The sequence below is a fragment of the Opisthocomus hoazin genome, chromosome 25, assembly GCF_030867145.1.
Source record: "Opisthocomus hoazin isolate bOpiHoa1 chromosome 25, bOpiHoa1.hap1, whole genome shotgun sequence".
Lineage (NCBI taxonomy): Eukaryota > Metazoa > Chordata > Aves > Opisthocomiformes > Opisthocomidae > Opisthocomus > Opisthocomus hoazin.
This window is the reverse complement of record NC_134438.1, coordinates 10,683,300-10,735,609: the sequence shown is the minus strand read 5'-3', so window position 1 is coordinate 10,735,609 and position 52,310 is coordinate 10,683,300. Positions and strand designations below refer to the sequence as shown.

The 52,310-nt window shown below is 58.8% G+C and overlaps 2 protein-coding genes across 3 annotated transcripts; one reads left to right on the top strand and one right to left on the bottom strand.

Annotated features, from left to right (window-relative positions):
* The first annotated feature begins 6,293 nt into the window (after positions 1 to 6,293).
* Positions 6,294 to 19,763, top strand: LOC142364157 (uncharacterized). Its single transcript, XM_075443116.1, has 2 exons — positions 6,294 to 6,808; positions 19,492 to 19,763. The coding sequence occupies exons 1-2, from the start codon at positions 6,324 to 6,326 to the stop codon at positions 19,607 to 19,609; spliced, it is 603 nt and encodes a 200-aa protein (XP_075299231.1). The 5' UTR covers positions 6,294 to 6,323; the 3' UTR covers positions 19,610 to 19,763.
* Positions 19,764 to 28,641: 8,878 nt separating this feature from the next.
* CTTNBP2NL (CTTNBP2 N-terminal like) lies at positions 28,642 to 51,580 on the bottom strand. 2 transcript variants are annotated; one of them, XM_075443130.1, is made up of 5 exons: positions 51,522 to 51,580; positions 46,488 to 46,595; positions 35,942 to 36,172; positions 33,509 to 33,616; positions 28,642 to 32,712 (listed from the first exon to the last, which is right to left on the bottom strand). In XM_075443130.1, the coding sequence occupies exons 2-5, from the start codon at positions 46,584 to 46,586 to the stop codon at positions 31,231 to 31,233; spliced, it is 1,920 nt and encodes a 639-aa protein (XP_075299245.1). In that variant the 5' UTR covers positions 46,587 to 46,595; positions 51,522 to 51,580; the 3' UTR covers positions 28,642 to 31,230. The 2 variants fall into 2 exon arrangements, with proteins under 2 accessions (XP_075299245.1, XP_075299246.1); XM_075443131.1 differs by lacking the exon at positions 51,522 to 51,580 and adding an exon at positions 51,421 to 51,483.
* Between the last annotated feature and the right edge of the window lie 730 nt (positions 51,581 to 52,310).

Genomic DNA, 52,310 nt, shown 5'->3' with positions numbered 1-52,310 from the left:
TAGAGACAGGCTCAGACAGACGTTACAGATCTAAACTGGCTGTAAAAAGCCCTCTCTGTATTGTGCCTTACATGAAAGATGCTGGTATGGTTCGGAGGTTAACTTTTATCTTGGGCTCAGCTAGAAGCTGAAGAGTTTTCGCATTTTTTAAAATACCAGAAAAGTATAAAAAAAGAGGACAAATTCTGATCTCTGTTACATTGCTATTAATAGAGAGAAATTTAATGGAATTCTGCAGAAGCTTCTGATTTACTCTTGTGTGAGATTGGATAGAAATAGCCCATGGAATCTCATTGCCGCTGCCCGGATTCATCTGCACAGCAGAGAGCTATTAATGCTCTGTTTCCTTGCCTTTGGTCAATACATCTTGCGAGGCAGGAGGAAGCTGGATTATGTCTGCAAGCGTCCCAGTGTCATGCTATGTCGGATAATGAACTGTGGCTAAATTGGATCAGCTTTTCAGTTGCCAGCCTCTCTGAAATCCAACAAGGAGTCCGGGCGGCAAGCTGTGCTTTCAGCCCCGGTGTGCCCAGAAAAGCGTTTGCTCTGCTGGCCTGTGTGCGGCTGTGTCGGGGAGCAGCGCCAGGCAGCGAGGGCTGTTGTGGAGGCTGCAGGTGAAAATCGTTGTGAGCCTGGAAATTGTACAGCTCTGCTTTGCGTGGTGCTTCCCCACGCCTGAAAAATGCCTGGTCTGGTGCAAATCCGCTGTTCGGGGAAACAGAGATGTAATGAGAGCAGCATCTCACGGAGCTGCATTTGTGATTTGCTTTGGCCTCGTTATTCAGCTAATTCTGGTGGGTGAGGAGCTTGGGAAGCCTCCAGGCTCTCTGGAGGAATGCGGAGAAGACCCCTGTGCTGGACACCTGAAGGTTTGTGTTTCCATGGAGACTGAGGGTTTGACCGAGCGTTACTACAGAATATTGAAAGACCCCCCCCTTGACAGCAGGGGTGTCAAACCTGGAGGTGGGAGGACTTGGCAGCTCCTCTCCTGCGCGTCTGCTGCCTGGCATGGCGGGATGCCCCTTCCCTGCCCAGCGCCCTGCAGCGTCTGCGCTAAGGATCGAGCCCTGTGCTCCCCGTGGGCTCCGACCCGCTCCCGGCGACGCTGGGGTGGGATCCCGGCCCCACAGGCGCTGCCGCACGCCGGCCCCTCTGCAGCCGCCGCTGCGGCTCCCCAAGGCTCCGCGGCCGTCGTGGCGGAGGGGACGGCAGCGCGTGCTGCTGGGGGGCACAGGGTCGAGGGTCAGCTCCGGACACCCCGGCAGCCTCCTGCTCCCGCCTGGGGCGATGCCGGGCTTGGCACAGACCCTGGGGGAGCCCGGACCCCCCGCGCCTGGCAGGGAGCTGAGCCCGTGCCCCGTGCAGGCGTGAGGAGCTCAGCCCGACGCTTCATTGCGACATTGCGAACGGACCAGGAGCGTACGTCCCAGGCCGGGGCCGCTCGGCGAGCGGGGGGCTGCAGGGAGCTGCCCCGGCCGCACCGCAGGCGGGGGGTCTGGATTTTCGCTGGCGTAATCCTGTTAGGGGCTGAGCGTCTGATTCAGCTGTTCCTGCTCTCTGGCTAATCCTGCCAGCGGGAGCGTGCATTATCCCTGCCCGTGGAGGTCCTCCGGGCACGGGGGTCACCGGGGCTGTCTCTGGCCCCTTCACCCTCCCTGCGGGCAGCCCTGGAGCCCCCGCCGCCGGCCCTGCTCCCCTCCCTGTGGGAAGAGAGCCCCTGGGAAGCCAGGAATTGCGTATGGCCCCGGGAGCCGTGCGAGGCTGCGTGGGCTCCTTTGAACCTTCCCCAGCAGCTCATGGCCCCGGGCGTCACGGTGGGCGTGCGGCCGGCACCCCGCGGGCGCTCCGTTGAGGGAGATCCCGGCTTTGATCCCGTTGTCCGCTTCTGGGGCTGCGGCGTTCAATGGTTTCGCAGCCAGGGAGTTAATTTTACTCATTACCTATACATTTGCCAGGCTTTAAATGCCATTTTTGCTCACGTCCCCACTTCACTTCTGTGACGTCCCCTGGTCTCGGGGGGTTTCACCCTGCTCCGTTGCTGGCTGCTTACGGGCAGGGCATGGTCTGGTGGGGTCTGGTTCACTGGCGGCTGCCTTGGTCTCTTGGAGGACTGTAAATGCTCTTTAAAAGTAAGATTGCTGCAAAATGGGCCATTTTAGTTGCAAATCTCTTTGAACAAAATGTGGTTTTGCCCATCTCCTCCCTGGAAAAAGAAACAGGAAAAAACCAGTACTGATGAATGAGGAATATGTCGGTAGAGCCAGTAGCAAAGTCTGTGGGTGCTTCCAGCAGCTGGGAAGTCCCAGACCCGCGGGAGGCGAGGAGATCCGTGGGAGCCCACGGCACCAGGGGCACGGAAGATTTCGCTGCGCAACAGCCCTTGTTTGGGGTTCATTTTGGCTATTTGGTTATTTAAATTTTGGCCATAACCCATCCCCTGAGCAGATGCCAGCGCTCAGCCCCGGGAATACCCATTTCATCACTCTGCTATAACCTGAGACAGTGAATCTGGGGTTAAAAGCCTGAAGGAAAGCTGATAAATGTGTATAACATAAACTATCGAAGAGTAAAAAATTCTGAAAACACTGGAGAAAGTAAATACAATAAATTTGGGGTGACGTTTCTCTCCCTAACTCAGGTTTTCCAGCAGCAGCTGCCCAGCCCTCTAACAGCTCAGAACTCCGTATCACCTCCAAAATGTAATGAAGGGAGACTTGCGAAACTTTTTTTTCCTGAGCTGACTGGGCCCGAGTAACCTTGGCTCTTTCTTCCCCTGGATCTCCCGCAGGGTCTGGCAGTGCTGCTGACGAGGGGCAGAAGTGCTGAGCTCGGCGGGTTCCTCCCCGGGAGCTCCGTTATCCCTGGGATCGGCCCCTCCGCTGCGGGCTGGGTGCGTGCCCGGGACCCCGCTTGCCGCCTCGCCGCCGCGTGTTTATTGCTTCTTGTCTCTTCCAGTTTGGCTCTGCGGGAACCGCTCCCTCCACATGCCCTGTGCCCCGGTCCCGGCTCCTCGGCCAGGCGGGTTGGATTTCCACGTGGGGAGGTGGGAACAGTTCCAGCTCGGCTCTGCCGGCTTCCCCGGCCGGGCTTGGGGGGGCTGCGATCGTGGTCGTGGTCTGCTGGCTAATTTTTTTTCCTTTTGCTCGAAGACAAGGCGTGAGGGCACCCGCGGTCTGCATCCAGCTGGGCTGTGGCTTACAGTGGAAGAGTCAATGAAGCGTGGGCGAGCGGCGTACGAGGGAAGGCGATAAAGCGTACGTACAGCGGTGCTGATACTGCTGCCCATCCCCAGCTGACGGCCTCGGGGAGCTGCTGGTGGGAACGTGCTGTCCTGAGGCACCCTCGCAAAACCCTGCCCCATTTTGGGGCACAACCCACAGCAAGGCAAAGCATTTTTGTTTTCAGCTATTATTAATCGGGGCCAAGATCTGTTACTGGTTCAGAAGGTACAGTAAGGGGTTTGCTGGAAATCCTGTCTGTGGAGATCTTACTGCCGAGGTGGTGACATCGGGGTTGTCCCTGCGGCTCCAGGAGCCACTGCTCTTCGCTGAAGGTCTCGTGGTGGGTTGGGGCAGAAGGGACCGTTCCCGCACCAAGGAGCGAGCATCCACACGCCGCAGGGGAGGGGGCTGCTGGGGGGGGAGATGCAGACATCAGGCCTGCCCTGGCTTTCTGCTGTGAAAACTTTTGCTCTTGGTGACGGGCAGGGTGTCATGAGGGCAGGCTGCGGGCTCTGCCAGCGGACACCTTCTCAGCGCTCTGCCGAAAGCTTGGTCTCTCTCCGCGTGGTGAGGCGATGCCTGCTCTGCTTCTCCAGGCTGGAGGTGTGGGGTGGGACCCCCGTCCCCGCGGGGTCTCCTCCAGGGAGATGCCTGCAGAGGTCCCTGCAGATGCCCCCGTCCGAGGACCAGGCTGCGTCTGCTGCAGGTTCCCCAGGGCTGGCTCTGCGAGGCGGGCACCCCTCCCTGGTCACCCCAGCTCCTTGGCTCCCTCCTCGCACGGCTCCTCTTCCCTCGGCCGACGAGGTTTCAGCAGAGCGGGGTCGGGGCTGGGCGCTGCGGGACGCTGCTCATCAGAGCCGTCGGCAGAGCAGGGGTACGTGACGCTGCGGCCGTGCAAAACAGATGGCGGGGGCTTTCTGTGTCCCTGCCTGCCTCTGTGCTGAGGTCGAATTCCCCCTCTGGCTGAGTCCCGCCGGCTGGCGACTGGCCGTGCCGCGGGGTGGGCGGCAGGGCTGCGGGCGGGCGAGGGGCTGGCGGTGGGACTGGGCGCCGGGTCCTCTCTGGCAGCGAGCCGGCTCCCAGGGCGCAGGAGGGCTTGTGGAGATGCTGAGATGCCTGAGGGGCCTCTGCCAGGTCGCTGCGTGCGCTCAGCACGGTCCTGTTTATCCAGCAGCGCCAGGGCACTTAAGCCCCTTAGGAGGGCAAGACTTGTGCCCTGTTTACCGGCTGGTGCGTGATGCTGTCTGCCGGCACGGCACCGGACGGGTGCCCATCGCGCCCGGCTGAGCTCCCCGGGCCCACGGGGTGAGCACGCGCCATCCGAGCGACCCATGAGAGCCCGTCCCCCATCGGGATCCAGCCCTTGGCTCCCCACCAACACACCTCCTAATAATTTTGCCTAAATGCTTTGCAAATCATCCAGCAACCAATTTATCCCTCAAGTATTTTGGAGATGTCACTCCGAGAATGTTAATGGCGTATGATTCACGGGGTCCTGCGTGCCGAGCAATGCATGGTCGTGCGGCAGGGCTGCCGGGACAGCGTGCGGGGGGTCGGGGATTTATTGACGATGGGTCAGCTCGACTTCTAGACCCCGCTTCGCCCTAGTGCAGCACGGCAAACTGGGGGAGAGACCGAGCCATTAAGCTTGCGAGGATATCGTGCTTAAAACTTGTTATTTTTGGTTCGAGTTTCGGAGCCCCCTCTCCCCCCCGCAGCATTAAACACGGTTGTTTATTGGAGCTGACAGTAGAAACACAAGCAGTTGTCGGTCGCTTCTGCAAGAGCAGTGTCTACCAGCGGTGGAATGAACATGACGGAGCCGATGACTAATACAGCTTCGAATTTTATATGCTTCCAGCTAACGGGTCCCATATGTTCCACCGCTGCAGCCCGAGGAGAGAGTGGCTCGTTCGATGCGGTGCTGGGCCCCGGGGCTGGGAGCCTCTCTGGCTCCAGGACCTGGCTCCCAGGAGCTGGCTGCAGGGCCCGGGACCGTGCGGATGCCCGGCTCTGCCCCTCCCAGTGCTCCCAGTCCGCGGCTGAGTCCCCGCTGTGGGAGCTGGAGCCCTGTGCAGATGTGCTCGGGGAGTTCCGAACCTCGGGAGAGCAGGAGCTGTGTGCTTGCGGCTGCAGGGCTGGTGCCGCTGGAAGCTGTGTGGGCAGCACCCAGCCGGACTTGATAGATCTGCGAGGGGATCAGAGAGTCTCCCGTCCACCCCAGGGTCTCTCGCTCTGCAAGAGGCCATCGTGATGAAGTGATGCCCCTGGCTTGGAGCTCGCTCTCGGTGCCTGTCGGGAGGACAAAGCGCGAGGGGAAGAGGTGTTTCCTCAGCAAGCTGCTGTGTCGTTAAAATAACCCGCCGGCTCTCACAAATCATGCCTGGTGAAAACGTGTGCAGCTTTATTGCAGGAGATATTTTGAGAACCCAGGGAGCAGTTAAAACCCGACTCAAGCACGTGTAGCCCACGTCCTCCCCGGGCACCCGGGTCCTGGTTGCCGGACCCCGTGCTTGCCCGCGGGCGCTGCCAGCCCGTGGGCCGGCGTTTGCTGCCCGGGGCGGCTGCCGGAGCAGCGCGGCAGCTCTCTGGCCCTCTGAGGCGATCACGTAGCTTGGACAGGTCGCTTTCCAGGACCTGCAACGTGAAGAGACGACCCTGGAGCAGTTTCTGACAGCCCGTGCTTACCGCTAGCGGTGCTGTGCCAGGGCTGAGCTAGGCGAAGGCTTTTGTCCTGTTGCTTTTGTTTGCACAGCACTGGCTGGGCTGCTGCCGCCTGCCCGTTCGCCTGTTGCTGCTGAGGGTGTGTTTTGGCTTGTTCCAGCTACTCAGACAAATACCCGAATCCGTCTTGTTCCCCTCCAGAAGAAGAAGGGAGAGGTGGGAAGGCCGTTGCCTCTTGCAAACAGCCGTCTGCGGTTGGCAAAGCGTTTCCCACTCTTCCCGGTGGTCCCACCTCCCACCCGCCCGCTCCCTGCGCTGCCTTTGCCAGACCTGGCAGCCGGTCGCTGCCCGGGGCAGCACCCGGGGACGCCGGGCACACAGGCAGGGCTGCGGGCTGGTGCTGTCGGAACGGGTGTGTGGCATGTTCCCGGGCTGGGAATGATTCCCCAGTCTGGGAGGAGCTTGGCATCCCAACACTGGGAAATAAAGCGCAGCCGCGGGGGCAGCTGGCATCTGGCCCCCACAGAACTTTACTCGTGGCTTCCCTGCCAGCCTTTGCTGCTGTTGCACTTCTGCTGCAGCAACTCTTCAGCGAAAACCAAGCGCCTGTGCGAAGTTCCCGCGGCCACGCAGCGAGCCGGGGCGGCAGGGGTGCTGGGGTCAGCCCCGGGGAAGGGCTGCGGGTGCGATCGCAGCGGCGTCAGCTGCTTGCTCCGCGGCGGGGCCACGGGGATGCTCTGTGTTCTGGAGCACGCCGGGAAGAGGACCTGTTGCAAACCTGACCGCAGTCCCCCCGCCGCACAGATGTCGTCCCGGCAGCACGCGTGGTTCGAGCTGCTGCCATCGCCGCAGGCGGGAGGGCCGAGCCGGCCGAGCAGGACACGCGTGGCACCGGGGCCGCTCGAGGTGGCTTCTGCAGGAGGGTGAGTTCGTACCCACGCGAGCGCAAGGGCACGTCGCTGCCGGTCTGGGGAGCCGCTGCCGGCCCCTCTCACTGCCCCGGAGGCAGGATTGCACCCTGCTGCCCCGCGCCATGGCCAGAGAATGCCGTGTGTCCAGACAGGTCCCCGCACGCGTTCGTGGGCAGAGCCGAAGCTGCCTGTGGGTCACGGTGGCATTGCCATTAGCAGCTGGCACAGGAGGGGCTCAGCGCTGAGGAGCTGCATTTAACCACGCTCCCCGTTGGCACGAGGGCAGAGGCTCATCCTAAGGCTGAAGGTCACTGGGTTGGTCTTGCTCCTGATGGCCGTAGGACAGCCCAGGCTGTGCAGGAATCACAAATGGGATTGAAACGGCTCCCAGTTCAGCACTGGGAAGCGATACCTGTTGTCCCAGGGCAGCGCTGGAAAACTTACTTATTTTTTTTCCTTAGAGAGATGAAACAAGAGGCTGGGAGGTCCCAGGCCCTCTCTTTCCCCCAGCCCTTCTGCAGCAGTTGTCCTCCCGCTCTCCCTGGGTCTCGAAGCTTTGCTGAGCCGCTGCCCGGGATGCCATGGCCGCAGTGGTGAGGCCGGTGCAGCCCAGCACCAGTCCCTGACGCACACGCCGGGGTCGGAGCTGGTCTGGGGCTCAGTGCCAGCCCGCGTCAGGGTGAGCTGCGTGGAGCCTGAGTTTGAGGCTGTGTTTTCCCTCACCCCTGCTCCTTCCCTTGGTAACCAGGGACAGATCAAGCCCATTCACTGGGAGGAGGAACCTGATCCCGCAGTTGAGGCAGGATGGCTGCTGAGCTATTCTTAGCTCCCTCAGGAGCTGCGCAAGAGGCAGACGCTGTTTCCACAACCCATCCACTCCTGCCCTGCGCTGCGGACCCAGCACCCGGCGGGGAGTTCGCAGGGAGCCGTCTCCCGGCATCCCCGGAATCGCTGCCGCTACCGGACGGGAAGAACCGGGCAGCGCAGAAGGGAAGGGTTTGCCCTGAGCCGCTGATGAGGCTGTTGTTAATTGCTGCGACAGCACCGGGACGGCTGGCTGCCGCTCGCAGGGCGGCTGGCCCTGTCCTGGCAGCTCTGCAGCCAAGTGCCGGCAGCAGCGAGGGGAGGCCGTCGGGGTCACCGGCGCCGCGTGGTGGAAGGGGGAACGCGGGAGTCTGTGCCCAGGGTCGTGCTGGGGGGCCCTGGGAAAAAGGAGAACTCGGTCTCTGCTCTTGGCTGTCCCGGGCTGCCGGAGCATCCCTGCAGGCCCTTGACACGGCTCGCGCCGGGAATCCCGACAGACGGATGGTGTGGGTGCGTGGCGGAGGTGTGGAGTGGGAGCTGTGGAGTGGGAGGTGTGGAGCGGGAGCTGTGGAGCAGGAGGCTGCGGGGCGCTGGTGCCCGGCCGCGTGCCGCTGCGGTGGCAGCCGAGGACAGGGGCAGCGCTGGCAGCGCCCGGAGCTCGCTGTCACTCGCGGCCGCGGTCCCCGCCGGGGCTGGGGGGGTCTCCGCCTGCGGGGGGGGGGGAGGACCCGCAGGGTGCCCGGGCACGGCGGGGGACGAAGGACGAACCCCCCGGGGCCGGTCCCGCAGCTCGCCCGGCGGCGGCCGCGGGTCCCGGGGAGCAGGGGGGGGAGGGCGGAGCCCGCGGGCCAGGGACGGACCCGCAGCGCTATCTGCCGGCTGCGGGCCCGCCTGCGCGCTGCGGGGGGCACAGCCCGGCGGGTGCGGGGGCACAGCCCGGCGGGTGCGGGAGGGATGGTCACAGCTCTGCGGGGGTGTGTGTGGGGGTCCTGGCCCTGTGGGTGCGGGGGGTCACAGCCCTGCGGGTGCGGGGCACAGCCCTGCGGGGGGGGGGGTCACAGCCCTATGAGGGATCACAGCCCTGCAGGGAAGCAAGGGGGACCGCAGCCCTGCCGGGGTGCGGGGGGGTCACAGCGAGCATCAGGAGGTGCGGGAGACACCGCCCCCCCCCCCCGCACCTGTACCCCTCGTTTGCTTTCTGAGCTCTGGCTCGTTAGCGTAACTTTTGGTGAGGGATCCCACGAGCTGGGGTGGGGAGAGCTCCCAAAATGCTGCTTTGCTGTCAAAATGATGGCGTTCCAGGTTGCCCTTGGGGTGCATGGCCTCTGAGAAGACGAGGGGTGCTGGCGAGAGCCGGGGCGCAGCGGCTGGCAGCGGCAGAACCAGCGGGAGCTGGCGTTGTCCCTCGGGCGCAGGCGAGGAGGGACAGGGCCTCACCGGGGGGTCAGCTAGGGCAGGGGTTAACGGTGCTGAGATGTGCACGGTGGTGGGTGAAGAAGGGGCTGCCTGTGACTACCAAAACATCTGCTAAGTCCGATAGCCAAGGGTCCCAGAGTTTTGTTTCCATATAGATCTCCTGATGCCTGCAAAGGTGGGGTCAGAATGACGGCAGCGTGTCCTGGGCAGGCCCCGCGCTGGGTGTGCTGGCTGCGTCCCGCGGCTGCGATCAGGATGCTCAGGGGACAGAGCAAGCCTCTCGTGCAAGGTATTTTTCCAAACAGACCTTTTTTCTCTTTTTTCCTGGAGCAGCCGTGGGACATTTCAACATATAAAATACTTTTTTCCAGCTGTTTTGGCAAAGGGAAGTTTTTCATATAGATTCCCTTCAAAACTTTAAAGAGCTTTTATCTTTTTTTTTTCTTTCTGTGGAAGCAAAAGTCACTTTGCACTCTCATGCTCGGTCCTCGGCGCGGCGTTCCAGCTGGGCTGGCTCTCCCACACCCGACTCCATCCCGCTGTCAGGGCACTGTCCTCTGCTTGATCTTCTCGGAGCCTTTCAGAGCTGTAATCTGTGTTTATGCAGCGGTGCACCGTAACCGTTCCTCGCTGGGAGTCTCATGTCTGTAGGAGATAAAAACCTGCCTGTGCACAGGGTGCAGACGCCTCCGGCCAGGTCTCTGTCCCCACCTTCTCTGGGATTTACTCTGGGTCTTCCTTTCCCTGCTCCGGCCCCTTCGGGGGGACAGGGTGGGCTCACAGGTGGGTGCCCAGGACCGGGTGCTGTGCCCAGGACACGCTCCCCGCTCCAGCCTCCCCCCCTCTCCTCCCGCTGTGCCAGACGGCGACCGGTGAGGAGGTGGCTCGGGGGTCCCGCTCTCGCACGCCGACGGTGGGGAGATGTCGGCACGGGGCAGGATCCCACCGCCGCTCCCGGGCGAGGCGGCCGGCGGCAGCGCAACAGTCCGCAGCCATCACTCGCGAGCGTGAGCTCTGTGTTTGTTTTTGTAATCCCTCTTTTTTTTTTAATTGTGATTTTAGTGGTGGTGAAAGGTGCTGGATTGACAAGCCGTGGAGACGGAAGGGCCTCTGGGCTCCACTGAAGTTTACATTTACAAAGGACACAGAGAATAAATAGAAGACAGTGTTTAGAGTCCTCTGTAGACACTTCAGACTTGCTTATAATTCTGCAGCAATTCCATCACCTCCAAAGTGATTGATGCTCTCTATAAAGTCTTGCCTTAAAACATTTTCCTATGTGTCAGGGGAAGAAGTTTATTAGACTTTACTGAAAGGGCAGGATTTGTATTGTGCTGAAGGCTGAGTCCTTCCCAGCCCCATCCTCAGGAGAAAAAATAATCAGAGTGCTGGAAAAAAAGAGACTGACCCGAAGCACGTATGTGGTTTGTGGTTATCCAGGTCTAGTGCTGGGTGTCGAGATCGGGTTCTCCGTGGGTGCTGCAAACAGGGCAGGTTTAACAGGTTTTCAGCAAATTGTATGTTTCTAAAAGCTTGTATTTTCATTCAGTGGAAACATGAAATGCATCTGCTTTCAACAAAGAGCAAATCATGTTTTTCATTAAATCATTCAATATATTGCAAAGACGCTGCTTTGGGATGGAGCTGCTTGTGTTCTGATCAAAATACAACAGATCGCGGGATTTAGGTCTAAATTTCTGCCAAAGAAGTTTGGTTTTCTTTTTTAATCTGGACAATTCAGGGCAAGGTTGTGCTCTCTCTCCCGGTGGCAGGGTGTCCCTGGGGGGTGGGTGGGAGGGCAGCCCCGGTGCCGGCCGGGCAGGCGGTGGTCAGCTCCGGCTTTGGGAGCAGAGGTAAAGCTACGTAAGGAGTCGCTTGGTGATTAAATCACCCGGAACGGACATGGCACAGTCACCGATTTCACTTCTGCAAACGGCGGGATCCTTCGGGGATGTTAATTTTGCAAACCACCTGGGAACGGCTCGCATCTTACCCCCTGCCACTGGCTCTCGGCCGACCCCAGCGTTTGCCCAGCGTGGTAGGAGACGTGTCAAGAGCAATGAAGAAAAATAGCGGCGTGTGTGGATCCTGTCAGAACAAATAAATCTCCCCCGCTGCACCCCGGGCGGGGGTTTGCTTTGGGAGAAGGGCAGCCTGATGCCATGGGGATGGCTTCAATCTCGTCCGACGCTCAGGGCGAGGGATGTGGTCCAGGGCGGGAGCAGCCGCATCCCCAGCGTAGGCAGGGCTGGCAGGGCAGGGCAGGGCAGGTAGGCAGGCAGGGCAGGGCAGTGCAGGCAGGGCAGGGAAGTCAGGGCAGGGTAGGCAGGGCAGGGCAGGGCAGAGGGGGTCCCAGCCTCTTGCCTGGCCTCTCCCTGCCTTCTAGAAGAGGGACTTGGGACCAGCCCAAGTTTGCTTGTTTCTACAGGCTCATATATCTCTTAGGAGGGGCAAATAATGTGCTTTTGGGGCAGATCAGATTGCCCTCAGCACTAGATACCCTTTTTTTTCCCCTCCACCAAGCGGTTTCTCCGTAAGGGACGTGCCCTCCTCCAAAGCCAGAACCTAAATACACCCCGGCTTGCCCTACCAGTGCACTCTCTGTGTATCTTCGCAGTAAACATTTCCAGTCAAGCACGCTCCTCGCGCGCCTCCGCCCAGCGGGACCGCTGCCTGTGCCGGCTCCGCAGGGCTGCGAGAAGTCGCTTTTCTGTTTGAAGTGGGAAGGTTCCCTGGGCGTAGTCCGGGCTCCGGAACAGGGGTGCCCTGGCTGCCGGGGAGGGCTGAGGGGTGCTGGTGACGGGGGGGCTTGTGTGGGCTCCGAGGCTGCGGCGCGCACCGGGCAGCCCTGGGTGCACACACAGCCCCCCGCGAGCTCCCTGGGGGTGATCCAGCCGGGGGGGAGTGTCGGGAGGGGCCGAGGGCTGCAGGCAGTGAGACCCCCCCAGCCCTGCCCGGTCTCCCCACACCTCACTAACCCGGGGCTTCCAGCAGCTCGTTTGCCTTTGATATAGGAATTGATGAAATGCCGAATTTCTTTAAATACTGGTTGGACAAAGTCAAGTGGCGTCGCAAACCGAAGCGCACACGAAGCTCTTTGCCGCTGGGAATGCGGGGCAGGTGCTTCGCTGGGGCATTGCTTTCTGAGTCCCATAGTTGGGGTGCCTGAAACAACAAGTGCTCGGTGGCTTCTGGTGGTGGCACTGGCGTCAGCCTCTGCCTGTCCGGCTGCTGTGCTGGCCATTGGCATCGGCCTTGCTCCTTGGCCATAGAAAGCAAACTGGGAGGGTGTAGGCATGAGGCTGATGGTGCTGGTGCTGGTGCTGGCAGGAGCTGGGGCCTCTCCTGTCCCGCTCCTCTCCTGTAACATCGCCGGGGATCGGGGCTGCACACACCTCCCTGCCGTCTTCTGCCGCGCAGCCGCAGGCGCTGATTTATCACCCGCCCACTGGCAAGGAATTAACTGTGTCTGCCTAGGTGTAATCTCCATTTTGATGTTTTAGGGAGAACCTGATGTTAGTTCAGCTAATTGTCTGCTAACGACTCTGCTCCTTCCCTGCTTTCGTGCTAGATTCACCTTTTCTTCTTTCCTTTCCACAATGCCCTCAGGTAAAAGACAAGTTGCAACATATAAAAAATGACCCCAGTCGCTTAATTTGAACCAGAGAAGATAATAACAGTCTGGATGGGGAGCTGGATTTATGCTTTTCTCTCCGAAGGAGCCCCCTCCTCAGTGACGGCTGTCGAACGTGCGAGCAGCATCTGAAGCAAATTGAGGGTAACCTTTCGTACCGCACGGATCTTCCAGCAGGGTTTGCCGGTCCCAGGGACATCTGCGGGCCGCATGTTGGATTTGGCAGCCGCCGAGCCCATTGTCAGCCAGTTCCATTGCTTTAGCTGGTAATGGATGGAAAGGCGTCTGCCAACTCGGCCCATGCACGCGGAGCCACGCGTGGCCGGGAGCATCCCCGCCCTGCTGTGCCCACGGCTCTCGGCAGCGCGGCACGGGGACGGTGCTCGGGAGCATCCCTGGCAGTGTCGGGGGCTCGGGAGCATCCCTGGCAGAGTCGGGTGCTCAGGGAGCATCCCTGGCAGAGTTGGGGGCTCGGGAGCATCCCTGGCAGTGTCGGGGGCTCGGGAGCATCCCTGGCAGTGCTGGGTGCTCAGGGAGCATCCCTGGCAGTGTCGGGTGCTCGGGAGCATCCCAGGCGGTGCAAAGTGCCCTCGTATAAGGGCCTCTTCAGCTGGGTCTCACATTCTGGTTGCCCACCCCACACCGCAGCGCTTGCTCTTGCCTCACCTGTCGAGCTCCTGGGCCGAGCGTGTGTGCAGGTCCCCGGGCAGCCGGCCGGAGCTGGCGCGGGAGGAGCTGGGAAAGCAGCAGTCGGAGCCTCGCCCTTGCCTGCTAATTCAAAGGGATTTTTCTTTTCTTTTCTTTTTTTTTTTGATGGTGTCCAACAACATGGAAAAATGTGAACGATGCAGATCAAAAAGAGGAACCGGGAAGCTTAACCTCTGGCTCCCGAGCTCTTGGACCAGCAGCTCAGGGATGAGAAGCCGAATGTCAGACACACGATGCCTGTATTGCACGTCAGGGTTTAGGGGTTTGTTAATCAATTTTTCCAAGTTTTGAGGGGTTTGTCTGTGCGTGAGTCACAACTGGGTCGCTGTGACAAGCCCCCTCTTACACCCAGCCTGTGGTGCTGGGGAGAGGACGGGCTGTCCCTGCCCCGGTGCCCGGTGCCTGGCTGCGGGTTCCTCTCCGGCAGAGCAGAGGTTCAGCTCCGCTGCCAGGGCAAGATGCCCCAGCGCCGGCCGTGCCGTTGCTGCGAGCAGGCAGGCCCTGCACCTCTGCTTCGGCGCGCCGGCCGCAGCTGGGAGGATGCGGCTCAGACTGCTGCAGCTCGCTCCTGGCCAGCTCTGCGGCGGCTGGGCCGGTCCCTGGGAAACACCGGCCGTCGGCTGCTGCTTCCAGCGAGCCCTTGCGAGGCGGGTGCTGCAGCCCTGAATCAGTCCATAAATCACGCGCTCCAATGTGGTTTCATTTTGATCCCTTGATGTTCACGTCTCTTCTCTGGCCAACATCTCCCGACCGCTCCCTGGGTGCCCGGGGCCGACCGGTGGCTCGGTCACCCCTGAGCAGGTCCCGTGGAGCTGGGGGGCTCGCTGCGTTCCTGCGGCTCTCTACACTGCATGGGGACCCTTGAAACACGGGGCGCACAGCCCTGGCAGGCCCGTTAGTGGGGTACCCACAGCCCCTGCTCCCCCCCCCCGGCCCCTTCCCTGCAGAAGATTGAAGCAGCAGCACCAGGCAGGGTCGGGGGCTGGTGCTGGCGAGGGCACGGGGCGGCGGAGTCGTGGGGAGCACCGGCACGTCGGGGCTGTTCACTCCCCCTTGGGACTAATTGTCTCTGCCGCGTTTCCCAAAGCGTGAAACCCCGGGCACAAGCAAGGGCTGCAGAGAGCCCACCGCCAGCCGGGTCGCTCGGTCGCCCTCCTGGCCGTCCCCTTCCCCTCAGTTCTCCAGCTCCAGCTTGTTTTCTGATTTATGGTCAAAATCATACAGTGACAGAGGATTGCAATCAGGACACTTTATAAAACATTTAATTGCATTTCATAACCTCTTTCCATAAACCATCCACGGCATGTTTATAAACTTCCCATCTCTTGTTTCCTGGCTCTCACAGCAAGCGCCCGCAGAGCGGCGGCTGCGGGGCCGCGGCTGCGGTACCTGGAGCAGCACCGGCCGTGACTGCGGCCACGGGAAAGTCTGGGCTGCCCCGCTGCGCTCGGAGCTGAGCCGGGCTTCCCTGGGGCAGGAGGGGCTTGGGGAGCTTGGGTGACAAAGTGACAGGATCCTCTAGGTCTAAATTGCTGCTTTCCATGATGCAGATAAGGGGAGGCGATGCCACGCGAGCTGCCGGGGCTCGGCGTCGTTGCAGCCCAGTGGTGCTGTCGGGGGGGTCTCGGGAGCCGTGGTGGGCGAGCGCAGTGCACCCGCAGCCCGGCCGAGCGGCATCGGCACTGGGGTGCTCGGCGGGAGCTGGGCGCGTGCTTCCCAGTGCCACCAGCTGAAAACACCTCTGAGCAGGAGCGTGCTGTCCGGGTGCTCGTGGACTCCGTCCTGCGGTTTTACAAACCTTTCCTGGGACCTTGGTGCAGAGCCGGGCCCTGCATCGTGTGCGAGGGCGGGAAGCCCCCAGGCAGCAGGGGCTGGCAGCCTGTGGCAGTGGCTGCGCTGCTGTCATTACCCTGCCACCGCCTCCGGGACCTTCTCGTCAAGGGCAGGGAGGTAGGGACACTGCCACCTCCAGCCTGGCTTCTGACGCTGGCAGATGATCCAGCAAACTGGGAGTTGGAGGGGCAGGGGTCTGCCAAGAGCACCGCTCTCGGGAGCCCTCCTCGCCTCGGCCGAGCTCGCCTGCCTCCTGCCCTGCTGCCGCGAGGCTTCGTCACGGCTCGGGGACACGAGCCCCAGCCTCCACCGGCCCGTCCGTCCAGCTGTGGCTTGCAGGAGCCCTGCTCTCTGCTCCGGGCTGTGGCCTCTGCCTTGTGCCTCGGCCGGTGGAAGGGCAGCTCGGTGCAACGCCAGCCTTGCCGACGGGGAACAGCCGCGGTGCTGACACCCGAGGGCACGGGTGTGCTGGAGGGGAGCCCGTCAGCCGGCTCGGCGGCCCCGGGAAGCTGTGCCGTGTCCCACGCTGAGGGCCTGATAAATCCCTGCTCCTTTTTTAGCCTGGAGGATTGCTACAGCTCTCCGCTGCCTGTCAGGGTTGGTTTGTTTGTTTTTAGCGCAGTATAAGCAAACCGGAGATTGCAGTGTCCTCAGCAAAGCATCTGACTCGTACAGGGGATTTTTTCCACACAAAAAGTAATGACAAAGTAATGGTTTCATTCCCTGGGATGTGAAACATGCACAGATAAATTTTATCCAGAAGGTCAACAACTTTTAACTTTCAGCCATTCAAATCCAAGCTGCTTTCCCAGGAAGTTCAGCTGCGGGCGGCTCAGGAGGCTGCCGGCGCTTTGGGCAAGGAGCCGTGGGAGGCTGCTCCATTGCTCCCTGCTCCATCGCTCCCTTCTCCATCACCCCCTGCTCCATCACTCCGTGCTCCATCGCTCCCTGCTCCATCACTCCCTTCTCCATCACTCTGTGGTCCATCGCTCCATGCTCCATCACTGCCTTCTCCATCACTCCCTGCTCCATTGCTCCCTGCTCCATCACTCCCTTCTCCATCACCCCCTTCTCCATCACCCCCTTCTCCATCACCCCCTTCTCCATCACTCCGTGCTCCATCACTCCCTTCTCTATCGCTCCCTGCTCCATCGCTCCCTGCTCCATCACTCCCTGCTCCACTGCCCGGCCACTCCGTTGCTCCCGGCCCCCCCACTGCCAGCCGCAGGGTCGATGCTGCTGGCGGGGTTGGGGTCCCCAGTGCTGGTGCTGCTCCTCCTCTCTGCTCGGCAAACAGCCGCGGGGCAGCCCCGGCTCCGGGCAGCGAGGGCAGCTGGACGGGCGGCCGGAGGGAGGGCAGCGAAGCCTTGGCCCCGGGGTTTTGGCCGCTGGTGCCGGTGCTGGCAGGGAGGGGGCTTGCCCCGTTCAGCCCGAGCACGGTGCTGTGCTAATGGCGCGGGAATATCGCTGTGACATTGTCAGCAGCAAATGGCCCTCAGCGTGTCACTTATAGGAAGCAGAAAAACAAACAAACCCTGAATAATAGCCAAAACATCTTTTCTGGGACTTGCAGCTTTCTAACTTTATTTAAAAAAGAAGGAAAAAAAGTAAATTTTCCCTGTCAGGGAACTGCTATCATCACGCAATGGCACTTAGGAATATTATAAACAACTGTGTCAGTTAATAGGGCTGAAGAGGTTTCCCGCGGCTCGCTCCGGTTCCCTCTCCCGGCAGAGCCCTCCTGGCTGCGGGATGGCCGGGCTGAGCCGCCCGGGGGCCTGGGAAAGGAGGGGTTACTGGGGGGTCTGTGCAGGCGTCGGGGCTTCCCACCGGTGCCTCGGTTCCCCCGGAGCTCTCCTCGCAGCAGGGAGCTCAGTCGCTCTCTGCCCGCTCCTCAGCCGTGGGCATCGCAGCTGGGGTGCGACAGCTCCTTGCCGGGCTCTGAAACCCCCCCAGCTCTGAACCCCCCCCAAGCCCCCCACCTCTCCCCGATCAGGAGATCTGCGACAGCATCGGCTGCTCTCTGCTCCGAAGGGAATGGGGCTGCTCCAGGGCTGCTACACAACGCAAACCAAACCCAACCCCAAAGCCCCGGCTTCACTCTGCACGCCCAGGACCGCAGAAGAGGGGCTGCAGCCCCTGCGGTCCCGCACCGGGCAGACGGGGCGCGCGGGGGACAGCCCGGCACGCTCTCAGGCCGAGCCGCGGGAGGTTTGCAAGATCGGAACGTGACTGACGGAGCAGGGGCTCCCACAGAGCGAAGACGGGAGCGGGGGAACCAGCAAGCTCTGGGCTTGGACTCGGCTCAAGGAATTTGCAGCCCCTCTTGTTCGGGCAGGTTCCGATAGAGCATTTGCCACATCAGCCTAGCGTCATGAAAACGTTTCTTGAGGAAGGGTTGGGGCAGAGATGGGTTTATAAAATACACCCTCCAAAAGCCCCACGTCCCTCCCTGGTATTTATGAGATGCACGCAGAGGGTGTTGATAGCAGAGACATTTCTGCAAGTCAATAAAACGGCAAAAAGAGATTCCACTTGGTTAGGCGGGGTGGTGGCTTTGAACACGTCGAGGGCAATGAAGGAGATCATTCCATTGTTCTAAGATTTCCATAACTCACTGTGCTTAAGCACATAAAAATGTAGACATTTTGGCAATAAAGTTTGGGTAATTTTTGAGTATGAATCAAAAATCTCCCCCTCCTGCTCCCCTCCCCTTCTGCCTTTTGTTGTTGCTGCAGGCAGCTGCCCCCCCGCTCCACCCCATGGCCTGACGAACGGAAAAATGTCTTCAGCCGAAACCTCCCAGCTCTTAATTCTCTAATCTGCAGCATCTGTGCCCAGCCCCGGCGCTCCTGCGGGCTCTCGCGGCGCGGCGCGGCCCGGCAGCTCACGCACGCAGGCACGTGCGGGCTGCGCCGCTCGCCGGGCACGCCTGCTGCTGCGGTGCCCGTCACCACGGCTGCTCGCCACCACCCCACCAGCGGCCCGCGCGCCTCCACCCGCGCAGCACGTTCCTGACGGAGAGCTCGGTTTTGGGTTATTTTCTGTTTTTCGCCTTGCGGTGCTGGGTGCAGAGCCAGGATGCGGTGCGTGAGCCGACGCAGCCGGCGCGTGCCCGCATCGGCAGCCCCTCGGCTACCGGCGACGTGCGCAGCCCTGAGCGTGGTGATGGCAGCCGGGGCCGCGTTCCGCTGCCGCTGCGTCCGCTTTGGTTTGCCAGATGGACACGTCTTCACCAAGAACTGGGACGGGTGGGGTGGTTTTCATGCTGCCCCGCGGCAGGGACTGGCAGGCTCCCGGCGCTTGGTGCCCGCGTGCCTGGGGTCCCTGCTCCAGCGCCGGCGGCTCCGGTGCGGGGCTGCTCCCGCCCCGGCTGTTTCCTCCAGCCATTTGCCTGAAGGGCTAAATATTGAGGCCAAATATTTTCCATGAAGAGCAAACTTGTTTGGGTGAAAAACACTTTGTTTTGTCAACATGTAACTTTCTCTGGGAAACGAGTTTCCCTGGCAGGGTGAGGGGGTCTGGCTGGAGCTCCCGGTCCCTCTTGGGCAGCCATGGCACCAGCTGGCCCCCCCGCCCCAGCACAGGGGTGGCGTGGGATGGGGGGCTGCTCTGCGTCCCCCCGGTGCCGGCCCCCCGCTGCCCGGCAGCACGCGGCCCTCGCTGCAGCCCTGCCCGGCGCTGGACGGGGCCGCACCGCGGTGGCCGGAGCGCGGCCGTACCCATCGGTCCGCGTCACGCAAACCAGCGAGGCTTCCGACCGGCATCCCCGAGAACAGCCACCACCTCCGCCCCACCTCCCAGCGCCGCCCGAAAGCGCGGGTGTGTGTTCGTTAGCGCTAATCACGACGGACCTTACGAGAACCAGATGATGGCAGAGCCAGGAACGCGCCCGCCCGTGAGTCACTGCAGAGGAGCAGAGTCATCTGTTTCGGCACCAGGACGCTTCCGAGGCGAGCCCAGCGAGCGGCACGCGCTCCCGGCAGGAACCGGGGCTGGACGGAGGCGGGAGAGCGAAGGGCCGCGGATGGTGCTGCACCTCGCGCGCGCTTTTACCCTGCCCCAGGGCCGAAACAGCCGCGGAGGCTTCGGCCGGTGGCACCGGCGGTGGCAGAGCCGTTGTGCCCGGCGCTGGGCCCACGGCAGCGACAGCGCGGAGCCGGGGCTTTCGTGGTGCCCCGCGTCTGAAGAGCCCCATCCTGCCCAGCACTGCGACACTTGCGCTTTTTTCCTCCCTTTCTCCTCTGTATTTTTTTTTTTTTCAGCGAACAACTTTATTTCCCACTTTGACATTTTCCAGACCCACCTGGGAGCCTGCCTGCCAGAAGGAGAAATGGCACAAGAGGAAATACATCTTCACAGCCTCGAGAGAGGAGAGGGCTGGGATCCGAGCCGTAAACAGCGGCGCTGCGCCCTGAGCAAAGGCAGAGCAGGTTGTGCTCTGGAGAGTGTAACCCCGCTCCGCCACTCCTCTCCCGAGCTGAAAAACAAAGAGGAGCGGAGCCTGCTTGTTTGTCGCTCTCGGACTGGATGCTGCAGGCTTGGGGATGCCATGCGGGGAGCAAGCGCGTGACCCCCCGAATCCCCCTCCACCGACTGTTGGGGAGCTTTTGTCTCGTGAACCCCCGGGAGCAGGCGATGGCTCTGCCCTGGCCGGGACCCTCTCAGTGTCGATGGCCGTGGCCTCCCGGCCAGGGAGCAGGGACAGCTCCGCAGCTGGGAAGAGCAAATCCCCAGGCTGGGGATGGGGACCCCCACCCTGAGGTGCCCGGCACGCCTGGCATCCCGGTGGAATTCATCCCACGCGGAGGGGCAGAGATGGCCCCGCCATGGCCCTTTGTCCATCGCCCGCCAGCATCCGCACCGACGGCTCGGGAAATGGGAAAAATCCACCCGCAGCCACGCTGGGGTTTGTTCTGTAACGGTCAAGGCCTGACCTTGATCAAATCCCCTTCCCAGCCTTGCTGGTGCCGGTACCCGGTAACCCGGGGCTGTCCCGGCCGGTGACTTACGCACGGATGGAGCACAATTTACTCTCCCCGCCTCTTCACCTGCCACAGTGCAACAGCGTTTCTCCGTGTTTCTGAAATTGCCGGGGTGACCCTGCGCGTTGGCCACGGCCAGCGCTGCAACGACAACCGCGACGCGGCCGGGGGGAAGCGCGGCCGGGCTCCCCGCAGCCGGACCCCGCAGCCTGCACCGTCCTGCCCCGACGCAACTTTTATCCCTTCACCTTTTTTTTGCGACTCGCTGAGCAACAACTGTCACGTCCCTGCGCTCCCCCCTCCCAGCCCTGCTCTACCTCAAGGATTAAGCTTTCATCCTTCATTATGAGCTGCTCCCCCAGGCAACATTTTCCACGAAGAAGAAGGAATTTCTGGGACTTTGCTTTTAAGAGATTATGTTACTAAGCACGTGTGTGTTGGTGCCGCGGCGAGGGGCTTGCTGCACACAGGCGGGCGCATGGCCCCAGCCCGGGGCAGCCCAGCGAGCGGGGCAGTGTGGGGACACCGGCCCCCTCGCAGCCCCTCTCCCCGGGCGATGCTGGCGGCAGGGCAGCCACGAGCGCAGCCACGGACCCACGGCGCTGGGGACCGGGGGGTCCCGGCACAGCACCAGTGCGGGGTCACTCCCGGGACATGGGATGCAGGACGGGCATCACTGGGGGCGTGGGGAAGGAGGGGGCTCAGCCTTGCTCAGTGTTGTGAGGGTTGCTGCCATTGCCCTGCTGTTTGAGGCAGAAACTCCAAATATCGGTGCTCTCGCCCCAAGGCTGAGCTGCTGTGGGTTCGTGGCTTCCCCCACTCGTCGCGGTGGTCCCGGGGCTCCAGCCCCAGCAGAGCTGGGAGCCGCCAGCCACCTCCTGCTCCCGCGGGGCCAGCCCTGACCTCGCTGCGCTCTCGCCCGTACTTACACGAAGTCTCAGCTACTTACAAGGAGCTTACACCACGCCTGGAGGCTTGGCGTTAAAATATTTGGCTGTACAGTAACTATTGAACAAGGTTGTGCTTTCATTGGCAACGGCTCTTGTTATTAAATCGTTTTTGGGAGCTCTTCTAAGCCCGACAAATTAACATCAGGGAAACAGGATAGCTAATGTCAACCTACCGAACGAATCCAAAGCCGTACTTACAGCGGGGAAGACAAACACGGCCTCGGAAGAGTAACTGCTGCGTGTTTAGCTCCAGCACCTGGGTTGCCGCTGCGTAGAAAGCTGGCCAGTCCTGCTGGGAAAAAACTAGGGGAAGGTCAGGGCAGCCTGCGAAAGCTGCCGGCCCCTGCCGAGCCCTCGGGTGCCATGGACCCCGGTGCCGGGCCCCTCTGGGACACCCCGGGTCTCGGCCCCGCCATGGGCACGGCGGGAGGACCGACAGAACCCCCGAGAGCCGTGGCATCCCCACCCGTGTTCGCAGCCCGGGCGCGGGGCAGAGCCCGCTCCGGCCGCCCCCGCCCAGCGCCGTCGAGCCTGGACCGCGGCCGGCACCGGCCTCAGCGCTGAGTCACCGCTGAGTCAGAGCCGCGCGCCCCAGCGCCGAGAGGGTCCTCGAGAGAGCGGACGCTCTGCCGCTGCTGGGACCGCGGCCGCGACGCGCAGGAATCCACCTGCCGAGGCTGGCGACGGCTGCCCCGCTGCCCACGGCCAGCACCCTGCCCCGCTGCGGGGAGCTGGGCAGCCACCGGCTCTCCGCTGCTTCTTGCCAGGTCGGTTCCAGATAAAACGAGCAGACTCTGTAGAGCCCAAACGCAAACGGCGAAGCGCCCGGAGAAACGGCTCCCAGCCCACCGGCAGCCCGGCCCCGCGCCCCGGCAGACGCGACAGTAGGGCTGCATCGCACGTGCGGACACACGCTACGGTGGGTATTAAAGAGCCCAAATCTGATTAAAGCCTTTCTGTCCCCACCAGTGGTCAATTCCAGAGACCAGCTCACCCAGGAGGCCAAATTCATTTCATCCCCAAAGTCTAATTAAAGCCATTAGTGTATTCCTCGTCTTCCTGATAAGATCAAAGCATTCCAAGAGCCAGTCATTGCCTTATTTTCAAGACAATTATACAACGTATAGCACCGATCTGTTCTGCCTCCAGCTGTATGCGTTTATCTCTGTCCATCATCGGGTAATCGGTACCATCAGACGCAGCGCAGCCCGGCTCTCAGCTGACACGGCCCGGGCTCACCGCGCTGGGTTCCTTTTCCACCCTTGGCTGTGAATTAACATCTGAGGCAGCGCCGGGTGCCCAGGGCTCCGCTCTGCCTGGCCGTGTTCCCCCAAATTCATGTCCCCACACCCCTCCTAATGACCAGGTAAATGCCCAGACCCTTCCGTTTTTGATATCTAACTCTGCTCCGGAGCTGGTGTGGGGCCGGGAGGGCTGCGCCATGCGTGTGATGTTGTGTGTGGGGGTGGGTGTGTGTGGGTGGGGGTGGGTGTGTGGGTGGGTGTGGGTGGGGGTGTGTGAGAGCAGCCTCTGCTCCTGCCCAGGCCCCAGCGATCACGGGCACCCGATGTCTGGCTGGGGAAGCAGTAGCAGCCGGCGATGCCACAGTCCTGTCCTGGCAAGGGGACAGATGTGTGCCCAGCAGCGGGGACAGACGTGTGCCCAGCAGCGGCCGCTGCCCCCGTGCTGCGCTCCCTCCTTCGGGATGCTCTGCGCATCGCGATCGTCCAACAGCCAAAGACAAAGCGGCGTTTCCACCGCAGCCAGAAGCACGCAGCCCTCGCCGTGCCGGCTGCCTGGCAGGGCCCTGCAGTGCCCAGCACAGCTCTCGGGGAGACGGTGCAGCCGCCGCCGCCCCGCGGCTTCGGGCAAGGGCCCGCGGCCCTGCCGAGCCATGGAGGCTGTCCTCGCAGCGGGGACCCGCTACCGAACCAAGGACTTCGCCCATCGCCGCGCCGCCACGGCTCCTCGGGCTCCGCGCCGGCGGGGCCAGGCAGCGGGCAGCGTGCGCGGGGCTGCTTTCCCCTCGCATAAACACATCGCCAGCAGCTCGCGGCCCCTGCGAGAGCGGAGCTGTGAATTTTCATCTCTCAGCTAATCAACTCGCCTGCTAGTCCAAACTTGTCAGGAGCTTTATCCCTGCCCTGCCAGCCTCCTCCCGGCCCACGAGTGACAGGAGACGTTCCCATCCCTCCCCGAGACACATCCAGCTGCTACAAAAACAAACATCCTCCCGACGGCGATTCCTCCTCGTCACACCGCCCTGACCCCGCTCCCCGCGGCAGCCCCACCGTCACATCTGCGCTGCGCCCGTGCCCGGCAGCCGGCACGTCCCGCGTCGCAGCCGGCGAAAGGGCCGTGTTTACGGCGGGGACAGCAGAGCCGTGTTACTGCCTGAGCTGGGGGGTTATTAATTGCTGGTTCTCCCTATTCCTCCCTGACATCAGATTAATCACCCGGCCGGGGCTGCGCCGCCCGCGAGGCTCCTGCCGACGAGAGGCAGCTGTGGCAGAGCCGCCGGCCCCTCGCTGCGGCCGGGGAGGACGGGGCTGCCCCGGGACACGATGGGGCCGAAATTTCGGGAGGATCAGCAGGGTCTGGGCAGGGTGCGCACCAAGGAGCCCCCAGCGTCCCGCCTGGGTCCTGTCCCCCGCTTCCTTGCAGCCTGGCCACGTGTCTGCCTCGGTGCATTTTGTCACCGCGTTGCCTTGCGTTAAACTCCCTGGAGCCCCGCGCTCCTGCTTGGCCCAAGCCACGGCCCTGGGCAGCTGTGGCTCCAGGACACCTCGGGGCTGTGGCTCCAGGACACCATGGGGCTGTGGCTCCGGGACACCACGGGGACCCCCCCCCCCCCCTGCCCTCGAAGCCACCAGGGTGTAGCTGGGCTCTGCAGCCCCGCTGGCCCCATGCACCAGGTAACGTTTCCCCATTTCTGGCACCCGGCTGGAGACGCTGGCAGCAGCGGATCCATCCCGGGGCCGCGGGGAGCAGCGGGCAGCGTCGGGGCTCGGGGTGGGGGGGACGTCTCTGCGAGCTCGTGCCCAGGCCCAGCGAACGTGCTGCGCCTCCAGCTCCTCACGAGCAGCACGCAGAGCTGCTTCATTAAAATGTCAACAGCTCTTGGACTCCCCTCTAACAAATTCCCCTCCTGCTTTCAGGGCAGGATGAAACCCATCAGCATCAGCTCTTCAGCCGGGTTCCCTCTTCCGCGCGGCACCCGAGAGCCGCTCGCCCCGCGGGAGCAGGCACAGGGCACTGGAGTCCGCGGCGGAGGGCTCCGCAGCCCCTGCCCAGGGACGAGCCCCGGGTGGCCCGAGACCGCACCAGGACCAGAGCGCCCAGCCCGGACCCAGCACCGGCTTCGGCTCCCAAAGCATCGCCCAGGAGTGTCCAGCGCAGCTCTGCACGGGGCGCAGCAACCCGCCCGACCGCTCGGAGCCGCGCTGGCCCCTCGCCGCCTCTCGCAGCCACGGCCTCGCGGGCAGAGCCCAGAGCCGACCCAAAGCACGTGGCACATGGGGGCAGCTGCCCAGCAGAGCCGCAGTCGTGCAGCCGTGGGGGCACGTGTTCTGAGCCAGACATCCACCGATGCCTGGTGGGATGAACCAAACCTGGTCTGTGTCGCAGCTGCAGCTCTGCAGACACCGCTGCAGCCGTGCACGCCGAGCTCACGCAGGCGGTTCGCAGCCTGTGCTGACCGGGCAGGCGGAGCCGCACGGCGCTGAGCAGAGGACCCGGCCCAGGGAAACACGCACCAGCGGGACGCACACACCGGCCGAGAGGACCAAAACCCAGGAATGCGGCATTTCGACCCCCAAATCCAGCCCTGTGTTTGCTACCTTCTGTGTCCTGGTCCCAAAAGAGCTGACTGCCCCCAGACTGCTTTTCCCCGGACCCTCGAACCCGCTGCGGCGGGGGCTGCTGCGGCGGCTGCGGGCGACGAGGCGGTGGCGGCGCCTGGCCGGCGCCCAGGGGTTATCAGCAGCATGGCCAAGGCTGAAACAGCAGGGCAGGAGAGCGGGGTAAGCAGACCTCAGCCTCTTGGCATGTTTGCTTGTGCTAAACCTGTAGCATGAAAACTTTTCACAACAACACTCAGTGCTTGAAGCCTTCGTTGGCTGCGCGCGCCCCAGCGAAGGGCGAGAGCCAGCTCTGGCTCACGGGCGGGATTGTGCAAGCAAACGGCGTCCGCAGGCACCGCGGCCGGCAGCGCCCAAAGCCGATGCCGCAGGGCCGATGCCCACCGGAGCCACAGCTCGTTCTCCGGGCGGAATTGCGGGTTACAGCGTCGGGGGACAGGCACGCTTCCCAAGGGACGCTCCCGGAGCTGCGGTTACACGGTGTGCTCGCCCCGGCCCCGCTCTCGCCACCACCCTCCCCAGCACGCCGCGTCCCCGGCACCCCGCCGCAGCCCCCCGGCGGCTCTCCCTCCCAGGCAGCGCGGTTCGTCGCTCCAGGGCTCTGCTCACCCCGGGCGTTTCTCGCCGACGAGATGCTCCAGTGCAGCGCGGCCGGGCACGGCGCACGCCCGTGCGATGGGGCTGCTGCCTGTCCCCGCAGCGCGACGTCCCAGCCCCGGGGGAGGTGTGAGCAGGGGGCTGCCCCCAGCGTGGGAGCTGAGCCCAAACCAGCCCACCCCTGGTTTGCCAATTAATCCAGCACAGCAAAGCTCCTGGCACGCGATGGAGGAGCAGATTGGTTTTGCTGACCCACCGTGGTTGGGGTTTCACTTAGCACTTCTGAGATGACCTGGTTAACAGGGTAACGGGAGCAGCTGGTCAGCAGCCACCCAGCTTCCTCAGGAAACCTGCCACGCGCGAGGCGGCCGGTGATGCCCGGCAGCTCTGCGGCCCTGACAGCCCGGCCGGCAGCCCCGAGCCGTCCTGTCCTCCCTGCTGGGCACTGCTCGGCATGGGCATGCAGCCCGCGGTATCGCGATGGGTCTGCAGCACTCGGCATCGCGACGGGGCTGCAGTGCTCAATGTCGTGATGGGCCTGCATCGTGATGGGGCTGCAGTGCTCAATATCGCGACGGGGATGCAGCGCTTGGCAGCGCGATGGGCCTGCCGCCTGTGTCCCCAGGCCTGCCCTCGGTGCTGCCCCACGCCGTCCCCTCTGTGCTCGCAGCCGCTCGCAGCCAGGGACAGGCGGGTGGGGGCCGGTGCCTCGGCCGGACGGCAGTGTCCGGCCCGGAGCAGCCGGTGCTTCGCGTCCCGGGACGGCAGCCGGTACCGGGGCCCTCGGGGCTGGGCTCCTGCTGGGGACGGAGCGGGCAGCCGGCTCTTGCTGAAAGAGCTGGGAATACTGGGAACAGCTGCCGCCCCGGCGTGGTGCCCTCTCGGGGGGTGCCCAGCGATGGGGGGTGCCCTGTGTGGGGTGGGGTGGTCCCAGCGCCGCTGCCCGGCCCGTTCCCGGGCGCAGGTCGCCCCCTGGTGGCTCCGACCCGCCATGGCGGGTCCCGCAGCGGGCAGCGGCGCTGGAGGCGGGAGAGAGGCGCGGGAGTCACAGACTCACACAATGTTCGGGGCTGGCAGGGCCCTCTGGGGTCACCCAGCCCAACCCCCTGCCCAAGCAGGGTCACCCAGAGCAGGCTGCACAGCACCGCGGCCAGGCGGGGCTGGAATATCTCCAGAGAAGGAGACTCCACAGCCTCCCTGGGCAGCCTGGGCCAGGGCTCCGTCACCCTCAGAGGGAAGAAGTTCTTCCTCATGTTCAGACGGAACTTCCTGTGCCTCAGTTTGTGCCCATTGCCCCTTGTCCTGTCGCTGGGCACCACTGGAAAGAGTCTGGCCCCGTCCTCCTGACCCCGACCCTGCAGATATTTATAAGCATTTCTAAGGTCCCCTCTCAGCCTTCTTTTCTCCAGGCTGAACAAGCCCAGCTCCCTCAGCCTCTCCTCGTAGCAGAGATGCTCCAGTCCCCTCCTCATCCTCGCAGCCCTGCGCTGGACTCTCTCCAGTAGCTCCTCATCTTTCTCGAACTGGGGAGCCCAGCACTGGACCCAGCACTGCAGATGGGGCCTCCCCAGGGCAGAGCAGAGGGGGAGCAGAACCTCCCTCGCCCTGCTGCCCACACTCCTGGTGATGCACCCCAGGATCCCATTGGCCTTCTGGGCACCCAGGGCACGCTGCTGGCTCATGGCCATGAGTCCCAGGGAGGCTGGCGGAGGACGGACTGTGGCTCGGCTGCTGCCAGCTCCCGGTAGCGCCGGGCTTCACACCGAGACGGCGAGGCCCGGGCCAGGGGAGCGGAACTGGGCACGGGCAGGGCCCGGCGCGGGGCTGCGGACACGGGGTCCCAGCGCACAGTGGGGCCCGTCGGGCGCGGGGTCCCGGCAGCTGTCGAGGGGGCTGCGGGCATCCCACGCGTGGGCACGGAGCTGCCAGCCCTGCTCCGCCGCTGTGGGAAGCAGCAGGGCTGCGGCTGGGCCACGCCAGTCCCGACGGACACGCCAGTCTCAACAGACGGACCAGTCCCGACAGACGGACCAGTCCATAGGCATGCCAGTGGCTGGGCCACGCCAGTCCCGACAGACACACCAGTTCCAACAGACACGGCTGCGGCTGGGACACACCAGTTCCTAGGCACGCCAGTCCCGACAGACACGCCAGTCCCGACAGACACGCCAGTTCAATTCCTACCTGGGCAGGGCTCCGTGTCTTCGCGGTGAGGATGGCGATGGAGGCAGCAGCGCTCGTTGGGTGGCTGCCACAGGTCCCCTCGCGCGTGGCACTCCTCCGGTGTCCCCAGGCCTGGAGAGGTGACCGGGAGCCGCTTCCCAGGCTGCTGCAGAACGCGCTCAGCGGAGCCGCTGTCGGGTACGAGCCGGGGGTCAGCGCCGAGGGGTCCGTCAGGGAGACAGCGGCTGCGGGGGCTTCCCCGCAGCTGGGCTGGGGGCACTGGGAGCAGCCCCCAGCTCGCAGGGGACCTCTCTGTAGCCAGTGCCTTCACTCCTCCTCCGAGGCAGAGGGCTGCGGACGCTGCTCGGGGGATTCACACCAGGAATTCTGTATCCTGCTTGAAAAAGCCAGCAGGGCACTGGCACACCTACTTCCCCCTGAAACCCAACGTGCTGGTTAGTGTAACACCCTCAAAGCTCTGTGAGCTACTGTCAGAATGCTGGGGCAAAGAGGTGCTCTAGGAAAATGGTTTTTACTCGAACACCTGAAAGCCACAGCTGCTGGGACGCCGCCGGGCCGCGTCACCCGGAGCCCGCTGCTCCGCAGAACCTCCCAGCGACAGCAGCGCCCGTTTCAGATGGACGGGCAACCCAGGCCGGACCGCAGCCAGCCACAACTGCCCCTTATCTGCCGTGCTCCAGCGAGATCTGCTTTCCTCTCGACACTTCAGAGCATCCATCAAAGCTCCAGTTTCCCCAGGACTGACGCCCAGTACCACACCTGGACTGTTCCCTCCTAGGCAGCCTCCGTCCACACGCGCCGTCCCGACACCAAACTCCAAACCTCTTCCTAAACGATTCGCACATCTTAAAAATAAAATCCTTTATTGATAATATGAATGTTTAACATGTTTAATGCCATCAGCTATAAAAATGATTAAAGACTTCAGCTTGGTACATTTGGCTTTACAAATTTACAAGTGTTAATGAATTAGTACTAGTGTGTACATTTTGCACTTCATTATACTCCATTAGCCAGTGACAAACTCTGCAACAACGTCTGCTTATAACAGAGGCGAGTTATAGAAGAAATATTTAGTTGCTTCCACACAGAATCTACATCAACAGTTAAATACTAACTCTAAACATCTTACTGAATTAGCTGGATCCATTTTAATATCTTGTGCTTAGTTTCTCTCAGAAGATAGGTTACTAGCAAAAATACATTCTTTTGCATACCCCCTTCCCATATTATATTTTAGAAGAAACAGTACTCAGTGCATTTCCTAACAGACTTCATCATAGTATATCTCTCTCTATAGAGCTATTGATAAAGACAGGGGCTAATACCATTTCGATTAATGTAAAAGCAAAGAAACGTTAAAGAGTGTATACAAAAGCCTCACTTTTGAATCTGAAGGGACACGTGGGCCAAAATCCATCTGCCCATCAGTTTCTAGTCAGTCTCATCACGAGGAAAAATCTGCTGTCGATATGTAAAAGTTAAAAAAGTAAGTACAATGTGTTTCCAGACGAGTCACTGCCCGTCGATCTCTAGGCTGCCTCTGTCTCCCCGCTGTCAGCACGCAGCCTGTTCCCCTGGATCAGAACACAGCACGTAACCCCGCCGTCCAAACGGCTGCTCCGAGGCCGGCAAAACCCCCTGTTCTCGTCTGACCCCCCGGCACGGCCGGGCGGGAGCCAGCAGCAGCGTCGCTGCAGCCAACGGCCCCCCCGAGCTCCGACGTCCGCAGCAGGAGCCCCGCGGCCGGGAGCCCCCCAGCTCCCTGCCCACCAGAGCATCCTCCCAGCTGCCGCAGGCACCTTTCCGGCAATAAAGCTGGAGTGTTCTGTCTAATTAAATATTGAAAATGACAAAGGAGGAAGCGTCTCCGGCAGCGGGAAGCTGTGCTCTGCGTAAACGCGACACTGCTGCAGAGGGAATGCCGAGCACTGACTGGCACCGAGCAACAAGTCCAGTTTCTAAATTTAGGACCAGTCCAGACGCACCGCCTGAGATAACGAACTCAGGGGCACGCTCGCAGCCTCTGCCGCCGACCTGCGCTGTCTTTGGCTCGCGTTTCTCGCCGCAGTGACTCAGAGCCGACCGCGCCGTGCCGCGGAGCGCCGGGCAGCGCAGGCAGCACACCTGCAGCCAGGACTGCGCTTCTCGCAGCCAACGTTTCTGCCCAGGAATCAGCTGCTTCTCCCCTCTTGGGCCCAAATAATGTTTCACAAACACAACCTGCCTCAAACTTCGGCAATTCCGCGCTCTGAGTGATTTTTTAAAATCTCAATGAATTCCCGTATTTTCTTCATATTAGGCAGAACCTCAAGAATAAAGATTTTCCTAATACACTGTGTATTTAGTATGTACGTGTGTGAAGCGACTTACACATATAGACATACTCAGTTACACACGACAGTCATGATTTGGTTCCGTACGTGCAGCCAAGGAGAGCCAGCAGGATCCCATAGCTAACGAGTGAGTAAAATCCAGGTCAGCCAGACACAACTGATATAGAGGAGGAACAAAGTTATTGCTTTTGTTTATAGTAGAAGATCCCATGTTACTGTTGACAAAAATCTGTATCATATGGACTAGTGATTTTTTTCAAGTAATAGCGAGATCTTTGTCAAGTAATAGCAAGATCCATTTTTTCAGAAGTTCTACACACAACAGTAGGATGCTTGAAGAGCTTGAAAATTCAAGGTGACACACCAGAAACCGGCGTTCAGCCATTTAAAGCACACAGGCATTTCTGCAGGGTGTGTTACAGGAAAGCAAAAAGAACTACATGGACAATGAATACCACGGGAAAAGTAATCTGGATTGTAATATGGCTAAATTTTACCCCCAGAAACTTACGTGTGCTCCCTCACACCGCTAGGAGCTACGTCCTGACGGACAGAGCGCGGCTGGCTGCGGCAGTCTGGTGGTCACCTGACACAATTTGTAGCACATTTGCTAACTTATCTCAGCAAATGGAAAGAACTGAAAAGAAAAACAGTGTTGGTTTCAACATTCACGATTCACAGAAGAATTTGTTTCTGCAGCTAGATGGTCCCCCTCCTCACCTTTTTCAGAGAATCACATTCATATTGCAGGCTTCGTTCAGGCACTTTTTATAAAATGTTCATCTGGAGTAAAAAGTCTGCAAAAGTTATTTCTGCATAATTTAAAAGTAGCGTTTCAGTCCCATTAGAGTTTGATAGTTCGTTAGGTCCCACCACGTGATCATGGTTCTTGTTACCTCTAACGATTTGGCTGTTGCCATGAGACATTCTGAGGCTACTGTATAGCTGTAGTTAAGGTTTCTTCATAAACAAAAATATTTTCCTACCCATTAGAAAAGAAAAAAATATACTAAATGCTTTATACAGACAGAATCTGCTACTACGGAAATAAATAACATGGAGTGGAAAAACAGTGTCTCAGCGCTAGGATGCTAAGCCATGGAGGTCCCATTGACATTCCCTGGAGACTAGCTGCTGGTTGGCAGGAGAATCTCCAGCTCTTTGCCGTTCGACACTACGGCAGTGTTGGAGCAGCTGCTTGCCACGTCCAGGGGAGCACCCAGAGAGGACGCGGAGGAGGAGGTTTTGGTTAGCGGAGCTGGAGCAGCCGGCGACTGAGCGAGGCCGGGTTTCTTTGGAGGAATGGGTGGAGGGTTCCCTCTTTCTGCTCTCGGAATGGTTGGTGACTTAATTCCAGGAGACAGCGGGCTCAGTGGGCTGGAAACCTTGCCAGGGCTTGGAGAGTGACCAGATTCATTTTTGGGGCTCACGGCATTTGCCAGATTTCGGTAGTCCGTGCCAAAAGGCGAGCTGTTAGGGGAGACAGGTTTAATAGGTCCCTGCTGGCTGGTAAACCTGGAAAGGACCTGAGTGACCGTATTGCGGGCCAGCTGCTTGGCAGCAGAGTTATCGGCTAGAGTAGGAGACAAATCCCGCGAGGGTGGGCTCTGCAGACCACTTGACTGATGGTCCTGCTCAGCTTGAGACTGAAACTTGTGCCGAGCAGCATGGAAACGCTGGTTGATCCCCACCTGGTAGGATGACTGGTAACCAGGGCTGCTTGCTGAAGCTCCCACCAAGCGCTTGGTCAGAACGGGCGAGGAGCAGGGAGATGGCGTTAGGGAGGAGGCAGCGGTGCTGCTGGGAGACAGGGAGACCCCGCTGGCAGCGAGCTGGGACATCAGATGCACCGGCGACTCTGTTCTCACGGGGGAACTTCCATTCTCAACTGCGCTTTCTGGGGCCGCGCCAGCAGATTTCTCCTTCTGAACTGGGCTCTCGGCTGCAGCCGCCGGCAGCAGCTCGCTCCCCGTCTGCATGTCTGCATCGCAGTGACCATTGGATTTTGCATAGGAATGAGCAGGCGCAGGAGGGCTGGGCAACGCGGTGGGGAGAGCTTTGCTTGCGCCGGCAGGACTGGCTCGCTCTGCCTGCAGACACTCTGTCTGGCAAGACACAGACCTCGCTGTGGGACTGTCGGTCACGACACCTCTGGACACCACCGAGGGACTTGGCTGCGCCAGCTCGGTAGGGCTGTGCTGCTGGCAAGAAGCCTCCAGCTCTTTCAGGGCTTTCTTCAGACATTCCACCTCTTCTTTGAGTGCTTTTGTACGGTTTTCTTCCCTGTTCAGCTTGGCTTTCAGCTGTTCCCTTTCAATGTCAAACTCGGAGAGCTGCTTTTCTACTTGTGCTTCCATCTGTAAACCCCGCTTCCTCTTGGATGCCAGCTCCTCTTCCAGTTTACTCACCTTACTCTTCTCTTTTTCCAACTTCAAGCTCAGTTCTGCTGTCTTCTGCCCCTCTTCAGCTGCTTTGGCCGTGGCTTTCTTGCACTCCACTACAAGCATGGAAGACAGCTGCTTGTGGCGTGCCCTTTCCTCCTCCAACTGGCTGGACAGCTTCTTCTGTTCTTTTTCAAACTTCTTCACTTGGGATTTTTCAAACTCCAACTGGAAGATAAGAACAAAAAAGACTGTAAGGGAACCACAAAACCTCCTGGAAGTAAATGAAGTATAATACCCAAAAACTGGATGGGGTTGCCATGTATCTCAGAGAAATTCCTCAGTAAAAGATGGCAATGGCTAAGCAAGAGGCTCCTGCCCCAGGAATTTGCAAGACAGTCTGGTATGACTCAGGTTGTACAGATTAAGAATTCTTACTTACTAGTAGTTATGTCATGTATGAAATTCAATTGACCTTTAGTGAGATATACACCCAGTCTGCCGTGCGCTGATTGAACCGGCAATCTGGAGCAAAGCTTCCTTCCACCTCATTTACTACTTTGTTGGGTTTGCCTTTTGAAGGCATTTAGATGTTAAGATGCTGATGCGTTATATATGTTTAATAAAGTCTACAGTGCTTAAGTAACAGAAAACAGTAGCTTAAATATTTATTATCATCTCTGAATAACTCCCCCAGGAGATCTTTCATGACTTATTCTGAATTTTGCGTACTAGAGAGCCCTGTCATTCGTAAGTGCAGCCCTGCTCTTGAGAACTTCTCAGATTTCAGGCTGAAGTAATGTTACAAAGCATCCCGTTGCCTATCAATAGCTTTTAGCACTGCTCAGCTATCAAAACACCCCCCAAAATTAAGGTTGTTTTTCATATCGAAACGCTAAAAGCTGGGAGCACCTTACAGAGGAGGGAGGTCCCCACCACTCTTTCAACAACGAAGGCGCAATCAGACAGCGCTACCGAGCTCACGGCGCAGGAGGCCGGGGTGCTGGCCGGCTCCTGAGGATACCTGCTGGGTGAGGCGCTCCCGCTCCTTCTCCAGCATGTAGGTGACATCATCCCCCTCGGCCGTGTCCTGGGCATGCCGCTGCCGCTCCTCCTCCAGGTCCAGGATCACCTGCGGAGCAGACACCCATCACCCCCGGGCCCGGGCACGCTCCCGAGCGGGGAGAGGTCAGCGCCTTTGTGCACCCTCCAAAGCCAAACGACACGGGAGAGCAACCTCTGCAGCCTCAGACATCCAAACGCCACCCCAAAAGTCCCATTAAAGGCAGCTTCTGGCCACCTTACAATACTCTCTTATTATACAGTGTAGTAGAGTCAGTTTGTGAAAAGTTAGGGAAACCTCACACTGGATGCATCTTCATTTTATTATTAAATAGCTAAATTGCATGCTTTCCCCCCAGACTGCAGAGCAGTCTTGAGAAGTTCATGCTTCCCGGGTTGTGCGGTGCCCGCCTCGGACTCTCCCGGCAAACCCCAGCAGGAGCAGAGGCTCTGCCCGGCGACCGAGCACCCAGGGGACACGGGGCTGGGGCAGCCACCAGATGATCCTGCTACGGGTTCCGTGGCGAGTGGCACACAGGCTTCTCCCCCAGTTTCTTCCAGTGGATTTGAGGACTGCAGTGCAAAGTTTATTTTAAAGAACGTTAATTTGTTCTTCCACTTAAGAACAAGATGAGCTCTTGAAATGAAACTGCCTGCCATAAGCACCCAGTTAAGGAGCTCCTTCAGCTTTAACGCTGAATTACAAGAATAACTGGAATTCTATTAGTTCGACAAAAAAGCCAGAATACAAACTGCCCAAGAGACTCCACTGCATCTCACCACCAAAACTCTAAGCTCTCCTAACACATGGTCACCATGAATTTAGCAGCTCCTCAGTCTTTCCGAAATTAAGGTTCCAAACAATGCTTAAATATCTTTAAGGACACAAGGAACCTCTTTGCAGAAGGAGACTGGAAGGACAGAAGGAGAAGAGAAAAACTATCTGATTTCAATAGCATGATTTAGCTAGGATCCTGGCTGAACAGTGAAACACAGCTTTGCTGCGACTGCCAGTGGCTCAGAGGACAACCCTAAAGCTGCAGATACCTCCAGGCGCCCACCCTACGCGCGGTGCCCGCGACGCAGCACTCAGGCTGGCTGGTTGCTTATGGCACAGTAAGGTTTCGGCAGCAGAAGTGCTTCAGATTACTCAGTGTCTGAAAGGAGCTCGCTCTACCTTACCCCATCGAAACAGATTACGGGAAAATAAACTTTAACCCACACGCTGATGAGCAATGAAACAGAGGGTTCAACTTTGAACCTTTTGATTAGAAACAGAATGCGACTACTTGTATTTGAGAACTTTGTACGTGACTGAGTAATTTGTAATCAAAGCAAGAGTGACATACCTGAAAAAATACGGCATGGCACCAGCCCAGGCCCTAGCCAGAAGTACCCCTAGGCCTGACAGTGTAAAAGATTGCTTCCAGACACCAGCGGGACAGCACCGCCTCACCCCGCCACTGACTCCAGGGAAAGCAAATACCAGCTATTTTTTAAGATGGAAAAGAAGTATGTGAAGAGGTTAAGATATGGTGCTGCAGTGCAGGTGGCCGCAGGGATGCTCTCGAGAGCTCCTCCCAGTTGCAGATTCCTCTGGTGTACTCTTGGGCAATTATTCTCTGCCCTGACCACACAGCAGGGACAAATACTTCAATCATTTTGACTTGTTTAAATTTACTGCAGGACAAAACAAACATGTAAACATGTGTTGTTTTTTTTTTTTAAAGCTCACTAGTTACACAAAGAGACTGTGTGGTAGCAAGACTCCAAGAAGCGGCGCTGGGCGGACTCTTGCTTTCAGACCTGTGCGCAGCTTCGCGCTCCTCCAGCCAACGGCCACACGCCGGGGGAGCGAACCTCTGCGAAGCGGTTTGACACGCGGACCAAGAACTTCATTGCTGTCAATATGTGTTAAAGCCACATATGCAGAACAATATGTGCTTTATTACTGAGGCAAAACAGCATGAAAAATAGTTTGGGTCACGCCCTGCTTTCTTCGGAAAGCACACGGAGGCGCAGTGCCATGAGCACCCGGTACCAGCTCCCCAGGAGTCACCGAGAACAAGTCACAGGCAGGACAGTGATATTCTGCTGAGAACTCAACCGCCCAGAAATCCTTTCCTGCGTTTTGGGAAGCACTGTACCTCCCAGCTGTGAATAAGCTGGTTCCTTTTTTGTGTGTCTGAACAAAACCATCTTGCATGTATTTCAAATTTTGGAATGACAATTAATAAGCTTACCAGCTGCATCGTACTGAGTGAGACGCTCAACCAAAGGTGCAAAGCCCTTTCAGTTACCAAAACTCAAGGCATTTAAGTGTTTTTGGTGAAGCTAACATATTATCAAAATGCAAATACTAATTTCTGCCCAGTTTATTTGAAGCAAAACTTACCTTCCTGTGCCTGCTTTCCGCAGCAGCTAGTTGGGATAACATTCTTTCCTGCATGTTCTTGCAATGTTTCATCACCACTTTCAAAATAGATAAGGGATTGGAGCATACTGGTTGCTTTTCACCGTGATTTTCCTCTTTCAGAGTCTCAAAATCTCTCTGCAAAGCCATTAATGGATCACTGATGTTGTACTTCCCATAGCGTTCTTCAATGAACGTGTCTCTATGCTGGGCCTGCCACACAAAAACAAATTTTCATTTTGATATACTTAAAATAGAAAACTAGCTAAAGAAGAAAGTAATTTGTAGTTAATCTTCCTCTTCCCCAGTTTTCCACTTGGAGGCAAAGAGATCTCGACACAGCCTGACTCCTCCCTGCTGTGAGGACAGGGGTGCTCAGGCAGGCGCAGCCACACGTGTGCCACGTCAAAGGTCCCGGGGTGGCCGACAGGAGACAGAGGGCAGTGCATACGGCAAAGCGGCCACGCGCTGAGCCCGCCGAGCGGCCCGAGCCACCAGTGAGCCCCAGAGCCCCCATCAGCCCCACAGCGAGGGGACGAACGCCGTGCTTTTCACAGCCGGGGTGCACGTGCCGCTCCGCTGACGGCACCCTGGCCAAGCACGTCACGACTTCGAAAGGTTAAGTGTGTAGGGAGGACAATAATCCTCCTACCATCAGAAAGGACTTTTAAGCTGTTAACATTTAAGGTTGCTGTTCACAGGCTGTCTCCAAAGCGCGCGTGTGCTGATTACATGCAGCACGTGCTCGGGTGGTTTCTCGCTGTCCCTCCAGCTGAACAACGTCTTTCAACCAGGTGGCCCCAAACCGACCAAACAAAGGAAAGTCCTGCTTAAAAACACAGCGTCCCCACGCTGTGCTCAGTCTGCGAACATCCTCATACCACAGCTACCTGCTGGCGATGCCCATGGCTCACACTGCACCCCTGTGCCAAAGGAAAGCAGGTAAGAATCAGCCCTTGCTCAACAGAAGATTGAATCATTTACTGCTGTTTCGGTGGAAGAGCAGTTGTGTCACTGGCTTGATTATGTCACCATCAAAGAATTTCGTGTTGAGCAATTAAAGAGTTTTATTCTCGCAATGGCCTATAAATCTGTAAATTGTTAATAAAATCCTTAATGTTCTCATGCAGACTAAACAAAGTTTCGTTTCTCAAGAAGCAAGACAGGAATGACTAGGTTTCTTTTGTGGACATGCAAGAATTCAGGAAACTCACACGTACCAGGCTTCCCATTCACAGCGCTCAGAATCAGCCATTCCAGCTGGAAATCTGTTTGTTAGGCTACCAACAGCCTTATCCTACCAAATGCCTACTGTGAAGCTCTAAAAAACACAACAGACTTTCATAAACACACAGATATTTATCTACAGGTTTCACACCATGATAAGAACCCACACGAAAGCAGATATCCACGCAACGCAAGAGGCGAGAGGGAAAACAGAGCTAGATTCAGAGAGCCCTCAGAGCTGACCTGTGCTGGCTCCACGCCGTTTCCACACCGATTTCAGCGGTCACGGGGTCAAGGCGACGTGCCCGGGAACACCCGTGGCGGGGTCCCCGGCCAGCGCCTGTCCCTGGCAGCACGCTCCCGCGCACAGCAGAGCGGAAAGGCTCCAAAGGCAGGAGCCCCAGCACCTTCACCCCAGTTCTTCTTCCCCAGTACGCCATCGCCTGCCACCCAGACTAACTGAAAGCAGAATTCCCCGTGTTTACCTGGCACAGCACCGCGGGACCCGCAGAGGAAGGCGATGGTCCCAGCCGCGCTCTTCTCGCGGAGCACACACGCGCGACGTGGTTTTGCCCCGCAGCCTGCTCCGAACAAACGCTGCCCGCGCGCTGCCAGCTCTGCTGCGGCTGCCCCTGCGCGCGCCGCTCGCCGCCGGGGCCCTTCCGAGCACAAGCAGAACGGGAGCCACTCCAAAGCAAACGCAGCAGCTTTTCGGAGCTGGTGAAGGGCTCAGGCTCCGCACAGCCCCGGCCCTGCGGATGCTGCGAACGGGCACTCAGCTGTCGCCGGGTGGGAGACCGGCTCTCGGCTCCCGATGCGGAGCGAGGCCGCGGCAGCCTGCTCCAGAAACCCCGTCAGCTAACGCGAACGGCAAACCATCACCGGCAAACTGCCACCCATCACAGAATCACAGAATCACAGAATAGTAGGGGTTGGAAGGGACCTCTGTGGGTCATCTAGTCCAACCCCCTGCCGAAGCAGGGTCACCTACAGCAGGCTGCACAGGATCTTGTCCAGGCGGGTCTGGAATATCTCCAGAGAAGGAGACTCCACAGCCTCCCTGGGCAGCCTGTTCCAGGGCTCCGTCACCCTCAGAGGGAAGAAGTTCTTCCTCGTGTTCAGACGGAACTTCCTGTGCCTCAGTTTGTGCCCGTTGCCCCTTGTCCTGTCAGTGGGCACCATTGAAAAGAGCTTGGCATCCCATCGCTTACGGGACTCTCACAGGCGCCTCTTGGATAGGAAAGGCTGAGCCTGACTGAAGTGAGGAGACAACTTTGAAGCCAGAATTGATGGGACTGGTCGTTTTCTGCTGTCCCAGTAAACTGTACCGAGCACGCACGCGCCTCCCACAAGCACGCGAGAGCCGCGGCGACGCTGCGGCCGTCACCCCCGCAGCCCGTGGCGCAGACAGACAGCAAAGCCCGCGGCTGCAGCGGAGCTGTGCGGGCCAGGGCCTGGCGGACACGCGACGAAGCCGTGCTTCGCTCTCACAACGCTGAGACCTGCCGGCCCTGCCTGTGTGCTGAGACGCACCACGAGCCCAGCACAGAAGACATCAGCCAAAGCCAGTCTCGGCTCTCAGGGGGAGAGGGGTGTGCATCGCCTTGACAAGAGGCAGAAACAACCTCAACCAAAGCACTTTTCTTTCCCCACCTCCTGCACGACCAAAGCCAGCCAGGGACGCTCATCCTGCGACACTGGTTTGGGGCGTGTTTTCACCCTCACCCAGTAAACAGAGGAACAGCTCCCACCCGCAAACACCCCTCCCTCTTTATCTGCAGTATCACCAGGAACCGTGGACACCTTTGATCAGAGCTTAAGATATTGTTCTAACTTCACATGTAAAAAAGCAGAGGAAGGAAAGGATTGGCCCTGGAAATGGGAGGGCAGCGCTGGATAACGACCGGCCCCGGGTTTCATGAATCACAGGAAATCTCCAGGCTTTGGGGTTTTTCGAGGGGCAGGGAATCTCCAGTTATTCTGCAGAATTTACAAAAATGACTCGACCAAACCTCGCTACAAGCGTGTAGGGAATTTCTAAGTGACTCAAGCATTAAAAAGGCTGTAAATACGAACGGGGACAGTCATCCAGCCGCCCACCGGCTGCGAGAGCCGAGCTGCTCTGCCCCACAGCCAGCCCTCCGCGGTGCCGGTCACCCTGCCGCGCGCAGACACACGGAGCAGCCCTTCAGCGGGCTGCCAGCGCCTCGACAGGGTCACCAAACGGGCCAGCATCTGAAACGTTCACTTCTGGGCAAGTTCCTTCCAATAAAAGCTTAACGAACTGGGGTTACGGTCACGCCCACCACCTACAGCCTCCGACTGCTTGCAAGTGCCGAGGGTGCAGCAAGAGCCATGGCTTTCCCCCGCGCCTTGCCGCACCGGGCTCCGAGCTCGGCCGAGTTTGGTGGGGTGGTTTGTGTCCTGGCTGGGCAGGAACAAGAAGTTCTCCCCTTCCTCTTTGAGCAATGAAGCATTTTCCTGAACTAGCATGACAAACAGATGAGACTGTCCTGACATCAATGGCTTTCTGAAGCCCAGCTCTTCTTCCTTAGTAGCCAGCAGAGCATAAACATTAATTAAAGTTGTCTGCACTAGGAAAAGTCTTAGGCAGGTCATCCTGCACCCACCACATCTAGTTCACAAAACCAAATCCAGTGCTTTGGCATTTGGGCCACCGTGCGCTTGGACACGCAACCGCGGATTCCCACGACAGCTCCGTGCGATGGGTCCCACCGCGCAGCCGGCTCCGGCGCACGGGAATCGGGACAGCTCTGCTGAAATTCAGTCCCAGGGCCATAACCCACACAGGTTATTTTGTGCAGGTGTTGAACTGCCTCGTACCCAAGTGACTTCTCCCATGGCTTACGCTCTTCTCTGAGGCAACCCTTCAGCTCAGCTTCCACTGACGCTGGAGGCCACGAGTAAACATCTCCAGCAGCTTTGAGTTTGTCCTCTCTGAACTGGAATTCAGTCTTAAATACAGGTGGTGTTCAACTTTCAAACAGAAGCAGCTTGACGATGGAAGAGAAATACTCTATTAATGAGCCTAAAAAATCAACTCAGGTCTCCGATCCCAGCATCAACCTATGCAAACACATAAATCCACAGGACATCAAGCTTCAAGAGTAAGGAAAGAAGGTGACAGAAAGCATTGTTAATTCGGAGTGGAAAATTTGATCTGGAAAACCAGAGATGCTATCCACATTTCCAACAACATCAATTGCTCTTTGAAACAAGACGCAATCTTCTGCAATTAAAAGATTCTCTAATTTAGTACCTCCCCCTGTATCATTTCAAATGTGCCAACTTACGAATTTCCTATCAAAACACTCAAACTCCAAACGCAACTAAATGGACTATTTGGTGATTTTGAAGACCATCAAACTGCCCTCCCCCCAGCAGGAAAAAAGATAACGTTTAAGCTTGAGCTGCTCTTAAAAAAAGGAAGCAGCTACGTACATTAACTGCTCTTAAAAATTAAAAGTCTCGATGGTCAGAAGAAGGAGGCACACGCAGAGATGGCAGCCCTCTGAACTGGCTGGCTTTGAGCTCAAGCGAGGGTCATCGACCACCGCCAGTGCGTCTGAGAAGCGGTAATTCTGATTTTACGGAGCAGAAGCCGTATCTGACACAAATGAAGAGCCGTTTCCTCTGCAGGCAGGCGAAGCAAAGCTTCACTCTGTCAGGGAAAAGCTACGGTTTCCTCTCGGGATTTCTGGACTGTTTGGGGATGGATGTTTCCCATCATCTATTTGTGCAATTTTTTTTTTTATAAAAGATTTCCTTTACTGAAACCTTGTTTACGTGACAGCATTTTCTCTCTGCCTTCAATAATCTTTACAACTTGTTTTACTGGAACATCAAACAGGGAATTTCCAAGACTCGTTTCAAGTCTTTTTCTGGACACAAAGTAGAATATTACTCTTGCCTGTAATTTTAAAGTTTGGATTTTAACCCTCGGCACAACACAAACAGGCTGTTAATTAACCGTAGCTACTGTGTATGCAGATCTCCAGCAATAATTTGCACAGAAGTTCCTCCTTCATGTTGCAGAGCGTGGTACAGTCTTTAAATAGCTCCGTACTGCCTTGAACTTCCTTATGAGCTTCTCTCCGTGGAGACAGACATCGGGAACCAAGACAAACTGAGGTCACAGCAATCGCTGACAGAGAGCAGGGAAATGGGGGTGGGGACCACTCGCTTTGCACGAAAATAAATGTCCCAATGCTGGAGCGGGATTCTGAGCCTTGCTCGAGCTCCAGCTCTGAAGCAATGCCCCGCAGAGATCCACACAGCAGAAATTACAGTGCTCAAACACAGTATCTGTCTTAATTGCCATCATTACGTCAAGTGAGCAAACCAGATAAACGAGAGCTACCCAGATTTGCCCATGTAAGACCTGCTCTCAGCTCCGAAAAATGTAAGACGTTTTCTTCGGAAACGTCAAGCAGCACAAACCCACAACCTCCTTCCCCGGGAACTTGAGGTCTGCAGCACAGACAGCACAAACCCCGGCCCGAGCTCGGCCGCGCGCAGCTCCCAGCACGCCGGTGCCGGTGCCCGGGGACGGTGCCCAGCTCACCACGGCATTCGGTCACCGTCCCAGCGGGAGCCCGACGGCAGCCGACGGCTGGGATCCCACGCGGGAGCCATTCCCTCGCCTCCGCTCCTCCTTCAGCACCGCTCCGGGTGCCGGGAGGGCGCAGAGAATCGGCCTGTCAAGGGATGCTGGCAAACGGTGCTGCTTCAAGCAAGACAGGCACAAAAAGTTCCCCCGACTGGCAAGGCGGGCGGCAGGCACGGCCTGCCTTCCAGCAGCACGGCGCCCGCGGGAGCACCGCTAGCTCGAAGCTGCTTCGTCAGCGATGCAAAAGCCCGTTTTGCCCCATCTGTGAGAGATTTACTGGCATCTGCAGGAAGGTTTTATATTACTGAACTTTTTCTTACTTAAACAAGCGGTAGACTTCCAGTTTTTGAAGCTGCACTGTAAACGTAATTTCTAAATCCACTTACGAGTGAACACTTAATTTTGCAATGCATTAATACCGCTTTATAGAGTGAATCACTGAATTCAGAAGCAGAGCGATGAATACCAGCTCCCAGTCATTAACACAAAATAAGTAGTTTCTGTTCCAGCGTAAATTGCCAAAGGCCTTATTAACACACAAGAATAAGCCAGAAAGCTGTTTCCTGTTTTCTAAACGTAAACAGAACTTCATTTCTAACGTATGGAAAATCCTGATGCACAGAGCAGGGGCAGGGAACAGCGTGCTCGAACGCAGCGACAGAGACCGGTCTCAGTGCTGACTTGCCTCCCGTCACGGCGTGCTGTTGGAGAAGACGAACCTGCGGCTCCCACACGCAAACCTTTCTACACGGCGTAAGGACTGAGAATCTCGCCCTTGGTATTTTGCAACGCTCTGACAGCTTCTGGTTTTTGGATGATTTAAATATCATTATGGCTACAGGAAAAAGGAGCACAATAAGAAGTGAGGCTGAAGCTCTGTTCCGAGGGGAACACTGAGATTTATGTAGTGGACAGGAAGCTACTTTCAGACCAGAAAAAACCCCAGCAGCTTTTTTTTTCAGAGAGGTTTTAAAATAGAGGAAGCAAACTGTAGCACTGGAAAAGAATATTTTGATTCCAGTAAATTTGTTCACTTCATCCTTTATACTAGCGACTTGTGTTTGGATCCAATTAACACTGCAATTTGTGACGGACATCAAGCCAAGGCCAGGCCCACCGCAGACGCACAGGGAGAGGTGATGGTCCCCACCACAACCACACGGCTCGGTTAGAAACCATACACACGAGAAAAGTAAACCACAGGAAAAACCAGCGAAGGAGAGACGTCAGCAGGGGCAAGGCGTAACAGGGTAGAGGCAGCGCTTCGAGGCGACCTGCCAGCCGCTCTAACAGGGATGGGAGCGCCGGCCAGAGCCGCGGCAGCCACAGCCTTCGTCCCGCGCGGGCGCCGAGGGTGCTGCCCGGGCTCAGCGCAGCAGCACGGGGAGCGGGCGCAGACCTGCGGGCGGCAGGCAGCGACGGAGCGAACCCAGCGAGCGGCCCCTGGGACGCCAGGCTCAGAGGCTGGGTTTCGACACAGTGAGAACCAGGGCCGGTGCCAGCCAGCGAGTGGCCTGGCGTCACGAGGGAGAAGAAAACTATCTCAGGCTTTGTCATCCGCACGCATGGATTCTCTCTGCTAAACGCCAGATGCTGAATGCTGTTCTCTAAGCATGCAGGAATATCAATTATTGCAGACTGTGCTGTAGTCACATCACGAGTTTACAAATTCAGGTACTCTTTTTCTCTGCAAGTTCTTGTTCTTTCCTATAACGGACCAAGGGATCTGCCACGAACATCCAGAGAGTCCAGAAGCATTCAAATCTGAATGAGAAGTCAAATCAGTCCATGAGGGGAAATGCTCTTCTCTTACTACATGGGAAGGAAATAGGCAGATGAAGCTCTGATTTTTAACCACTGCCATCTACGTGTCTAATGTAACTGCTGGAGAAAAACACCGCTGTTGGTGAAGTCCGTGCAATCCTCTAAGGAAGCTCAGGCTCTGCTGCTTTCCAGCATACATGGGCACTCAGTATAAACCCACCGTGGTCACGAAGGAACCAGACTGCCGAGGCCAAACGTGTTGTTGGCAGCACTCGGGGATGGCAGATGGCAGCGAGCCTGTGGCCCGAGGGTCCCCCATGCACAGAGCAGCCCAAGGGTCCCCCCAAGCCCACAGCCCGAGGGTCCCCCCGTGCATGGAGCAGCCTGAGGGTCCTTCCAAGCCCACAGCCCGAGGGTCCCCCCAGACCCACAGCCCGAGGGTCCCCCCAAACCCACCGCCCGAGGGTCCCCCCGTGCACAGAGCAGCCTGAGGGTCCTTCCAAGCCCACAGCCCGAGGGTCCCCCCAGACCCACAGCCCGAGGGTCCCCCCGTGCACGGAGCAGCCTGAGGGTCCTTCCAAGCCCACAGCCCGAGGGTCCCCCCAGACCCACAGCCCGAGGGTCCCCCATGCACAGAGCAGCCCGAGGGTCCCCCCAAACCCACAGCCCGAGGGTCCCCCCGTGCACGGAGCAGCCTGAGGGTCCTTCCAAGCCCACAGCCCGAGGGTCCCCCCAGACCCACAGCCTGAGGGTCCCCCATGCACAGAGCAGCCTGAGGGTCCCCCCAAACCCACAGCCCGAGGGTCCCCCCGTGCACGGAGCAGCCCGCGCTCCCCTCGGCCCCAGGTGCTTCGCCCCGCTCGCTGTCAGCACAGCTCCAGCCGTCCACCGCACGCCAGGCAAACCAACCGCTCCCACAGCTTCAGTCTCTTCTTCGGTCTTAGAGGGCTTTGTCTTCAGGGCAGCATTTTTACACGTATCAAGACGCGAGTAAACGGACTAGCAGGGTGGGTTTTCCCTCAGTTACAGTCACACACAATAAAACTATTTCAGCCGGTGAAGCACTGTGAAGCTGTTTCCAGAGTTACTATCAGTAAACATAAAGAAAAGCACAGCCAGGCCAGAATTTCTCTCACTGCCTATTCCAAACGAACGGCCGCTTTCGGAGGGGAGCTTCGTCCGGCCGTGGGGCCGTGCTCCGGGGGCAGCGCCGCGGGCACCCACAGCCAGCTCCGGTTCGAAGCCTTTGCTGCCCTTTCCCTACCACCTTCAGCTTTCCTCGCCTTCTTTGGTGAAACGCTGCAGTGTATCCCTTACAGAAAAAGGGGAAAACAGCACTAACCTTTGGTTAGCTTGGTATTTTATACTACATAATTATCAAGTATGGGTTAAAATTTCATTTAATTTCTTCTCAGTCGTGAGTACTTGGGAAGTGATGTCAAAGGGTATTCTAACTATATTAATCTCCCCATGCAAGAGGGAACTGCAGGTTAAATTTCAACAGAAAAGATAATTGCTTTCTGCTATTGGAAGGTACACGTTAGAAAGCCCTTGGCACGGAGCTGCCGCACTCCTTCGCAGCGGTCCCTCTGGGCTCCATCACACGCGCTTCACGCCGTGCCGTTCGGGCGACGCGCGCTTCGGTAACGCGCTCTGACCACACAGAATTAGGAGACTGATCCCAGGACGGGGGGGAATCTGCAGGTCTGCTCCAGGAGAGCAGCCAAGCCTTCCGCCCGAGTGCTGAGAGGGCAACAAGAGTCCTCCAAAACAGAAAGATTGTCTAAATGCAGAGCCAATTAACAACGAACACATAAGCGTCCCGAGTGCTCTGGAGGAGGATCTCCCTCCGTCTGCCCAAAAGGTGCCTGTAGCTGGAATCAAGCTACAGAAGCTTGTGCTGGAAAACCAAGTCCCGCAGCTCTCAGGCCTGCAAGCTGCCATTCCTCTTCCGAAATAGCTGGAAGTTTGAACATTACGAGCAGTGACAGGCCAGCTTGAAAAAGCCTTCAATATTCAACTTTGTCACAACTTATTGTTTCAAAAATTGACCCTTTCCATCATTTATACCACTTTTTTTTCCCCACCTTCCTCTGGCCGAGTGTCAGCTAAGCATCCTTCGAAAAGCAGCAGCACTACACAAGAACTACACGTTTTTCGGGTGTTTTCCAGGCTCACCATGCGGACGCCAAGCTGGCCAGACCCCGGCAGCCCACACCGCCCAGGCACGGGGAGCGGCAGCACCGAGCTAACACCTCGCACGCACGAGAGCCGGTCCCGCTCGCCCCGGCACCCCCGCCTCGCCCCATCGCAAGGGCTCCCGCAGCCGCGCTGACGCGGGCTGCACCCAACTGTTCTGGGGTCAGCGGCAGCTGCTGCCTGTGCCGCAGGGAAAGGCGAAGCAGCTGAGCACACAGGTCTGCTGCTCTCCGCGGCGGGGGCAGCTTCTACTGGCTTAGCGCGACGCGCAGCCAGGGACGCTTCTTTCTCAGTGTGAAGTTATTCTCACTAAAAGACTAATCTGTGATCCCTCCTGGCGAGAAGAGTTTTCGCTTGAAGAAGCTCTCCTTACTAAAGGAGAACAAAACCAACAAAGGAGGTCTGACAGACCTTTCACGTTTCTCACAACAGCGGCAACACTCGGTTCTTTATGGGGAAGGATGAAAGCACACGCACAACACTGTACTTCCAACACTGAAATGCTTCTGGCAGCCAGCTTTCAATAACGAATTCCAAGACGTAGAATGATATACAGCACTTAAGATCTAATACTGTCGATGTTAAGATGGGATTCTGAACCAGCAATAAATTTTTGCCTCTGAACTTCATCTTGGATGCAAGCGCCGTGCAGAACCTACAGCAGTACTGTTGTCATTTTTGTCTCTTATCATGGTACTTACAACATACCTTCAAGGCTTCTATGACAAGATCTCTTGCTTCTAATTCTCCCTCAAGAATGCTAAACAGCGTCAGTAGTTCTGGTTTGCTGAGTTTTTCCAGATTCATCCTGAAAACCTGAAAAAATGGAACATAGTTTACCAGCTATTTCTTTGTACATTAAAATCAGAATTCTAAGCTATGACACAGAGCCTCCATTTAACTTCAGCTTCCAGTTTTTGGACTGCAAATTGCCCTGGGGTAAAGGGGAGAACACACAAGGCGAACGTTTTCTCTTCAGCTTCCCCGTCCAGCTGTGGAAGATGCATTTCCCACCTCTTCCCAAGGGGCCATGACCATCTGCACACCCAGACGGCGCAGGGGCTAACGTGACAGGGTAATGTTCACCCCGAAGTAACCAACGTTAACAGGAGAGGGAAAACCAAGGATATTTAAAAGTTACACTACTGTAAATTACACATCTGGATCACACAGCTGCGAACACCACCGAAACGAGACTGCGGAGCTGTGATGGATGCGGTCCGCGCTGGGCCACCGACGCAAACCGACCGGCGATGCGAACACCGCAGCGCTACGACACGTCTGCGAGGAATGCCATTAGGCACTGCTAATGGAACAGGCCCAACCCACTCTACAAAAATCAATGCCACAAAAAACCCATATTTAATTACTATTCTTTCGAACAGTTTCAATATCGCCATCATTTTTAAGTAATTTTACTGCCCACATAAGAACCAAGATCTGTCATCACACTGCACATGCAAAAAGCTTTTCTCCCCCTGCATTTTTGCCGATACGCTTCACGCTGCCTAGCAATAAGCCTCTTTAATACACTACTTTGTTAAAAATGGCAGTCATTTCACAGACTACATCCTTGTCTCTGACGCAGACCGACCCGCTGACGATACAGTCTCGTGCTCCGCGCAACAAGCAAACACCTTCCCGAGCCCCAGCCACATCCAGCTTTTGCCCCTCTGCAGCAATCGGCAAACGCTCCAGCGGGAAGAAGCTGCTCGGAGACGCCACCCCCCCATCGGCACGCGACGAAGGGTTAACTGCACCTCTACCAGAGAAACCTACCCAGCTAAAACCTTCAGCTGAACTCTCGTTTTTCTGAAGTCACTGCTCCTTTACAACTGGTTTGCATAACTGTGCCTTGGAGAACTGCGCGCAAACGCAAGTTCTGTCTTGTTTGGGCCAAAGCAGTTTTCCAGTTGCTGGGAACAGAGAGTTCTGCTTACAGAGAGGAGCCGGTAGCCTTCCCACAGCAAGAGAGCTCCGCAGTCGCTGCGCGGCCCCTCTGCTGAGCAGGCAAGTTTCTCATCACGCAGACACGCTCTTGCTTCACGCCGCGCTGTACGCGGAACTCCACGAAGCAGCAACGCTTCTCACGGGCTTCCCTGGCCAGCATTACCGTTGGCAGGGGCTGCTCAAGGAAACGTCAGCGGGCGCGACCACGACTGTCCAGGGCACCGTGGCTGCTCCAAACCCAGTTTAACCGGACACCACAGAGCTGCCAGCGCTGCACGTGTGCTCCCTACCGCAGATCCGTGAACGTGTGCGCAAGAGGAAAACACGAGCGGAGTGTTCGGCAAACCCGTTCACATCTGTCAGAATTTCAAAACAGCCTGATCAAGACTGGACACAAACGGGTCACTGAGGAGACTCAGCGCAGTGACTCAGCCGCGTTTCGGTGGCCAGGGCAGTGCCGGTCACTGTTCAGCGCCGTTCGGCTGGCCAGGACCCGAAGCCGAGCATCTCCCTCCGCCTCGGGCACAGCCGCCGGGGTTCTGCTGCACGGGGAGCCCGGCTCGCTGAGAGCACACAGAAGGAGCTGACTTACCGCTTGTTCATCTCATGTAAGAAGGGAGAGAGGGCAACAGAAGCAGAAAATTAATACTAAACTATAAATAAGTAGCTATACAGGGCGAGAAAAGAGGGGGCCTGGGTTTAGCCTGTAACATTGACCATGCCTACGCTGGTCCTTCAGTCCGAGCTGCGTCACTGCCCCGGGCAGGTTTCTGAACGCCCGCTCAGGAGATGCGCGGCTTAATTTGAAAGCCATCTCAATCCTTGCTCAGACTAAAGTCACAGGTGCTACGACTGAATCAGTACTGATGGGAAATAGCAACAATTTCTTTTGCCAGATACTCACCAAGCTATATTAGCTTAGTGGCACTAGAAGCCACAACTAAAATGGGGAATTTTTCTTTGAGATCTCAGAACAAAGTGTATCATCTAACTCCGTTACCCCGGGACAGAGCGGACTTTCAATGTGACTGCGTCCGTGCTTTTCTCTTAGAGACGACGTGGAAAGGTGCAGCTGCATCTCCCCACTGGCTGCAGAACAGCACGCTCTGGAAGCAAGGACAGCCACCCACTGCACTTTGGTATTTTAAAGCTACTTGTCTGGGCAGTAATCGTTTCCCTTATACATTCTAAATACTCCCATTGTGACTTGTACTTCACAGTGTTATAGAAATAAGCCATGCTATTCTTAACATCCCTCTATGGCTATAGCCTTTAATCAGCTTAATAACATAAACAAGGCCTGTCCTAAAACAGATGGGCAAAAACACTCACAGAAACAAAGAGCAGGAGCCAGTTTGCACAGCCATCATTCACACAACACAACAACAGGTAACACTAAAGACACGTAAGTGGCACGGCCTCAGCTTCCTCGCGTGCAGCCTGCTGCCGCAGAAGGCCTTCTGTTTGCACGGGTTACCCCACGCTGCGCAGGCCACGGGCTGGGAGCCGGTGCCGCAAGCAAAGCCCTGCCCGAAAGCCCCACTGAACCGCACGGCTGCTCTGCGCTGATTTACCGGGAGCCTTCGACGCGCCGGAGCACACCCGGCAGGTACCTGACGCCCCGAGCCACCAACAACCCCCAGCGCTCCCTGTTAGGGCCACTCCATACCAGGGAGATGAAAAATGGAGAAAAAGCTCTATTTCTTTTGTGTTATTATTTTACAGGAACAAGAAACACCTCTGGACCAAAGGGCCAAGAAGCACGTACCCAAGCTCCTCCTCCCCCTTCCCGGCCCTCCAGCGTCCCAGGCTCCCGCGCTGGCCTTTCCAAGGCTGCCTTCTGGTTACGCGCCCCTGCCCCTTCCCTCGTCCCACTTCTTAATAAAGGATCACGCCAGCCCTATTCAATCACCCGGTTCTGCCCCTTGCAAACAGTCCCATCCTGCCACACAGATCTGTACGCGTCAGCTGGGGAACCCGACCCGTTACTTCAAAACCTTTAACCAAGAGACAGCTTTGCAGCGCTAGAAACAAGATCTAGAAACACCCGGGGCCTACGACCCCTTCCCGTTGAGGGAAATGTCCCGACCAGCGCAATCGTACAGACCACAAACCGCAAGGACCTCATTGTTTAGTCTGATGGTACAAATATTTCCCCTCAGTCTGAGATATAACACCATTTTTGGACAATCAGCAAGGGTTCAGAGCATAAACAAAGATAATTACATACTGCTTGTCTAAAGGTAAACTTCCTCCTAGCTAAGCTATGGACCATTAGCGAGTCCCTCAGCAGACCCACACCTACCCTGGAAAGGGATAAAACTCTTCTTTTGAAAGTTATTTCCCAGTGTTTACCTGAAAATAACGACCAAGACCAGTCTAAGCGTACGCAGAACCACACAAGCTAACAAACCAGAGCAAGCTATCTGGCCTGCACCTCAGCAGCAGCACGAGATAAGCTCCCAGGCCGCGGCAGCTCCTCCGCGCACTGAATCACGCTACGACGATGATGAAACCGTCGCAGGCTGCACCTCGCTGGGGCTCACACACACCTAAGCACGGACCCAGGTAACCGACGCTGCCAGCGCAGGACTTCCCCCGCCGACGTCGGCGAAGGTCCGCAGGGCTACGCAGTGGGCGCCGGCCGAGGGGCAGCCGGCGCAGCCCGAGGCACAGCCGGGGCAGTTGGTCAAGCGGGAGCTCCAAGATACTCAGCAGGCGCCTGGCTCAAACCTCTTCCACGTCTCAAAAAAAGCTGTGAAGAGCGTAGCTTGCCGTTCCTTTTTCCCTCGGAAGGAGGGCACTTCCTTTCCCTTCCTACACCACGGCCATGCCGAGGCCTCAACGCCTCTGTGTTACAGCCCTGAACCAGCTCCATTTCCCCGTCCCTGCCCAGGAGCTGTGCTTCCCAGCAGCGCGCAGGGGCAGCCGGGCGGCCGTGTTCCTGCGAGACCCGAAAGGAGCAGCCGGAGGACCCTCGACAGAGAAGTTCTTACCAGCGCCGCTGCCCTGCCTTCGGGTGATCGCACGGCGCGTTGCTGTAACGCACAGCTAACGCACACGCTGCAGCTGTGCACCCAGCGGGCTCCCGGCACCGCACCAGGCCCGGGAGCGGGACCGCACCGCGCACCCCCGAGCTGCGGGGAGGGAGGGAGGGAGGGATGGAGGATACCCCCCTTCCAGCACCCCCCAGCGCCGCTCTGCGGGAAACCCGCCTTCAGACACCGCTCAGCCCCCGCAGCGGCCCCGGGACAGCCAACGAAACCCACGGCCCGGCCCCTCCGACCCGCCGGCCCCGCAGCACCGCGGGCCTGGCCGTGCACAGACCGGGGCGGCCGCGGGGCTCCGCCCGCCGGGACCGACGGCGCTGCCCGGTCGCTACCGGGGCACCCGGGCCGGGCTAGGGCCGCGCCCGCCCGCTGACCCCCCGCAGCCGGTGCAGCCGCGGCGAACAAAGGGAAGCCCCGCACCGGAGCCGCCCGGGGAAGCCGCCGGCGCGCCGCGCCGCTACCCCTCGCCCGCCGGCAGCGCCCATCCGCCAGGCCCGGCCCCGGGGCAGCGACGGCCGCGGCGACGCCGAGCTCCCGGCAACGCCCCCCGGCCTCCGCCCGCCCAGGGCCCGGCCGCCCCCGCCCGCAGCACGGCTCGGCCCCGCCACCGCCCCTCGCAGCCCCCGCCGGCCGCCCCGCACCTGCCGCGGCCCGCCCGGAGGGCAGCGCCGGGCCGGGCCCGGCCACACGGAGCGAGGCCCCGCCGCCGCCACACCGGGGACCGCGCCCCCCCCGCACCGACCTGGCCCGCGCCGCCGCCGCCGCCACTACCGCGCCGCTCCGCATCCAGCCGCCCCGCCCCTTCGCGCCCGCCTGCTGAGGGACGGCGCGGCCGCCAATCAGAACCGCCGCCGGGACCTCCCGCTGCCCAATCCGCTGAGGGGGAGGCGGGGCGAGGGCGTGGGCCGGCCGGCGGCGGCAGCGACAGCCAATCAGGCGGCGGAACCGGGGCGAGGAGGGCGGGGCGGGGGCTGAAAATCCCTTTTGTTCGCGGCGGCGGCGGCGGCGCGAGCGGTCGGCCGTGATTGGCGCGTCACTTCCGGCGCGGGCGGGGCGGGGCGGGGGCGCGGCCCGGTGCCACCTCCCGTCACCCGGAGCCCGGGGGGCGGTGGTGACCCGCGCCCATGCCGGGCAGCCCCGCGGCGGGACCCCCGGCAGCCGGGCGGGCCGGGCCGGGCCCCTCACGGCGCCCCTGGGGCCTGGAGCTGGCCTCGCTCTGGAGGTCCCCTCGCAGCCTTCTCCAGGCTGAACAAGCCCAGCTCCCTCAGCCTCTCCTCGCAGGAGAGATGCTCCAGTCCCCTCCTCATCCTCGTAGCCCTGCGCTGGACTCTCTCCAGTAGCTCCTCATCTTTCTTGAACTGGGGAGCCCAGCACTGGACACAGCACTGCAGATGGGGCCTCCCCAGGGCAGAGCAGAGGGGGAGGAGAACCTCCCTCGCCCTGCTGCCCACACTCCTGGTGATGCACCCCAGGATCCCATCGGCCTTCTGGGCAACCAGGGCACGCTGCTGGCTCGTGGTCACCCTGTCGT

Excerpts from the sequence above, each read along its gene's own strand:
- CTTNBP2NL (XM_075443130.1), bottom strand. The coding sequence starts at position 46,586 with ATGAATCTGGAAAAACTCAGCAAACCAGAACTACTGACGCTGTTTAGC. Across the intron at positions 33,617-35,941 it reads CGGAAAGCAGGCACAGGAAG|GTGATCCTGGACCTGGAGGA; the intron begins GTAAGTTTTGCT and ends TCTGCTCCGCAG. Across the intron at positions 32,713-33,508 it reads GGGAGCGCCTCACCCAGCAG|TTGGAGTTTGAAAAATCCCA; the intron begins GTATCCTCAGGA and ends CTTATCTTCCAG.
- LOC142364157 (XM_075443116.1), top strand. The coding sequence starts at position 6,324 with ATGATTCCCCAGTCTGGGAGGAGCTTGGCATCCCAACACTGGGAAATA. Across the intron at positions 6,809-19,491 it reads GAGGTGGCTTCTGCAGGAGG|ACCCACCTGGGAGCCTGCCT; the intron begins GTGAGTTCGTAC and ends GACATTTTCCAG.